A 72,089-nucleotide genomic window follows, 5' to 3' on the forward strand; every position below is an offset into this window, starting at 1 on the left:
TTGGACTGTGGGAGGAAACCGGAGCACCCGGAGGAAACCCACACAGGCACAGGGAGAACGTGCAGACTCTACACAGACAGTTAACCAAAGATGGAATCAAACCTGGGTCCTTGGTACTGTGAGGCAGCCGTGCTAACCACTGAGCCACCGTGCCCCCAAGTTGATATTTTTATTTCTGATTTTCTGTTTCTCTGTCAACTCTTTCTATTTCTCTGTTGGTCTCCTATGGGGTAGATTTTGGCTTCGCATGTCTGTGCCGGTCGATGACAGCTCAATTTATATTTTGCCCTGGTGTTAATGAATCATATGAAAGAAAATCATACCTATTGTCACCCAAGTTAAACTAGTGCACAAACTATCCAGCCCTAACTATCACTCTTCTCCATTTTAGATTTTTGAAATATGAAGAGTCGAGGATTATGAGAAGTTGACATGAGGAATTGAAGACTAAACCAGATCAGTTATGTATTTCTAGAACAGTGGGGTAGAATTGAAGTGTTGAATAGCCTGGTCCTGTTTCTTCTGCTCTTGCCATTTTGCCTCTCTTAATGTCATTTCCCTTGCTGCTCCTCTCAATGCCAGTCTGTTTATTTATCAGTCTCTATTTATGTTTGTCTTCATGCCTGTTTGCCTCAGGGGACAGGTGGCTTTCACTGCTGTTACCGGGTTAAAAATTGCTGCCAATGATTAAACAACGTGTTTGAGACATTGTACAATTTCACCGCTGAGCCGTTTAGCAGTGCGTGAGGAAGGAAGTTTTGGAGCATGCTTTCAAAAAATAGATTTAGCATTACAAGTGAAAGATAGTAAGAACGACAATATGTACTCGGGAAAATATAACAGATGCTGAGTGAAAATATTGTTCAATTCTTTGTTCTGAGCCTGTATTTCTCAGGGTCGACCCAAACATGAGAACATTCCAAAGCTTTGATCTAACATTGAATAAATTATTTACAATTGGTGATCTTTACACCGTGTAAAATTGCTGCATTCAGAGTGTAGTACAGTCCCTGTGTCTTTATCTATTTGTCCTCCGGCTCTTGACTCCACAGCCAATGCTACTTATAAATGGAGCTTTATTGCAATTATCCCACATCCCCAATGAACCAGATTGCGGTAATGAAAGTGACTTCTCCAGAACCTTCTGTCACTGCGATTAGTTCCTTCTCCTCTGAGAACAGTGTCACTACAGAATCTGGCTAACGATTTCAATTTTCTACCCCCGTCCCTCCCCCTCAGCCACCCACACCCCCACCTCAAAGACTTTGGATCCTAGTCTTGGATCATCCTATAGTGCGATGCCATGGGAATGCTACGTTCACTAATTGCTTAGACGCTCAACAGCCTGGTGATTTATGCATCCTTGCAGATGCTGGCTCTGTTGTGGTTTGAGAGATACCCCCTCTACTGTTGCTTTCCTGCCTGTTGTTTACATCTCTCATTTACAATGAGCTTAATACACATCGTAGGCTCACAGCTGCTCTGTCTTTGTGTAACAAGTCTTCTGTCCTGAAACTCATCATTGGGTTGCACAGTTCAGTAGAAAATGATTTACATTCATACAGAAACTAACACCCCCCACCCCACCCCCAAAAAGCTTGGCACATGCTTTACATCCAATTAATTGCTTCAGTACGGTCAGACACACAGAAGCCAATTTGCACACTGCTGAGTTCCACAAGAAAGAACTTCAAACAATAAATAGTTAATCAACATTTTAGCAGTGCTTGTTGCAGGGAAAATGTTGGTCGCAATGTGAGGAGTTTCTCATTCAGCGTCTTCAAACAAAGACATGCAGGCCACCTGTGGGCGAAATAACCACAAAGACCAAATCACCCATTATTTACGCATGCATAGTTCACAACACTGATCCAACTTCCTCGGAGTGAACAGAATGTCTGACCTAGCTGTTTATATCTGTCAGCCGGGGCTCTCTGATTGGGACTGTTCACCTGGTCCAACCAGGGAACTCATTCTATGAAGGTCCACCTGGCTGACCTTGTTACAATCACTACAGTGGCCTCTGAGTAATGAGCATGCAGTCATTCAGGTGCTAGTTCACAGACTCTCGTGTTTCACGACAGAAGTTAAAGCTGACCCCGAGTGTTGCATCAAGGGAGGCATTGGGCTGAGGGAGACGCTGCTGCTCAAGCGGGATGTTAAAAAAATGAAACAATGCCTTATAGTCAAGACAACAGATCCTGAAGTATTATTTGCAGATGAGAACCAGATTTAGCTGCAGTGTCCTGCTCCATATTTATTCCCTGATTTTTGTCACAGTATCCTAGCTGGGAACAAATTGACCGTCTCACTTTTAGCATGGCAATACATCCAAGTACTCAAAACAAAAAAATGCTGTGAGATGGGCTGAGGCTGTGACAGGTACTACATTAGAATGGCGACTAATGATCCTTTGGATATGGATGCTCATGGAATGATAAGTGAGGACTGGGGCACTCTAATTGGTGTCATGGGAGCGAAGAGAAGGGGTAGGACAGAAGTGTGGGAAATGGATCAGACACAGCTGAGGATCCTGTCAACCACAGTCCACAGTTCTCGTCTATTTTCTGCCCTTAGCTGTGTCAGAGAAGAATTCTTATGGTGCAAACGTGAGGTGTGTCAGATCAGCCATGATCCCATTGAATGGCAGTGCAGGCTCAAATGCTGAACAGCAATCTCTTGTTCCCGTTTCTTATGGTCTTACGGTCAGAAGGAGACCTTTTGACCCATAATGTCTACACTGGCTGTCTGAACACTTTTACGTAATTCTAAACCGGAATTACCTGGAATTAAGAGTCTAATGATGGCCATGAATCCATTGTTAATTGTCAGAAATGCCCATCTGGTTCACTAATGTCCATTAGAGAAGGAAACTGCCATCGATACCTGGTCTGGCCTACATGTGACTCCAAACCCACAGCAATGTGGGTGAGTCTTAACCATGCTCTGTGCAACTAGGGATGGGTGATAAATGATGATCAGCGATGCCCTAATCCCCTGAATGAATAAAATAAAAGTCTCCTGCCTTTGCCCCTAACCCTGTACGTTATTTACATAGAAACAACAATTGAATGCTCTCTTGAATGCTTCAAATTGAACCTGTCTTCATCACACTTCCAAATAGTGTAGTCCATAGCCCAGCTACTCACTGTGTAAAAATGATGTTGCTTGACTCACATTTGCTTCTTTTGGAGATCAATTTAAAACTGTCTTTTGGTTCTCAATCTGTTCATGAATGGGAACAGTTACTCCTTACTCTTTCTCTCCAGATCCCTCACTCTTTTGAAAACTAACTTAGCCTTTTAACCTTCTCCTCCCCTAGAAGGACAATGCAAATTTTTCCAACCTTTCCTTCGGAACTGTAAATGTTGCGTCATGAGATCCATTCACAAAAACCCCTTCAGTACTCTATCCAAAACTATTCATATCCTTCTTATAATCTGGTGCCTGGAACTGTATGCAACACTCCAGCTGACATTTAAATAGTATCTTACAAGTTCTTCAGAAACTCCCGGCTCTTGTGCCGATTAGCCTGTTTATGTAATCTAGATTGTTTTATTTATTCACTCATAGGCATTACTAGCTGAGCCAGCATTTATTGCCCATCTCTAGCTGCCCTTAAGAAGATGGTGGTGGTGGTGAGCTGCCTTCTTGAACTGCTACTATCCATGTGCTGTGCATTGACCCACAATGCCCTTAGGAAGGGAACTCCAGGATTTTGAATGAGCGACAGTGAGGGAACAGCGATATATTTCCAAGTCAGGATGGTGAGGGGCTTGTAAAGGCACTTAAAAATGTAGTAGTGTTCCCCTATACCTGCTGCCCTTGTCCTTCTAGGTGGAATTGGTTGTGGGTTTGGAAGGTGCTGTCTGAAGATCTTCAGTGAATTTCTGCTGTATTACTTATAGATGGTACACACTGCTGCTACTGAGCATTAGTGGTGGAGGGAGTGGATAGCTGTGGACATAGTGCCAGTCAAGCGGCTGCTTTGTCCAAGATGATGTCAAGCTTCTTGAGTGTTGTTGGAGTTGCCCCTATCCAGGCAAGTGGGGAGTGTTCATCACATTCCTGACTTGTGCCTTTCTGTATGTTGAGTAGGCTTTAGGGAAGTCAGTAGGGGAGTTACTTGTTGCAGTTGTCCTAGCCTTTGATCTGCTCTTGTAGTCACTGTGTATATGTGCCAAATCCATTGATTTTCTGCTCAATGATGACCTCCAGGAGTGGGGTATTCAGTTATACCACTGAATGTCAAAGGGAAGTTGTCTCTTAGTGGAGATGGTCGTTACCTGGCACTTGTGGAACAAATTTTTCTTGTCATTTTTCAGTCCAAGCTTGGATATTGTCCAACTATTGCTGCACGGATATGGATTGCTTCAGTACCTGAGGATTTGTGCATGGTTCTGAACATTGCATAACCATCCCCACTGCTGACCTTATAATATAGAGGGAAGGTCTTTGATGAAGTAGCTGAAGATAATTTGGCCAAGGGCACTAATCTGAGAAACTCCTGCAGAGATGACCTGGAGCGGAGATGATTGACCTTCAGTGGAGCACAAGTGTCTTCCTTTTCACCAAGTATAATCCAAACCTACAGAGAATTTTCCCCCAAATCCCATCAATTCCAGCTTTCTCAGGGCTCTTTGATGGCACACTCGGTCAAATGCAGCCTTGATATCAAGGTCTGTCACTCTCCCCTCACCTCTGGAATTCAGCTCGTGCCCATGTTTGAACCAAGGCTGTAATGAGGTCAGGAGCTGAGTGGTCCTGGCGGAACCCAAACTGGGCGTCGCTAAGCAAGTGCTGCTTGATAGCACAGTTAATTACACCTTCCATCACTTTACTGATGATTGATACTTTCCAATTTTCCACTTTTCAGGTTATAACCATATTGGAATATTATGGTTATTATATTGGAATAAGCTATAGATGAAGCAATTTCTGGAGCACAGGACTTCAGTGCTATTGCTGAAATTTTGTCAAGGCCTTTGTAGTGTTCAGTGCCTCTAACCATTTGTTGATATCATGTGGAGTGAATCAAATTGGCTGAAGTCTAGTATCTGTGATGTTGGGGATGTTTGGAAGAGGCCAACATGTCAAGAGGCCATCATTTACTCAACACTTCTGGCTGATGATTGCTGCAAATGCTTCAGCATTACTTTTTGCACTGATGTCTGGGGCTTTTCCACCATTGATTTCTTCTGGATTAGTGATTGAATTCCTCTGCCTTGACTTAAAATTTTCAATTGCTTTGTGAGACAAGAATCTCACTGCTGTAGTAGGAATGCACTTTGATGTAATAATTTCAATTTAATCTTTCTAGTCTCAGTCAGATACATCACTGTGGGATATGAAAGGTAAACTTGCAGCTAATAACAGTAAAAGCTCTTGTATAGTTTATTACATCAGTCAATCCAAGAGAGATTAAGATGGACCTGACAGTAGAGGAAGTTGCTAAAAAAGATGTGAAGGCATTTTTTTTGGGGGGGGGGGGGGGGAGCAGGAGAAAACTATTTAACAAACAGTTGGGATAACACCTCAGGAGAATTGCATTGCATGTTAAAAAAAAACATTTTCGCATGGAAATAGTAAAATGAAGGAGAAAGGAGGACACTTGAGGACAGAACAACAGCTGATGTAGCTCTGATATTCAGAGAAAAAAAAAACAACAAATCCAAGGAAATATTTAAGGAAGTAATTAGCCATAGGCAATGATACATGATGGGTATCTATGTCCACTGAAGAGAGATGATTGATTGATTGATTGAGATTGGTTTCAATATAGATTGAGAGCTAACCTGCAAAACAAAAACCAGCCTAATGTTGGTGGCTCATCAGATATCAGAATGTCACCAAAAAGTCAGGGGAAAGATTTAAAAATCAGTGACTTTAGAAGTTTTCAGCATGGATTTCAAAAAAAGGCAGCTCTACATAACAAAACTATCTGAACAAGACAAGGATAACTCATCAGGAATAGGCACAGACTTTCACAAGGCTTCTAATAAGAAGATATAGTACAGCATGGTCAGATGGATTTTTATTTGCCTTGTGGTGGGGTGGTCTTTAGTACATGTGAGGGAGTAAAAGGTACCTTTTACAGGCAGTCCCAGGGTTGAGAACAGGCTCTGCTCTGGAGTCCATTCGCAAGTCAGCTTGTTTGCAAGGGAGAACACAATGCACGAGAGAACACAATGCACAACAATGGAAGGAAACAATTCACAACTACAGGAAAGGTTCATATATGGGGTCTTTAAATTTTAAAACCATGTACGGAGATCGCAGTCATAAGTATGAGTGTTTGTAAGTTGGACATTAGTAAATCAGGGACCTCCTGTTAACAGGGTAAGGTATTTAAATACGTTGAGTATATTAACACAATTTAATGCAGCAATCAGTGAACAAGTTTGCCATGCTGTATGCAGCTCATCAGGGTGCAGAGAACAGCCAAGAGTCATAAAGTATTGAAACTGATGTGTGGGAGAGGGTTTAAATAGGAAAACACATTTGCTGTTGCCATGTTTATGGGAATAGCTTGTATTCATAGCACTTGTCTTTGAAACATAGCGATCTTTGATTCACATGGATCAGCACTTCCACGCTTCCACAGCATGTGCAGAGTTATCTTAAACCTTTACTGAGAAACACCAGTATAAATGACATTAACACCAAGAGCAGTAACCCAGCTGTCTTCTCAACTGCATGGTGCTTGACAAAGCAGAACAGTCCCTTTCAAAAGGAGGCAAGATCCCAAGTCAGGGATTACAACAGAGGATTTGCGCTCAACCCAACACGTCTGTGTACCAGTGCTTCAAGGCTCGTATGGAACGTCACTGCTGACATCTGCAGCTTCCTGGAATGAGACCTTCTGCCAACAGTCAGTAAGTTGCTTATCCCCTGCCCCATTTCAGATCACTGTCTGGAGGTTCTGTGCCTCCTCATCCTGCAAGAAGCAAAAACAGAGTCACAGTGTTGTACAGCATGAAAACAGACCCTTCAGTCCAACTCATCAATGCCAGCCAGATATCCCAAATTAATCTAGTGCCATTACTGTGGTCATGGTGAGGGCTTGTGTGTGCGAGAAATCCATTGAGCAGCGGGGTGTAATGGCCATATACATGGAGGGTGACTGAGGCCTGGGTGTGAGAGCAATAGGATTGATGTGAGTGCTGGTTGGTAAGAGATGGATGCAAGGTGACTGGGCAGAGGAGACAGTTCAGACGCAATTCTTGTTCTGCGCTGTGATGAACTATTGCAAAAATAAGCATGTACAGTTTGACACCTGAAATTACTATATCACTTTCCTTTCCGAAGTCATAAAACCTGAAGGGGTTCAGAAAAGATTTAATAATGTTGCCAGGATTGAGGGGTTGGGGGTTTGAGCTATAGGGTGAAGCTGAGATATTTTCCCTGAAGTATAGGAGGCGGAGGGGTGACCTATTGGAGGTTAATAAAATCATGAGGGGCATGGATAAGGTGAGTAGCCAATGTCTTTTCCCCAGGGCAGGGGAGCCCAAAACTACAGGGCATAAATTTAAGGTGAGAGGGGAGAAAGGTTTAAAAAAAGAAAGGGACCCAAGGGGCAACTTTTTCACTCAAAGGGTGGTGCGTGTACAGGAGAAGTTGTGGAGGCTGGTACTATTACAAAATTTAAAAGGCATTGGACAGGTATGTGAATAGGAAGGGTTTAGAGGCTTATGGGCTAAATGGGACAAGATTAATTTAGGATATCTGGTCAGCACGGACAAGCTGGACCGTAGAGTCTGTTTCCATGCTGTACATCTCCATGACTATGATTCTATGCGGGTACCCATAGCTGCTCATTTTACTTGGAGAATGAACAATTTAAAAAGGGAAAATTGTTCAAAGTGAAAAGGAGCTCAGTTGGGGGTGGGGTGGTGGTGGGGGTTGCGGGGGGCGGTGGGGGTGTCGATGGGTGTGGGTGTATGAGAAATAGATGGGAACTGTTCAGGCCTCCTACCCAGGAAGGAGCAGAGAAAACTCAAAACATCCTGATGGGAAATGGGTGTCCAGATCTCCAAAAGGCATAATCTCTTTAAGATGGCATTCTGACCTGCAACACATTAGTCTCAGAGGTCTCCATCTTGTTCTCTGCAAATTCTGTTGGAGGGCAGCAATTCTGCCAATAGCCAGTCAGTTTGATAGTCAGCCAGTTGTTTCTATGATATAATTGTTATCTCAGTAAGCATTAAAAAAAGTGAAAAAATGTGAAATGTGAAATGTGAAATGCCATTTAAGTGTTAAAGACCCAAACTGTATTTGTAAATATGAAGTGTCATATGATTGTACATAGCATGTTATTAATAAATTCAAACCTGACTCTCTCTCATATGTCAGATGATCTAATATACACAGCAAGTTCAGGATTTTAAATGACCATAGGGATGGGTCTGCTGCCCAAGTAATAAGTGGGTTAGCGAACAGAAGGGGAAGTAAACAGCATTTTGACCTGAATCAACATCCATTGCCATGGCTGCTAGCGATGCAGTTTAAAAAATTTTCAAATTTCAAAAATGGGCTGGGCTAACGGAAAATTGGGGACCAAGCATAAGGGGAGGAAAATGGCTAATTAGAAAGCAATGAATTACTGGTCAGTGTTTTGTCTTAACTTTTTTTTGCATCAAATAAAATGGTTCCACTGCTGCTACCCTATTCCTGCAAAGTTGGTTTCAGAGAAATCCGAACAGCTGGGCATCCCTCTGAAAAAGGAGGTCAGCAGGTGAGTTTGTAATGAACTCCCTAATGAGCTGAATCCTCCCAATTAAAATGGCAGGCATTTTCCTGCTCACCCCAAAAACGAACAGCAGAGTTGGTAACAGATGTGGCAGACAGGCTGCTAGGAATGATTTCTTTGCAACCCACTTCTGCCCCCTCCCACTTCATTCTGGAAAAGATCCCACCCTAGATTTTTCCTTTCTTCAGCTTTGCCCTTACTATTGCTCCACATCAAGCAGGTATGTGACAGAGATAGTAGGAACTGCAGATGCTGGAGAATCTTAGATAACAAGGTGTAGAGCTTCATGAACACAGCAGGCCAAGCAGCATCATAGGAGCAGGAAGGCTGACGTTTTGGGCCTAGACCCTTCATCAGAAATGGGGGAGGGGAAGGGGGTTCTGAAATAAATAGGGAGAGGGGGGAGGCAGATAGAAGATGGATAGAGGAGAAGATAAGTGGAGAGGAAACAGACAGTTCAAAGAGGTGGGGATGGAGCCAGTAAAGGTGAGTGTAGATGGGGAGGTAGGGAGGAGATAGGTCAGTCCAGGAGGACGGACAGGTCAAGGGGGCGGGATGAGGTTAGTAGGTAGGAAATGGGGGTGTGGCTTGAAGTGGGAGGAGGGGATAGGTGGGAGGAAGAACAGGTTAGGGAGGCAGGGACGAGCTGGGCTGGTTTTGGGATACGGTAGGGGGAGGGGAGATTTTGAATCTTGTGAAATCCACATTGACACCATTGGGCTGCAGGGCTCCCAAGCGGAATAGGAGTTGCTGTTCCTGCAACCTTCGGGTGGCATCGTTGTGGCACTGCAGGAGGCCCAGGATGGACATGTCGTCTGAGGAATGGGAGGGGGAGTTGAAATGGTTCGCGACTGGGAGGTGCAGTTGTTTATTGCGAACCGAGTGTAGGTGTTCTGCAAAGCGGTCACCAAGCCTCCGCTTGGTTTCCCCGATGTAGGGGAGGCCACAACGGGTACAGCGGATGCAGTATACCACATTAGCAGATGTGCAGGTGAACATCTGCTTGATGTGGAAAGTCTTCTTGGGGCCTGGGATGGGGGTGAGGAAGGAGGTGTGGGGGCAGGTGTAGCACTTCCTGCGGTTGCAGGGAAAAGTGCTGGGTGTGGTGGGGCTGGAGGGGAGTGTGGAGCGGACAAGGGAGTCACGGAGAGAGTTGTCCCTCCGGAAAGCAGATAAGGGCGGGGAGGGAAAAACGTCTTTGGTGGTGGTGTGGCGCACTGTCCTTTTACAGGTGAGCTTTAGGTGTTTTTTTTCCTCATCAAGTGAAAGACATCTGGGAAGGTTCTAGATTAAGACTCCAGTCAACCTTTAAAATAGGTGCACCTTCTGCACCGATTAGAAGCCAAACCAGTGTGAGCATGTGATGTCCACATCTGCTAACATGTTACCATTCCCTTCTTTGTGACTAGGAAGAATTTGTCTAACATGATTGAGGTAATCCACTCAGTCATCTAACAAGACCAAGCTAGTGTCTTAAGCAAGATGTAATTTGTTGCATGATAAGAATCAGGTACAAAATTAGTAAGATAAATGTTCTCACTAAGACCATGAGGAGACCAGATGATCCATCTGTCTCTTTCAAAATCCAGAGCTGTTCTGCTGTTCCCCATCTGAGTCCTTATGACATGAGCAAATTGCATGGAGTTGAATGTAATCTTCAAACACTAACCCTTTCAGAATCATTCCATTATACAATGACCACAAAACTCTGCCTTATGTATGAATATTCTGACTGTGTTTGGTGTGTTTTTGACTGTTGAAGACTGGAAGATTGTTCACTAAATTTTCACTTTAATTATTTGCAGAATATGGTTGAGGAGGATCAGTTAGAAACTCCATTCCTAAGGTCCCATAGTTGTGGTGGAACCCAACATCTTCAGAGACACTGATAATACTATCTATTAGCAGAACATGTATTAACTTTTCCTGCTACACTTGAAATTAAAACCTAACAGTTAAGAACAGGTTGTTGACTTCACAAAGCACTAATATTTTCATCTCAAGTTGTGCCACTGTGAATGATTGAAACCGATATGGAGATCATTCTATTGAATGCAAGGAAAGATAACATTGGCATTGACCTAAATTTGCAACTTCACATGATTTGGTTCCATCTCCCCTCCCAACAGGGACATCAAACAAAAAAAGGCCTCCTTTAAAGACAGCAGCATGACTGAAATCTCAGCTACAGTAAAAACTTATGAATCAGTGTGGAACGTAGATGTCCTGAAAAGAACCGTTACTAATTAAATCTAAAGACTGACAGAACTCCACCCAGCCTGACTGAATTATTAAACTCTACAATACTTGCAACCAATGACACCATACAATTAGTCATGAGAATTCATTATCTACAAGCATAAAGAGATTGATGTTAAAGATATCATCCAATTCCTTCTACTACTTGTCATGTTATATCTTTGTGGCCTTTAAATCCAACACCTCAACCCTGGCTCAAAATTAACCCCACCAACTTTTTTGCAACTTCTCAGCTGGACCACCAGGTGGAGCATTCATGGAGGCGGAAGAGTGAGGACATCTCAAATCCTCCACTTGTAAAGAAACGTGGAGAAACCCTGCCAGGGAAATGATGGCTGACTCGTGTGAGAAAAAACAACTGAGAGGTTTTTGGCTTTCTTCACAGAACTACCACACGGCCACTGTTCAAACAGAGCACTCCTGTAACAGACACAGAGTGCTGGAGAGTCTCAGCAGGTCTGTGCAGAGAAAAACAGAGTTAATGCTTAGAGTCTGATATCACTTATTCTGAAGAAGAGTCATACCAGATTTGAAATGTTAACTGAGTTTCTCTCTACAGATGCTGCAGACCTGCTGGGATTCTCCAGCATCTTGTTTGGTTCAGACTTCCAACATCTACAGTATTTTGCCTTTATACAACCATTGTAACACACTATTTAGTTCATTTCCTTAGTAAATTCATGATTACATTCAATGTGATATAGGTATAAAAAAATCAAAACACCAAACATTGTACAAATGCCCCATTGTGTGATAATTCTCAAAAAAATAGTCACTGGAGGAGCAGTACGTGATTTCTTTGTGTTGCACTGGTATCAACTTATTGTCATACCCCTTGGTAGAAGTATAATGTAGCTGAGGTTGTGAAAAGTAATGAGATAGCAGTTTATGTATAATAGACTATGCACACCTCAGGCCAAAATTCTCAAGATGTGGTCAGAGGTATTAATCTTCCAGACTTGATTATATATCGGTTGACACATTTGTCCACATCAGCAGCTGCAGCAGGCAGAAGTGTATTGCCTAGCAAATGCAGTGTGAATGTTCGAAAAGCACATCCTGGGTTGTGAGGCTCACTATAAAATTTCCCTGATACATCGGGCATACAGCTATCAACTCAACTTCCAATATATGGCCCACACCTAATGCATTTCAGAGGAACTGGTGTCAGATTGTTCCAAATTGCTGACTGCTTTTCCGTCATTAATTTGAAGGTTGTTTCTTTGATCCCTTGTAAAATCATTAGAATCCCTACAGTGCAGAAAGAGGCCATTCATTCTGTCAAGTCTGCATCGACCCTCCAAACAGCATCCCACCCAGACCCAGCCCTTTGCCCTGTCCCTGTAAGCCTACATTTTTCATAGCTAATCCACCTAGCCAGCACATTGTGGACCGTAGAAGGAAACCCACGCAGGCACGGGGAGAATATGCAAACTCCACACAGACAGTCATCCAAGGCTGGAATCGAACTCTGGTTCCTGGGGCTGTGAGGTAGCAGTGCTAACCACTGTGCCACCATGCCACCCAATGCACACTGGGAAACTGAAAAACAGTTAACATTTCAAGTCTGGTACGACTCTTCAGAAGAAGTCATACTGGACTGTGCACACTTGTTTCCTTTGCTCTACAATTGATGGCCATTCCTTCAGGGTGGCTCAGCTTCAAGCCTTGGAATTCCCTTCCCACTGCCTCTTTAGTAATTTTTCCTCCTACAATGATCACCCAAAACTCTTTGGCCATGCTTTTGAGTAGCTGTAAAGATCTAGTTATGTGGCTCAGTACCAAATGTTGTTTGATACTGCAAATTTGAAGTCCCTTAGGGTAATAAAATGTGTTTAAAAAATGCAATTTAGGAATCATAGAATCCCTACAGTGTGGAAACAGGCCCTTTGGCCCAACAAGTCCACACTGACCCTTGGAGCATCCCACCCAGGCCCAGACCCATCCCCCTATAACCCACCTAATCTACAGGCCCCTGAACACTACAGGCAATTTAGCATGGCCAATCCACCTAGCCTGCACATCTTTGGACTGTGGGAGGAAAATGAGCACCTGCAGGAAACCCATGCAGACATGGGGAGAATGTGCAAACTCCAAACAGACAGTTGCCTGAGGTGGAATTGAACCCAGGTCCCTGGTGCTGTGAGGTAGCAATGCTAACCACTGAGCCACCGTGCTGCCCCAATAATCTGGAAAACATACTTTGGCATTATAAGTAAGTATTTACAATGTGATTTTTCCCCCCATTTTTCTGTTGTAGAGGTTTTCATCATCACTGCGTACGACATTCTTTGGAGAACCCACCCAAGAGCAGTCCCATTAAAATCAATGATCCTCAGTGCTAGATCCAGATATTGACGTTACGCATTGATCCACTGCCTTGGTGCAGATGTGGAGAGCTGGGATGTGACCATCTTGGCATTTTCATATCTCTGGTGATTTCTACTTTGGGCTCAAGTGATATTATAGATGCACTCAAGAGAAAGCTGAACCTAAAAAGGAAGGATGTTATGCCTGAATGACGTAGAGCATTGATGAGAACACATAAAATATTGTGTATATTTTGGTCTGGTAGGAACATAAGAATAGAGGAGCAGAGTAGGCCATTGAGCCCATCAAGTCTGCTTCACCATTTAAGAAAATCCCCATCGAATACTCCAATAACATTTATTCACACTATCCTCAGAATTCCTAATGCTACTGGTAATCAATCTTTACCTTAAACATACTCAAAGACTGAAATTCCATAAGGCTGTGAGCTAGAGAATCCAAAAAAAAAGGTTCACAACCCTCCGAGTAAAAATATTTCTCCTCATCTCAGTCCTAATTTACATTGGGAAGTGTAGGACCAGGAGTACAATCAGGGGAAATAGCTTACCTGCTATGCCCTGTCTATCCATTTATGTATCTTGTAAGTTCTAAGGTTTTGGAGTAGATCTGTAGCTCAGGTTGTGGGTGTTGTGGTTGGTTGGCTCGCCGAGCTGGTTTGTTGTTCCGCAGACGTTTCATTACCATGCTTGGTAACATCCTCAGTGCAGCCTCTGATGAAGCATCAGTGTGTTTTCCCGCCTGGTTTTTAAATCCTGGGGTCCGTTGCGATGGATTGCCTCACTTCCGGGTTTCCTCCGTAGTGGAATGTATATGGGGTCGAGTTCAATGTGTTTATTAATAGCATGCTTCGTGGAGTGCCATGCTTCCAGGAATTCTAGTGCTTGTCTCTGCCTAGCCTGTCCCAGGATCTTGGTGATGTCCCAGTTGAAGTCATGGTTCTCCTTGTCCATGTGAATTGAGATGACTGAGTATTGGTCGTGTCTTTTTGGAACCAGTTGGTGTTCATATATTCTTGTTGTTAGTTTCCTTCCTGTTTGTCCGATGTAGTGTTTCTCGCAGTCTCTGCAGGGGATCCTGTAGATGACATTGGTCCTGTCCATGGCGGGGAGTGGGTCTTTAGTTCAGGTGAGCACTTGTCGTAGAGTTGATGTGGACTTGTGTGCCACTCTGATGCCCAGCGGTCGTAGGAGTCTTGTGGCGAGTTCTGACGTGTTCCTGATGTAGGGTAGTGTGATGAGTGTGTCGGGGCGTGTAGAATCTTTCTGATGCTGTTCCTGTAGGCATCTCCTGACCCAGTTCTTTGGATATCCATTATCCTTGAACACTTGGAAGAGGTATTCCTCCTCCTCTTGGCGTAGTTCCACGTTGCTGCAGTGTGTTGTTGCCCCTTTAAAAATAGTGTTCGCACGCAGCTTCGTTTGTGTGTGCTGGGATGGTTACTGTGTGTGTGGCTTTTCGGTGTACTTTCGTTTGCAGTTCCCCATTTGTCTTGCGCTCTACCATGACGTCCAGGAATGGGAGTTGTTTGTTCTTCTCCTCCTCTCTGGTGAATTTTATTCCGGTGAGGGTGTTGTTTATGAGTCCATCACAACTGACCCCAGAGTTTATTAACCAGGCGGGAAAACACACCAACGCTTCATCAGAGGCTGCACTGAGGATGTTACCAAGCACGGTAACGAAACGTCTGCGGAACAACAAACCAGCTTGGCAAGCCAACCTACCTCAACATCTTGTAAGTTGTTGAAAATTTTGTAATTGGTTCAATATCTACCCAATGTGGTAAATTGCTCAGGTATGTCCTGTACACAAAAAGCAGGACAAATCTAACCCAACCAATTACTGCCCCAGTCTACTGTCGATCATCAGTAAAGTGATGGAAGGTGTCATCATCAGTGCTATCAAGCAGTATCTGCTCAGCGACGCCCAGTTTGGGGTTCATCAGTTCCTGACTTCATTACAGCCTTGGTTCAAACAAAGCCTTAGATAACAGAGCTTAACTTGAGGGGCGAGAGTAACAGTCCTTGACATCAAGGCTGCATTCAACCAAGTGTGCTATCAAAAAGCCCTAGCAAAACTGGAATCAATGGTTATCAGGGGCAAACTGTTCGCTGGTTGGAGTAAATCTGGCACTTAGGAAGATGGTTGCAATTATTGGAGATCAGTCATTCCTGCTGCAACATTTCTCTGCAGGAGTTGGTTGCTCAGGGTGGTGTCCTAGGCCCATCTGTCTTCAGTTGTTTCAATAACCTTCCCTTCATCATCTTGGTCAGAAATGGGATTGTTCGCTGATGATTGCAAAATGTTCAGCATTATTCACAATTCCTCAGACACTGAAGCAATCCATGCAACAAAATCTGGACAATATCCAGGCTTGGGCTGACAAGTGACAAGTAACATTTACCCCACGCAAATGCCAGAAAATAACCATCACCAATAAAGGTACACTCTAACTTTGACATTCAATGGTATTATTGTCACTGAATACCCAACTCCTGGAGGTCACCGTCGACCAGAAACTCAATGGATTTGTTACATAAACACAGTGACAACAAGAGCAGGTCAGAGACTAGGAATACTGTGTCAAATAACTCACCACCTGACTCCCAAATCCTATCCACCATCAACAAGGCACAAGCAGGAGTGTGATGGAACACACCCCACTTGCCAGGATATGGGCAGCTCCATCAACACTCAAAAAACTTGATACCATACAGGATAAAAGCAGTCTGTTTGATTGGGACCACATCGACAAGCATTCACTCTTCAGCATTGTAGGTCTACCTACACCCCAGGAATGTCAGTGGTTCAAGGATGAAGATCACTATTACTTTTTCCCAGGAAAATGAGGGTGGGTAATAAATATTGGCCTAGCCAATGACAATTACATTCTGCAAATAAATTGTCAAATTAATGCAGCAAACCATTCCTGAAAAAGGCAAGACAGGGTTTCTAATAACTGTTTAGTACCAATTGAGACACACCACCTCCTCAAGATTCTGCCCAACTCGGGACAAGGGAGCAGCATATTTCTTCATCCTGAAGTTTAGTTGTATTCAGAATTTTCTGAAAGAAAGATTTCAGATATTGGGTGCTTTAAAAGACTGCTTCATGCCTCAAAGCGCTTTACAGCTCTTGATGAGTTTTAATGTATAGTCACTGTTGTAATGTAGAGAATGCACACTACCACGTTGCAATTTATGTTTTTAATGACCAGATCTGTTTTGGAGATCCAGTGGACTGTGCCTGTGAGTCATTAAACATTCAAGTTTGAGATCAATCGATTCTTGAAATGTAAGGGAATCAAGTGAGTGGTGGATGTGGGTACAGTTACAACATATAAAAGACGTTTGGATAAGTACATGAATAAGAATGGGTTTGGAGGGATACGGGCCAAGTACAGGCAGGAGGGACTAGTTTAGTTTGGGATTATGGTCAGCATGGATTGGTTGCACCGAAGGGTCTGTTTCCAAGCTGTATAAGTGTAATGACTAAGTGATTTAGGGATCAAGTGCAGAAGTGGTGTTGAGAGTGAAGATCAGCCATGACCACATTGAAGGCAGCAATATATTTCATGAACCATGTAATCAGCTCCTGCACATTTTGTATGTTTTTAAGTATGCTTATTTGCCTGGTAAAGAGATTGCAAAATGGCAGGAAATGGAATAAGTATAATTTCTGGGCACTACTTTATGCAGGAGTTTGTGGCCTCCCACATAAATTGTGTTGAAGCTTCAAGTTATATTTCATTTTAATAACTTAGATGGCGAGACAGAAAATAGTATCCAAATTTGCCAATAAAATTAAAAGATGGGGGAGGTTGTAATAAGTGTCAGTGGAGATATAAAACTACAAAAAAGATATTAACAGATTAATCAAACAGGCAAAACAATTGCAAATATATTTCATGCTGCCAAGGGTGGGACATCTCACATAGATCCAACAGGGTAATTTCTAGAACTGGTGAATATAGTCAGAAATAGCCCAGAGAGACGTAGGGGTCCAGGTGCACAGATCGTTAAAATGTCAATGTCAAATACAGAACAGAATCAAAATGGTTAATGAAACAGTGGTCTTTCTGTACAGGGGACTGTACAGAGGCAGATATCTGTTATGATTCAGATATACAAATTCATGGTTAAACCACTCATGGAATTACTGAGAACAGTTTGGGGCACTGCACCTTATAGCCAGACATATTGTACTTGGAGTGTGGAGACCCTAGCCCTAACCAGAGTGATATCTCAGATTCAGTCAGCATAGAAACAGCCCACCATGTCTATGCTGACTAACAATTAAACATCTCATTTGCCTGCACTTGGTCCATAGCCTACAATGCCCTTGTATTTTTCATGTTCATCCAGATGCTTAAATATTGCAGGAGAACCTGCCTCCACCTCCCTCTCAGGCAGCACATTCCATATTTCTACTACCTTCTGAATGGAATTTTTTCTATGACCCCCTCTGAAAGACTTACTCCTCACCTTAAGTTTATGCCCTCTGGTCTTAGGCACATCTGCCATGGGGAAAAGGTTCTTACAATCCACTTTGTCTATGCCTCGCAATTTTGTATACACCAATCAGACCAACAAGCCTGCCCCCTCCCCTCCTCTGCATCCAAAGAGGACAAACCCAGCCTATCCAGTCTCTCCTCATAACAGAATTTTCATCCCAATGTCCTGGCGAATCTCCTCTGCACCCTCTCTAGTGCAATCACATCCTTCCTATAGTGTGGCAACCAAAGCTGCACAAAGGTATTCCATCTGTGGCCTAACAAATTTATTAAGCCATAACAAGGCTTCCTTGCTCCAAAATTCTATACCCCAGCTAATGAAGGTAAGTATCCCATATGCCTTCTTCACCACCTTGTCCACCTCTGCTGACACCTTCAGGGACCTATGAACTCGTACATAGAGCTTTTCCACCAGTTCCTATTCTTGCTCCCAATTTACAGCATCTTCAGTTCTTTCAGTTTTTATTGTACATGTCCTTCCCTTATTAGACCTCGTAAATGCCTCACCTTGCACTTGACAGGATTAAATTCCATCTGCCATGTTGACTTCAAGGGTGAGGAGAGATTACAATAGCCATATCCCCTGGAATTCAGAAACATGATGTTTCAGGGATGACTTGATCAAAGGTTAAGGTATTCAGGGAAACAGCTAGTGTAGTTAGAGGAATGTTGTGGATGTATGAGTAAAACCATCTAGAAATTAGAATTAAAACTTTTAGGAATAAATTAGGAAACATTTCTGCACACACAGGCTACAGAAAGTACAGCATTTATTATCACTGGACTATCAATCCAGAGACCCAGATCATGTTCTGGGGACCTAGGTATGAATTCCATCATGGCAGATGGTGGAATTCAGAATTCAATAAAAAAAAAATCCAGAATTTATGTCTAATTATGACCATGAAACCATTTTTGTGGAAAATCTCATCTGATTCACTAATGTCTTTAAGGGAAGGAAACTGCCCTCCTTACCTGGTCTGGCTTACATGTGACACCAGTGGTTGATTCCTCAATGTCCTCTGGGCAATTAGGGATGGGCAATAAATGACATGTACATCTTGTGATTAAAAAAGTACAAATTGCAGTTAGATCAACTGATGATGTAAAATCTGAGATTGATAGATTATTATTAACCAACGATATTGAAGAATATGCTACAAAACCTTTGTGTTGCAGATCAGTCGCAATCTGATTTACCATTCAATGATCTCAAAGTTCTGGATGGTCTCTTCCTTTTCCTATGTTCCAATGTACAAGAGGGATTAGATTGTCCAAATTGCATACACGGAGGGCTAGATATGGATGCGGTTACAAATGGATGAGATACTGTAAAGGACTCTCACCAACTTCTACAGATGCACCATTGAAAGCATATTGTCTGGGTGCATAATGGCCTGGTACAGCAACTGCTCTGCCCAGGACAGTGAGAAACTACAGAAGGTGGTGTGCACAGCCCAGACCATCACAGAAACCAACTTCCCATCCATGGACTCCATTTATACTTCTCACTGCTGAGGAAAGGCTGCCAAAGATCCATCCCACCCCATTAATGCTCTCTTCCATCAGGCAGAAGATACAGAAGCTTGAACACACGCACCAACAGGTTCAAGAACAACTTCTTCCCTGCTGTTATTAAACTGCTGAATGGATCCCTCTAATTTCAAATAATGTTGATCGTGCTTTGCGCACCTCCTGTGCGGTATAACCTGTATACCTCACTCTAAATGCCCTGTGATCTGTATGTCCTTGTTTGCTATGATCTGCCTCTACTAATTGCCAGACACAGCTTTTCACTGTACTTGGGTACGTGCGATTACTATAAATCAAATCAAAAATATCAAACAAACCACAATGAATCTGTTAGCCAGTGCTGTAAACTTTAGAACAAAAATCCAAGCAAAGGGTTAAAGATTGTCTTTACCTCCTTTGTTTACAAATTAAGTTATTTTAATATGGCCCACCTCTAAAATGGCAGCTTTTTTTAAAAAAAAGCTTTGGGACATAGAAACAAGAAGCTGAGACACTAGGAGCTGGAGTTGACAATTTGATCCTTTGAATAACTTTATGATTGTGCCCAGTATCTCTGGCAATATCCTCCAATTCAAATAGATATACCTCAAGGCTGTGTATTTTTCTCATTCTCAATGAACTGTTTTGATGAACAAAAGGTCAGAATCTAACTACAACTTTGGCAGATAATGCAGGTAATTTAAATAAATGAGTATGTTAGCGTGCTAATGAAGCATCAGTTCAATATGTCATAATTCCACTGATGTACCTTCATTTTATTCCAAACAGTATGGGATAAAACAGAACAGAATGCCAAAATATAATTATATTCCACCCGAACATATGCATTTTCACTGATGGTGCGTTCACAAGATTATGCTAAAGATAGGCATGAAGTAGGTGTCCTATTATTAAAAGGTGTGTTGGTCCATTGAAGACCAGTTTGAGATGATTTATTCTCCTGCAGACATGATCCCTTTGTAAGCTTCTTCCAAAGACATGTTAACATTCAATGGAGTAACCTTATCACATTAATAACTTAACAATTGAATGTGGAACTGCATCTAGATGAAGAGGCGAAACAAAACAGTAAACTATAAATAACTTCAAATTGTGTTTAGAGTTGAGAAAGAGCATTGTCCAGGGCTTGTCATGAGTTGACCCATACATATCAGACCTATGGCCTAGTTAGTGACTATGAAAGATCCCGGACTTGAGGCAGATTAGTTTCAGGTTCAATCAGAACCCTTGTCTGTGATCACCGTCCAGGTGGTGGTGTATTACCCCTTACATACTGTCTGGGCATCATGCATGAAGGATGGCAGCTTGGGTGAAAATTAAAGCCAAGATCCAAGGTGGGGAACAAAGAGGGAGGAACAAGTATGCACTTCCTTGAACACCTTCGAAGGATGGCAAGGGGTTAGCACTGCTGCCTCATAGCAATAGGGACCCAGGTTCAATTCCACCCTCAGGTGACTGTGTAGAGTTTGCACGTTCCCCCTCCCTTCCCCCCGCCACCGTGTCTGCGTCAGTTTCCTCTGGGTGCTCCAGTTTCCTCCCACAGACCAAAGATGTGTAGGTTAGGTGGATTGGCTGTGGGAAATTGCCCATTGTATTGGAGGGATCTTCAGGCTGAGTGGATTACCCATTCTAAATTGCCCTGTAGTGTCGAGGGATGTGTAGGTTAGGTGGGTTCACCATGGTAAATTGCCCTGTAATGATAAATGCAGGGTAGGGGCTGGGTGGGCTGCTTTTTGGAGGGTTGGTGCAGATGCAGTGGGCCTAATGGCCTCCTTCTGCCTTTTCTAGTGGCAAAGTTGTGGAGAATATTTGGTTATCTTACCCTTTCCTTGTGAGTTGAGTTAAGTAGGTGAATGGTTCAAGGGAGGGATTTTTTTTTGTTGGAATCAAGCCAGATGCTTACATTCTATTTACACTTTCTTCTCTCCTAACACTCCTGTGCTTATTTTGTTTGTCTCACAGCTGATGTCTGATATAACTTTATATGTCACACCAGGTAACCTAATGTTGTAAAGGTCTCAGTCTCCCTCTTACTGAGCTGTCCCCTTGCAGCCTGACACACTGTGGGAGGAGTGCTGCAGTATATCTGAATTCCTTAGCTTGAGGGCAGACACACAAGTGCCTACGATTGTAGTGTACATTGTAAATACCAGCAGCTGTAATAAAATCGTTATGTGACCAGTGTCTAGACCTTACTTGATTTCCCACAATGTGAGTAGCACAACTTCATGGTTGTTGATCATCAGACCCATTCTCCAAATACTATCTGTGGGAAATTTCTGAAGAAGGGTCTAGGCCGGAAACGTCAGCCTTCCTGCTCCTCTGATGCTGCTTGGCCTGCTGTGTTCATCCAGCTCTACACCTGGTTATCTCTGAATCTGTCAAATTCAGTTGCTTTATGGACTGATGCCAGAAGGAAACTGCTAGATAGAGATCTCAACTGATCCATCCATGCAAGTCCTGTCCACACAACATGGTGCACTGTTTTACCCTGTAAGTTGGTCTACCAAATAGCTAAACACACAAAGGAAGACTTGTCGATACCTTCCCATAAAATGTACAAGTATAACAAGAAACAAGTTTAACCCTAAAAAGGTCTCTCTTTTATGACCAAGTTGAGGAGATCTATTTCTCTCAGGAGACCATTTCTCTGGAATTTTCTTTCCTGGAAAGCAGTGGCTGGCTCAGAGAATTTGTTCCATTTAGGTAAATAGATTTTTGATCAAAGGAGTGGAGGGTTAAGAAAAATGAAGACAGACAAGAAAAAAAACAAAGCTAGGACCACACCAAGATCAACGACGATCTTAGTGAATGATATAGCAGACAAGGGCAGAGTGGTCTACTCCTGCTCTCAAGTTCCATTTTCCTTGGTTCCTAAACTATCTCAGCAAGAAATAATAATAACAACAACAGGGTGGCATGAAGTACAGGCTGATCACTATCCTGATTGAGGATCTGTTTCAATAATAGGAGTTGAATCTTCCAGAGGGGTTGCTAAGCAGGAGAGGAGATGTTAAAGTCAGCCTCATCCGTGTGCAGCATCCCTTTGACATGGCTTCCAGTTCCACTGCATTTAGAGTCAGAGTTATAGGGTCAATTTCTCTGCTGTATGGCTCTTTGGTCTAACCAGTCTAGGCTGACTATATTCCCAAAGCAAATGAGTCCCTCCTCCCTACACTTGGCTCATATCCATTCAAACATCTCTTATTTCATGTACTTATCCAAATATCTCAAAAAACATTGTAAGTGTACCCACAGTCCCCACTTCTTCTGGAAGTTTATTCCACACATAAACCAGTCTGTAAAAAGATTGCTCCTCATGTCTTTTTAAAAGCTCTTTCTCCTCCTCTCTTAAAGAAATGCCCTCTAGCCTTCAAATTCCCCACCTTAGGGAAAAGACTTAACATCCACCTTATCTATGCCCCTCATGATTTTATAAACCTCTATAAGATCACCCCTCAACCTCCTATGCTCCAGTGAAAAAAAGTCCCAGCCTATCCAGTCTCTTCTTAACTCAAACCCTATATTCCGGGCAACGTCCTGGTAAAACTCTTCTGAACTGTCTCCAGTTTAAAGTCATAGAATCCCAACAGTCTGGAAGTAGGCCATTCAGCTTATCAAGTCTACACAGATCCTCTGAAGGTCATCCCACCTACCCTGTCCCTGTATTCCTGCATTTCCCATAGCTAAACCATCTGGCCTGCACATCCCTAGACACGATAGGTGGATTGGCCATGCTAAATTGCCCCAATCTGTACATCTTTGGACTGTGGGAGGAAACCGGAGCACTCGGAAGAAACCCACGCAGACATGGAGAGAATGTTTGTGTAGAATTTGCACAGTCACTTGAGGATGAAATCAAACAAGTCCATGGTGCTGTGGCCACTGAACTATCTTAATATCCTTCTTATGACAGGGCGACCAAACCTGGACACAATACTCCAGAAGAGACCTCACCAACAACCTCTATATAACATCCCAACACTCAATGGTCTGAGCAATGAAGGCAAATGGATTAAATGCAATCTTAACCACCTTGTCTATAGGGTGATGCAAACATCAAAGAATTAATGTGCCTGAATCCCTAGGTCTCTCTGCTCTACAACACTACCTAAAGCCCTACTTTTAATTGGTAAAACAAACAATTGCACTTACACAAAGTGCAATACCTTGCACTTATCCAGACTAAACTCCACCTGCCACTCCTCACCCCACTGTTTTATCAGTCAAGATCTTTGTAATCTTAGATTATCCTCTTCACTGTCCAATGTACCAACAATCCACAACTTACAAACCATGTCTTCTACATTCTCATCTGAATCATTTTTATGAATGATAAGAGTGGATTATTGTACTGATATGGATATGGTGGACTCATACATATTAGGAGAGGAAAAGAGTAAATGTGAGAAACCGGAAGACCATAATAAATAGCTACAGGTTATTTGACCCCTCAGGATTGTTCTACCATTCAATAGGATATGACTGATCTGACATTCCTCACATCCACTTTCTTGTCCTTTCACTGTAACCCTGGATTCCCTGATTAATCAAGAATCTTTCCCAGGCATAAATATACAAAAACGACTCAACTCCCAAGCCTAGCAAGGAGTTCCATGCATTTACAACCCTCAGAAGAATTTACTTTTTACCCTAGTCTTAAATTGGCACCCTTTCATTCAGAGACTCTGCCCCCTAGTTCTCGATGAGGGGAAACATCTTTTCAGCATTTACTTTGTCAAGCCCCTTACAAGTTTCAGTGAGATCATCTCTCATTCTTTTAAATGCCAGTGGAATAGAGTCCAAACCTGTTTAAGCTTTGCGCATAAAATAATTCTTTCATACCATGGATCATCCGAGTGGATCTTTTCCGAACTGCCTCCAATAAAGTGATATCTTCCTTAAATAAGAGACTAAAACTGCTCTCAGTGCTCCAGATGATGTCTTACCAGCATCTTGTACAGTTGCATTAAGACTTCCTTACTGTTATACTCCAAGCCCCTTTAAATAATTCTCTTAGCCTTCCCAATTACATACTGCACTTGGTACTAGCTTTGTGTTTCATGGATAAGAACCCCCAAATCCCTTTGTGTTGCAGTTTCTCTTCATTTAAATAATATTGTTCATCTCACCAACATCCACTTGGTGTCATCTGTAATTTGGTTACAGTGCATTCACTTCCTTCCTCCATGCCATTAATATACATTGTAAACAGTTGTGGTGCTAGCACTGACCCCTGTGGAAGCCCATTGATTATGGGTCACCAACCTAAAAAAAAAAGATTCCCTTACCCCCAACAAAAACAGAAATTTCTGGAAAAGCTCAACAGGTCTGGTAACATCTGATCCCAACTCACCATTTCCTGCTCATTAGCCAATTCTCTATCCATGCCAGTACACTACTTCCAACACTGTTTGCTCCTATTTTAACGACAACCTTTTGTGAGGTACTTTGTTGAAGGCCTTCTTGAAGCCCAAATACACAAATTCACTGATTCCCCTTCATCTACTCTGTTTGAGGCTTCCTTAAAGTTGTTCATAAACTAGTCAGACATGATTTCCTTTTCATGAAGCCATACTGACTCTGCTTGATTAGATTTATGATTTTTCAAGTGTTCCACTATTACTTTAATAACTGATTCCAATAATCTTCCAGCAGTAGATATTAGGCAAATCAGCTTATATTTGCTTACTTTTTATGTCACTGCCTTATTGAATATGGGTGTCATGACTGCCATCAACCCAACAAACAAACATTGCTGTAAACATTCACAGCTCATCACACTATGGATCATTCATTCATTATCTCTTCACGTGCCAAGTTTAGGTCAGAATATTCCCTTCTGCTAACAAATTGGTTGCTAATCCTAGCGTTCTGTGGCATCCTCATTATGTACCAAAAAGGAGAAAAACAAGAGGATTAGTCCACTCGCGCAATTAGTCACAACTTCTTAATTGACAGCATGTAAATGGAGACCTTCCAATATATTGACGCGCTAGATATAACCTCCAAATCATTTGGCAATTTTCTATTGTATTACAAACAGTATAGATTATAAACAGAAAAAGGTTCCTCTGCTCAATCTTTGTATTCTGTAAAACCACTATTTTGAATCGTGTACTGGGTTAGTACCATTAGGAGATGTTAGACTATAGCTGAATGCTAATGGTTTTTTGATAAAGAAATATTCAAATCACCCATTTAGATAAACAATTACATTTGCATTTTCAAAGCTCAGTATAGCAACATTAATGTGACTTTGATGGTTTTTGCAATGAGGGTCTAATAGCCCCCTATCCCTCCAGAGGTTACTGGCTTTCAAAGAGTTCCTTTAATGCTTTTTGGTCAAACACCTCACCTAATGGAGCTCAGCCATTATGGATTGATTCCAAAGCAGACAATGAATCTAATGGAGATTGAAAATTTATGTCACCTCTGTTATTCAATCACATTCTGCTGGGTAATGAGGTTAGACTGTGGAGGAAGCTCATGTATGGAGCTCCGTGGTATATACTTTTTTCTAAAATTGCTGTATACAAAACATGCTCCAAACTCTAGATACAGACAGTGGAAAGTATATGAATAATCTGACAAAACAGTAAGCATGACCACATTAAAAATAGTTGGACAGTCATCCAAATTGTTCCAATAATCAATTAAAAGTGATCATGAACTGTCATTCAGAATCTATGTGCAGTACGTACTGAAATGCAACCTATAAAAGGTGAAATGATAATGTGGGATGCTTGTTTAATATCCGACATGCTTGTAATATTTTAATATGAAGCATGCCTTACAAAGCATAACCCATTCTGCTCTTTTAAGTCATCAATTCATAAAGATTATTTTTCTCTTAAAAAATCCAGCAGGTGCTGTTCTGGAGGGTCACTGGACCCGTAATGTTAACTTTGTTTTCTCTCCATAGATGCTGCCAGATCTGTGGGGTTTTCCAGCAATTTGTTTTTGTGTTTATGTAATTTGCTGAATAACAGTGCTGCCTATAAAGCAGTTGGGACAAGTAAGAGTTAGCTGATATCATGATGTAGGCTCCAGCTGGCTGTATATAAAAGGACTGCTCCTGGAGAGCCCGTGACAGCTTCTGCTTCTGGTTTCCTGCTCGTTAGCCATACATTATGATAATGTATTAGTAGTTATAAAGGTGAACTTAACTTGAGACAGAAGTTTTCTTTAAAATTAACTTGTTGGACATGGGCATTGTTGGTGGGGCCAGCATTTATTGCCCAATCCTAGTTGCCCTAGAGAAGGGGACGGTGAGCTGCCTTTTTGAACCACCACAGTCCACCTGCTGTAGGTACACTCACAACATCCTTAGGGAGGGAATTTTAGGATACTGATCCAATAACAGTGAAGGAACAGCGATATATTTCCAACTCGGGATGGTGAGTGGCTCAGAGGAGAACTTGCAGCTAATGGCCACAAAAACAGAAGTTGTTGGAAAAGCTCAGCAGGTCTTGCAGCATCTGTGAAGAGGTATCAGAGTTAACCGCCAGTTCTGAGGAAGGGTCACTGGACCCGAAATGTTAACTCTGATATCTCTTCACAGATGCTGCCAGACCTATAAAACTTTTCCAACAACTTCTGTTTTTGTTTCTGGTTTACAGTATCTACAGTTCTTTCAGTTTTTATTGCAGCTAGTGGCATTCTCATGTATCTACTGCCCTTGTTCTTCATGATAGACGTGGCCATGAGTTTGGAAGGTGCTGTCTAAGGAGTCTTGGTGAATTCCTGCAATGCAACTTGTAGATAGTACACACTGCTGCTACTGAGTGTTGGTGATAGAGGGAATGGATGCTCTTGGATGTGATGCCAATCAAACAGGCTGCTTTGTCTGACATGGTGTCGAGCTTAAGTATTTTGGAGCTGTATGCATCTAGGCTCATGATTGCTTCATGTGAAGCATTCCCAGAGAGAACGTAATTAGCTCTCTAGTAGTATGCAATAAACCTATTTACTAAGCATCAAAATTGAGCCTATCTTCTGTCTAAGAGGTTGTGTGGTCATCCTTCTATAGCTTTGACAAATAACAGTAAAATGGAATGAATCTGCACAAGATATCCAAGATCATAGCCAATATTGCAGTCACTGATTTACAATGAGAACTGGCCAAACACAAAAGATTCAATAATGACTTTCAAGGGGAAATTACAATTAATGAGGTGTTATACTTGTAAAAGTATGTTTTGAATGGAAAAGCATGCAGGCCTATGGGGAATACACAGGTTCTGCACCTCAATGCAGCACTTGTGTACCAGCACCATTCATTGCAATGTCACTTACAGGACCAATTCCGAGCAGGGACAGGTCCTTAACTTAGGGCTCCACACTTGCTCTCTTAATGCTTTGAGTGCAGGTTCTCAACTGCGCCTTGCCTTGGCCTTTTGAGTTCTGAGCCCTCAGAGTGAAAAGGATCATCGTACCTTTGTCTATCCTTGCCCTTTAAGGCAGACAAAGTCAGGCAGCTCATCATGGTGGTCAGGCCAGCGGGTCTATATCAGGCTGTATGTCAGTGTGCTACATCAACCTCACACCCACACTTTGTGCCAGCAGCTTACACAGCAAACACACTCAACTAAACAGCCATGTCTCAAAGTCGAAGGAGAGTAGTCCTCAGTCAGGCTAAGGGAGACAGGCTTCATTCAGGGGCTCACGGTACTGTAAGTCAAAGGCAGGGTTCCATATCAGTCCGGGGGCACGGACACAGTCAGTTGTGCTCTTGGTGGTGGTGGTGGTGGTGGTGGTGGTATCAGGAGTCATTTCTGGGCATTGGCAGCAAACACTGGGATGGAGAAGGATCCAATAAGTGGTAGGGGATGGGGTGGGGAGGTTGATGATCTCAACATGCGAGGTGGTAGAATGCTGCTGCATTGGAGGGTGTGGATACTACAGCAGGAGAGGGTGGTATTGGCAGGGAGTGGAGTCAATGCATCATGGTTGCTAAGAATAAACTCTAGGGCTGGGATTCAGCGAGTAATTCAAAAGAAAAAGTGGTGTGTGGGAGCTCAGGACTTCTTGGCTTGACAGGGATAGCAAGGAAGAAAGGGAACTGTCAGTTCACAGGGAGCCCTTGATTAAATTGGCTCAGCTTGTGACTCACAGAACCAAGTATGACCTTTGTGGTTTTAGATCTTATGAGATTTGTAAACGCAGCTGGAAATGAAAAATGATTACAAATCACAGACTGGGCAGTATTTCTTTTTCTATCTGAGCACATGGGCTCTAGTTGTAAGCATTGAGGGGTACTTCATGGGCAATTGTACTATTCAGACACTAAGTGTAAATTGAAGACATTTGTAATCAATACCCTGCATGTGAAATGTCCTACTGTAAGGGATACAAATCCTTGTTACTGTAAAGCTTGACTATGCCAAGGCCAACTGAAGACAGTCATCTGTGGAATAGAAGCGATCACATGACCTTAAATTCAAAAGCAATCCAAGATCTCATTGGCTGCATAAGGTCTTGGAGCTGATTTCCTCTCGTCTTGAACTGTAAATATTCGCCAGTGTACTCTTCAACGTAATGCTGCCTTTCTTGGCAGCAAGAAATGGAGGAACGCAGTTTCCAGGCCAGGAGCAGCAGCAGCAAGCTCCAGGTCCCCTCAAGGTGTGGAACATGTACCCAAACTTTATTGCCCTTGATGCCATTTCCTTCAGATGGCAGAGGCACTGTGTCACTGCAGACTGCAACTGTTCTGGGGCACTGTCACTGAATGATGCCAAACTGCTGGATTGGTTCCTGTTACCTGAAGAGTTGGGATGCCATTCTGTCCTGATAGTCATCATGGTGACAGCTGCACTAAGTGTTAATGCCGTTGGCTGCCAAGGAGCCAACAACTTGCAACCCTTGACCCACAGACAGATTAGGGCTGTACTGATGCCATTTGTGTCAAATATCACACCTTTTCCCCCGCTGTCCCCATTTCCCATGTGTTTAAATGCTGAAGCAGAACTAGCAGGATTTGCCAAAGGTGTCAGGTGCTATAGACTATACATGTGGCACCTTGACAGGTCTATATCATAACATCACTGACTTTATCAGCGCAAAGGAATCATTCCAATCGGCGATGATCAGTACTACATCTTGGTGTGACACAAGGTGTACAAAATGATCGGAGGTATAGATAGAGTGTACAGCCAGAGACTTTTTCCTAGGGTGGAGGTAGCTATTACAAGGGGGCATAGTTTTAAAGTGAGTGGAGGTAGATATAGGGGAGACGTCAGAGGTAGATTCTTTACTCAGAGAGTGGTAGGTGCATGGAATGCATTGCCGGAGAGGGTAGTGGAGTCGGCCTCATTAGGGGCATTTAATGGTTAGGGTTAGGGTTAGGCATGGGGATGATAGTATAAGGTAGGGGTGAAGATTAGATAGACTTTAGGATTAAGGTAAAAGTTCGGCACAACATCGTGGGCCGAAGGGCCTGTACCGTGCTGTACGGTTCTATGTTCTATCTTAGATGTCCACCAGGTACCCTGGGAGTTGCCACGATGCCCATATGCTTGAGAATACAATGTTCACACTTTGCTTCAAAAGGAGGATGCGTTACAGAATGGTTACTAGGAGACAGTACTACTCTTAGTAATCATGACTGATGCCTCCATCACACAGCCCTGATTCACTTATTCATTCTGGGATGAAGGCATTGCTGGCTAGGTGGCATTTGACCATCCCTAATTGCCCAAGGGGCAGTTAGGGGTCAACCACATTGCTGTGGGTCTGGAGTCACGTATAGGCCAGACCAGGCAAGGATGGCAGTTTCCTTTCCTAAAAGGACATTGTTGAAAAAACCCAAAAAAGTGGTTCACTAATCAACAATAGAATCACAGTCATCATTAGACTCTTAATTCCAGATATTTATTTAATTAAAGTTCCACCACCTGCCATAACAGATTACCTGGGTCTTTGGATTAACAGTCCCAGTGATAATACCACTAGGCTATCACCAGTACCATGCAGCCCATTCTTCAGACAGAGCAGATGATAGGTCTGTTTGGATCAGTCTGGGAGAAGCTGGCTGTACACTCTTGACAGTGTGCCACATAATTCTTGCACACATAAGCAGGCAGTGAGGGGAGGTGATAAACTCTGAACGGCTAGGAGAGCTATTAACTGAGGCGGAAGGTGAGGACACTGGAGGAGGAGGAGGAGGAACATCAGCTTTTCTGTGATGGAGGGCTGCAATGTCAGGCACAAAAAAAAATGACCAGAAGACTTGACTGACACTTAGGTCTAGTAGATGTGAGCTAGGTTCATGGATTAGGCATTGACTATAAATGTGTTGCTGCTCAAAAGGCAAGCAGGTCTGTTTCTAGAGGATAAAGCAGCTTTGGTTTGTTAGTTTACTTATTGCTGAATTTTTAAAAAAGTGAATGATTTGAACTGGTTGAAATCTTCTCTGTATGTAATGACCCCACATTGTTCAATGAGGAAATGCTGTGCTGTACTGGCCATAGGGAGAAGGAGCAGCACTTCCTGAGAGAGGGTTCTTAAAAAACAAAAAAGGGCTAAAGCTGAAATACGAATGTGAGAAATCTGACTAAAGGGTCATGGAACAAAGTCCTCCATGAAACGCACCAAAGTTTACACTTAGCTAATTTCTACTAAAGGTAAAGGTAAAGGCCCCAATTACATGAAAGACTGAGCTCAATAGCACCATCATTGCAGTTCCACATTTCCATTGACCAGCTAAAGCTGTGGCCACTTAAAAGTTACTGCCACTCAGGCCTGTGAAAAGCTTCAAGAGTTGTTCTTGGTAATTCTAATTAACCCTGCAAAAAATAAAAGACTTATAGGCTGAATTGGGTTGTGTTTTCTTGGGCTTAGTTCAAGCTTTATTAGCATTTTGATCATTTTCCACGGAGAATTTTTGCATCTTACCAAACTCATTAATTACATATCCTATCCATTACCAGAACAACTCACCAGATAGCTCCCAAATAAATGGCATCCCTCATGTCCACAGAACCCTTAAAAGAGGGTGGTTGTACACCCAGATGAGCATTGGTATTCCAAAGTTGCCCTGCCCATTGTCATGTTGCCTATCAGACAATGGGAAGATGGCACCACCAGAGCTCCTGGATGGATGGGGTAGTCCAGTGGAGAGATATCCTATTCCTAGAGGACTGTCAGAGGCTGCACCACCAGGCCCTGCCAGCCTGTTGAGCTCACCACAAGGGTCAATGCCTTCTCTCGGGTGTGGAGAAACAGCCAACTGTGCTGTAAGAGGGCCAGTGACCTTCCCTGCTGTTCCAGGATAAGTTCTACACTCTTCCCTCTGCCAGAAGATACAGTCTGTATCATCTGTATTGACCTCCCACCAAGGCTCATGCTCCAATCTCACTATCGCCCACATTACCTTCCCTCACTCACTGTCCTTCCCCGTCCCCCCACCAATAATCTGGCCTACCCTCTGCAGTCCCCTTCTACAAATTTTATCTCCCCACCCCCTCCCCACCACACACCAGAACTAACAGCCGTGCCAACCACTTATCTCGTCATTCTCCAACCAGTCCCCTCCCACCCCCATACAGAGAAGGGGTCACTCCACACTCAGATCCTCACTCCCTAGGCAGGAGAGAATCCGATCTCTCAGAGAAGACGTGGGAACACTGTTGTGGGAATACCGAAATGTCTGCATCCCATCAGGCGGGGGAGAACCACTCTCCATTCCATCTTCCCATTTTTCCACGTCTGAACTAGAAAATAACCACCTACCCCGATAGGTTATGTCTTAAAACTGATGTGCAGAAAAAAAACAAGGACTTTTGTTCATTTTAGAGATCACGAAAGGTGCCATGTAAATGTAAGCCTTTTTTTTAAAATATAGGTTGTCCTAAGTGTAACAAGTTTCCATTGGCAGTTTAAAATTCTTATGACCTCATTACCATAAATACACAAAGGCAAAAAAGACAAATTATAAGAAATTGGGAAATTTATATGCATCACCTAATCTTGATTTCCAGCTCTATCGTCTTGCACCAAATATTAAACAGGGTCTTGATTCAATGTGAGAAATCATCAGGAGAGATTGCCTTTTTCTCCCCCCCCCCTCGCATTAAACTAATGTGCTGGCCTAATTAAATCCACCAAAAGACTTTAAAACTGTTTTAAAGAAAAGGTTGAGATAAGCATTGTATGTTTGACTAATTGGGAAATGAATGGTGAGCTGATCAGGAACTGGTGGTCTACAACTTCCAGAAGTCTCATCATTTACATAATTAAACTCCGCTCCCTTCTCAAAAATAAAAGGGAAGTACAATTTAACCAGTCAATCAGTTTATACACAGCAACACTAGGTCTTTCGGGAGAAATCGGATGAGTCTATACAGCATAACGCCGGTCTACTCTAGAGATGGAATCTTCTGGGTCTGCCTGAAGTTTAGAAAAGGTGGAAGGATATTTAATTGCAGGGAGGCCAAAATTCAGATTCCTTATGTTGGGTTGAAGATTTGGTGTTGTTGTCAGAATCCCCACACATTGTGGAAGTAGGCCTTTCGGCCCATTGAGACCACACCAACCCACCCCATCCCATCCCTGTAACCCTGCATTTCCTATGGATATCCACCTATCCCATATGCCTTTGGCCTGTGGGAGTAAACCTGAGCACCCGGGAGGAAACCCACGCAGTCATGAAGAGAATGTCTGTGTTCAGTTTGCACATGCGCCTGAGGGTGGAATCAAAGCTGGGTCCGTGGTGCTGGGAGGCAGCCGTGCTAACCGCTGAGGCACCATGCCATCCCCAAAATGATACAAAGAAGGTTGTAAGCAATATAGACCCTTCAATCAAGTGCTGTCCACCAAATCTCACCCTTTGCATCCAACTCTGAATTTAAACTGCTTACCAACTCTGCCGAATTCTCCTCCATGGAGGACGTGTGATGAACATTGCATTCAACTGCCTTGTTCAGCAGTGTAAGATCAGCAGAGATTCTGATAGATCCATTGGGATTGGCACTCGGACCATCCATTGTTGGTTCGGTCACAGGTGAAATGACAACCTTGCTTCAATAATGGGTCAATTTCCCACTTTACTTTTGGCAAGAGTAGATAGAAGGGACTTGATTGGTGTCATTTCAGGACGCAGGATGATAATTTTAAATTTTCCTAATTCTCAAACAAACAGTTGTGGAAACTCAGTGTTAAAGTTCTTAGGCCAACATTCATGGCTTTCCTCTTCCCCAACAATGTGTATTCACTGATAGAAGCCTTTCTGCTTAAAAAGGCAACACCTCTGGTTCCAGATCAGTAACGTTCACTCACTATATTCAAAGTACTGCATTCGTTTGTATTATGTCCTTAAGCGTTACATCTCCTCTGGGTGACAAGACCATTTCTCCAACCACATTTCAGCATCCTAACCAAAAAAAAAGTATTTCAATTAAGTGTTAGTGCACTGAATGAGGTCTCATCTTTCCATAGACTTAATCCTTTGATCTCACCCAGGAACAGAATTTATGTTGCTAATCTTTTTTTGAAACTTGCTACCATCTAAAAGCTTCTTTTTAAATTCAGTACAAGCTTCTCGGTGCAACACAACTCTCCAAGGTGACCCAGCTTCTTATAAATATGGCACTCTTGCCATTTTGATGGGACAGCTCTCCCACAGATGTCTTTTGCTGTGCATAATAGCAGTTAGCTGGGGCAGTGAGATCATTCTCCTCTGCACCTCCCTTTTTTCTGTACAACCATGTTTTTAAATTAGAATACAACTAAATCCACTGTGTTGGGTTCCCCCCCTCCCCCACCACCTTGGTAAATGGGCTCCCTCAGTGATTCTTCTCCCCAGTTTCAGTCTGCCTCTTCAAATCAAAGGCTTTTTAAATCAACATCAACTCATCCCTTGCCTAAAATAGGTCAGAATGCTTCAAAGCTCCAACAACGATCCCTGTCTCCAAAATTAAGCTGCCAGCTCCTGACACAGCCTGAGACACACAGCACAGACTGATCCTTCCGACATCTCGTCTAGGTCATTTATCAAATGTGCCATTGCTTACTGCTGTTCGTGGATGCACTTTTTACTTCACTCACTCAATGCTATTTTTTTTCCCCCCTCTGCCAGAGATGGAAGGCAGCAGGAATGTTTATTTTGCTTTGCCATATGCATCATTTTCATCAATGCCTTGCCAGCTTAGGATAGCAGCACAACCGCACTGCAGACAACAGTTTGCCTACCTGCTCACTGCTTTGCTCCATGCCAGCACAGGTTGCAGTGGCACATCTATGGTGCCAACTGAGTTGTGTTTCTGACTGACTGGGGCCTATGACTCTCACAAAGCTCTCTGGTAACATCAGCAACTTGTCTATTAATCTGTTCATTCTCACCTTCACCATATATTGGCAGTTGCTACCATTATAAAATTCTTGGTCTTGAGCTCTTGCCATAGAATGTCTGGCAGCTGCTAAGGTAGTGGAGAAACATGAACTTTTATTTAAGCAAGTAACTAACAAGATTGAATGGAGACTTCATCTTTCCACAAAGCTTCAAGGAGGAGGGTGGTCATGTCATATGACAATATTTATAATTTCCTGTGATTAAATCTCAACTGAACACTACAGTTAATCCTCATACTGCAGCAAAAGGTAGTATCTACGGCCTGTATCCCTATAAACCAGTACTTTTAATGCATTTTGTGTAGTCAAGGAGAATAACATCATGTTTTTGTAAGCAAAGTGAATGTTATTGAGGTTGTAGCATTCTTTCAATTAAATTGTTTGTAGGACTTCACATCACAGAAAAATATCCTGTTAAATTTGCCACCGACTGGCAGATTCAATGAAATTCTAGGAAGGCAGAAATCACCAGCACTGGCAGATGGAGAGTTTTATACTAATCACTACCTCTCCTTGACTGATAATAGTTACCACAGTCCTCACATTAATCAGTGATCTGTCTAAAAGAAGTCATATCAGACTCATAACATTAACTATTTCTCTCTCCACAGATGCTGCCAAACCTGGCGTTACTCTAGTACTTGGATTTTATTTCAGATTCCCAGCAACTGAAGTATTTGGCTTTTACTTTAAGCAGGCAAATGAGTGATTATGTAAAGCAGTGTGCTTTAGGCTATGGGCTACAGCATTAGTTCTACTTGCTACAATGACTGGAGATGCAGATGACTAATTTGGTGGCAGTTTGTTCACTATGTTTCCAGCAGAGAACAGGAACAGACCTGTGAAATACCAAGCCTAAAATAAAACCAGCTACAGCTGGAGATTGCTGTTCGATAATCTGATACCTTGTGATAGAGTGGAATTAAATAGAGAGAAGTAAACTGATTGATGGCTACTGTAATTAAAAGATTTGAACAGTCTGAATATTTACACCAAGCATGAAGAAATGTCAATATTTAGCTGATGCTCAGTACTGGGTGTTTCAGTAAATACCTGCAACATCCTGTGACATCTCTAACCCTGGTGCTTTCACCATGTTGCAACATATACTGGAATGTCATCAGCATCATAAGCATTAACAAACAATACAGATATTCAGAGGTTAAAAACTAGAAGCTGTTGGAGTGTACCGTCAAGACTAGCTGTGCTTGCTTTGTTTGGCTCCCCCAACATTTTGATTGAGATGTGCGAGGTACAGTCAAAATTGTTCTATGAGCTTTCCAGAAAACAAAATCATACTACGCCAGTGTTAATGCAATACACAATTTGGACACTAGAGGTCATGTCTCACCATTGCTTGATTGTCTCACTTGATTTCAGTGACAGGAGAGATATATTCAAATCAAGTTCCTTAAAATAAATAAATGTGATATCTTTTACATGGGATGAGATTTGGGTCACCCTGGCACAGAAGGTTATCATCGTTGACAGGAATGGTCGGCTACCCTGCCTTGAAACCCTTATCTATGTTCTTAACACCCCTACAAAATCATCAATTATTCCAAGGTTTTCCTGGCCGGCCTCTTATAACCACAATGAGAACATGTGCGAGGATACAATGTGATGCCTGGCTATCGATCACTTGTTGTTGGGGAGCATTGCTGCCACCACTCCTTTCTAAATCTCAGCAGCTGAAGCCCCTGTCTTTGAGTCATACAGCATGGAAACAGACCCTTCAGTTCAAGTCGACCGTAACCCCAAACAAAACTAGTCCCACTTGCTTGTGCTTGGCCCATATCCCTCCAAACATTTCTTATTCATGTATTTATCTAAGTGTCTTAAATATTTTAGCTGTACCTGCATCCACCACTTCCTCTGGAAGTTCATTCCACACAGAAACCACTAAAAAAATTGTTGACCCTCATGTCTTTAAAAATCACTTCTCACCTGAGAATCTGGTTTTGAAATCCCCTGGCTTTGTAAAAGACACCTGCCGTTCATTATCTATACGCCTCATGATTTTATAAAGCTCTAAAGGTCACCCCTCAGCCTTCCATGTACCAGTGGAAAAAGTCCCTGTCCATCCAGCTTCTCCGAAACTCAAGCCCTCCACTCCTGGCAACATCGTGTTAAGTCTCTTCTGAACCCTCTCCAGCTTAATATTTTTCCTTTAACAGGGTGACCAGAACTGGATATGGCACTCGAGAAGAGGCCTCACCAACGTCCTATACAATCTCAACATAACATCCAAACTCCTATACTCAAAAAAATAGAGTAGAGTAATGAAGGCAAATGTGCCAAAAGCCTTCTTAACCATCCTGTGATGCAAACTTCAAAGAATTATGTACCTAAAACCCTGGGTTTCTAGTCTACAACACTGCCCAATTGTTTAAATTCTGTCCTTTTGTTTTACCAAAATGTAATGTTTTGCTTTTATCCAAATTAAACTTCATCTACTACTCCTCAGCCTATTTGAGCTAATTGATAAAGATCTTTGTAATCTTAGATAACTTTTGATAGCCGGTTGTGGTTTAGTTTCTCAAACTACGTACAGGCTACAGAAACCTTTGGTTATGTCAATGAGATAGAGAAGACATTCATGTCTCCATCTGCCACATTGCAACCAGTATCTGCCCAATACAGCCCCACAGGCTGTGTTACAGAGATTTACTAAATCAAACTGTTCAGAGATATTATGAAACACCTCTTGAGCATTTTGGACTTGAACTTGGGCCTCCTGGACCAGAGGTAAGAACACTATCACAAGAGCTCTCAGTGGCTGTGTGTCTTGCGTATCAGAGTGGATGGATCTTCAGTTTAGCTTAGAATAACCCTTTCAAATCTGTTACCATATAGAAGTCTCCCATCTTGCATGCTTTATGAACTTCAGTAGCTTGATAAACACTGCTGGGCCCGCTCCTGACTGGTCTCATCTTGACCCTCTTTTCCCCCATTGTCTCCAATTCAGATGGAGAATGGCCATTTCTGAAGAAGGGTCCCAACCCAAAACGTCAACTTTCCTGCTCCTCTGATGCTGCCTGGCCTGCTGTGTTCCTCCAGGTCCATACTGTGTCATCTACAAATATGATTTATTTGGCTAAGTTTGAATCGAATCCAGAAGTCCCTAAAAATCTGATGAAATGCCAAAAATCAAACTATAAACCCAAAGGTTTGGTGTTCCCGTTCAGTCGTTTCCCTGCAGGTGCGATTCACTCGAGAGAGGAAAGAAAAAAAAAGTAGCCAAGGAATTTGACATTACACCTAGCAAAAATAATGGAGTGTCCACGATTTATTGCATTTGTTAAGTGACATGCGGAAATGGGCCTTGCCCCTCAAGGCTGGCTAGATACCCCACATTGAAATAAATGCCCTGGTGAGGTTACACAAGCTGTTCACAGGATTTCTTAGTGCCTCCCAAAATGAAGTTGGTTCTAGGCATTTGGACATGAACCTTAAGGAATTTGTTAAGCTCAATATTGCACATTGCGATACCAGTAGCTCTCTATAGTTTTTAAATTAAAAACATTTATGGTTATTTAAAATTGAGTTAATCACAAGTGATAGTCCAAATGCTGATGAAAATTAATTAACTTTGGTGATATATTCACTTACAGCTGCAACAACAAGATATCCCATTACCCTCCCAAAATAAAAGAATTGGGATTCTTGCAGAAATAATTGGCCCAGATTTCCTACTGGCCTAGCAGTCATCATTCCAGTGTAGATGAGAGGTGTGTACAGGGACCCTGCAGAACTGCCACTATAGCAGACTGAAGATATTGCCTAGGAAATAAAATTTTCTACTGGGCAGTTTCTCAAACCCTCTGAAAGTCTGCATTTAAAAATCTGATAGAGGGTTTTGATGAATTTCAGTAAATAAAAGGATAAACAGTGTCTAACTCCCAAGTGGCTATTCAACTGATCCCATCCTAAACATTGCACCTTTCCAAGTCTAGCTCCCTCCAACCACTTACACACCCTGACCCTCTCCTGACATTTCCCACTCTCGCCTGGATCAAACATCCCTGACTGATTCATTTTAGATCTGACATCCCTCCTCCATTTAACCACCCATCTCAGCCCATTCCAGAGGGATTTATAAAACCATGGCCTTGAGTTCCAAATATCATTTGTTACCAAATCTCTCTCTTATAACAGCTTCATGAGACGTTGCTCTGTTAAAAGCACTAAGATTTACAATTACACAATTTCTTCGTTTTGACATACATCTCCCTCCCTTTCCACATTCCCATCCTTAAGTTCAACTCTTAACTCCTCCACCAACTCCCCCATCCCATTGCTTCTATCTTTCCTTCATCTCCGCTTCGCTTCTGGTTAGAATCATGCAAGCTTACCGCTCAAAATGAGATGCTCAGGGTCCTTTGTGCCTTTGCCAGCTTTTTGGTTGAATTATCCAATTAGACCCACTCCCCCGCTCTTCTTCATAATCCTGCAAGCATTTCCCTTTCTATTTTATAATCTAATTGCCTTTCAATATCGAATCTGCTTCCAATATCCTTCCAGGCAATGCATTCCAGATCAACAACTCTTTAAGAAAAGCTCACCTCATCTCTCCTCTGGCTCTTTTGCTAATTATTAGCAGCCCTTACCTTGGTTACTATATCACCTACCACTGAGAACAATTTTTCCCCTGTTGGCAATTCATAACTATGAACACCTCTGTTAAGTCTTTGCTTAATCTCCTCTGCTTTTAAGCAAACACTTTCCCAGCTTGCTTTTACTATTCTTCCATTATTATTTTTGACGCTTCATTTCATTTCTCTCCTGTTTCAGTCTCATGATCAGCCTTCCCCCATTTCAGATGCCGTTTCAACTTCTGTCCGTATGTGAATGAGATTTTACCTCTCTGATCATCTCAGATGAATTTTGATTTTGTGGCAGATTGTGTGAAACAGTAAAGAGAAAAAAAAGATTGTATTGGAATTTGTAAATGAGAGAGGGGTCACTGCTCAGTGAATTTACAGTCAAATCACAAGATAGATAGATAAAAATAAACAACTTTCATTTCAAAGCACACAAGTCACCTTTGGACTTACCAGTAGTGAATGCATTAAACAATCAATCAATACACAGTACTTTAATAATAATCATCAAGCACTGACTTTGGTCAGTTATATTTGTAATATTCATAGCTCCTGTACTCTAAGCACTTAACATAGATTTCACATTGCAAACATTTTGAATATTCAATTCACTCTTTTGAAATCTAGTGTCTAGGTAAAATATTCTGCAAGTTATAACTTGCTGGTTTCCTGAGGTTGTAGACTTGCTCGCTGAGCCAGTAGGTTTCATTGCAAGTGTTTCATCACCCTGCTAGGTAGCGTCATCAGTGCGCTCCCAGTGAAGTGTCAGTTTTCGGTCCCGCTTGTTATTTAGATGCCTCCATTTGTTGGGGTGTTCAGTACCACTTCCAGTTCTATTTCTCAGTGGTTTGTACACAGGGTCTAATTCAACATGTTTGTTGACGGAGTTCCAGTTAGAATATCAGGCCTCCAAGAATTCCCTGGCGTGTCTGTTTGGCTTGTACGAATATGGATGTGCTGTCCCAGTCAAATTAGTGTCCCTTGTTGTCTGTGTGTAGTGAGACAAGTGGCATCTCTCGGTGGCTAGTTGGTGTTCAAGTATCTGTATTGCCAATTTTCTTCTGGTATGGCCTACGTAGTGTTCCTCCCAGTCCTTGCCTGGTATTTTTAATATTACACTGGTTTTTGGTTCCCTTTCTTGGACTGTTTCCTTGCCATCAAGGCTGCCTCTGACCACCTCCACTCAGTTTAGTGGTCCTGACCTCCAGCTGAAAGAATAGTTCGGCTAGAACACCCCAAATGTTCTCAAACACCTTGCAAGCATCACAATCCTTTGAAGTGTAGTCTCCGTAAAAGTGTAGCTAATGTCTTAAGTGCCATAATCAGCAATGAAATGAGTGGCCTTTTCCCCTCTCACTGGTGATGGTCAAGTGCAGAGACTGTATGGTTATTAATATTGAGACCATCCTTTCAGATGTCTGTTGTCTTTCTTTCCTTCCCCTTGCCGCCCCCCCCACCCAGACCAAGTTACATGTTTTCCACTGCCCTAGCCACGAGCTTGCATCTTTCTCTAGATTCTATCCCATTTCCAACGTTACACCAAGCTCAAGTTGCATGAGACTATCTCATGTCCCCTTGACCATATTCCAGCCAAACTGTCAGCCATCTCCCTGACACCTCAGGATTGGGATTGGAATCAATAAATCACCTGATAAACAGAGTCAGACACCACTGTCTAGTTTGGAGAGTCAGTTTGCTGGCTACAGTTTGTGATGCAGAGCGTGACGCCAACAGTATAGTTGACTGACTGGAATTACCATGGAGCACTCTCCTTCTCAACTTCTCCCCTTCAGAAGTGGTGACACTCCGGTTAATCTCTGTACTGAGAGCTGATCTATAGCCAGGTATGACTATGACAACATTAACGTTACTAGTTCGGAAAAGGTCACTACAAATAGCAAGGCATTTCGGTTTCAAAAACAAATTTAGAAGTAGACCAAACCTGTTCTGTAATTTAGGTCTTAATTTTCTCTCACTATGCCAAACCATTTGCTACAACACACACATATTTCGGTTTAAGATTGTGGCACAGCTGTGCCACAAAGACCACATATGTAAATTTCCAGCCTCCGTCTGATGTTACACCTACCCAATAGAGCTACATGAAACTGGGCAGCAATTTTTAAATGGACACTTCACCTCAAATCAAATAGAGAATGGACACTATTGAAGCAAAGTGGAATGGAGAGGTCAGGTGACCTTTTTTGTTCTTGCTCATACCCAGGGACTACACCTTTATGTCAGGTAACACTCAGCAGATCTGGCAAGGTTTGGGATGGGGTTGGTGGGAAATGGGAACCACAGAGTTAATGCTGAGGCCAGTAACCTATCTGAACTCAATTCAGTTGAATTTTCACCAGCAACTTTCAGATCTCTAGTTTCCACATTTGTTTTATTGCACAGTTATGCAAGGCTGTGGAGCTAACTTTATCTAGACAGGACAGTAAAAATGCAAACAGACTTACTGGGTATACCTTTGAGATGTAATTATGAAGTATGACAGATCTTGCCTGTGGTTATTCAAGAAATAGCCTTTATGCTGTTTGCAGATGTATCAGCTTTGGAGTGGGATTTCAAAAGATTAGGTGGGGAGAACCCTTATTTTATCAGTGATAAATGGGTTGGTGTCATTCAGACCCCAATGTTTGAGAATAGCTTAAATCAGAAATGATTTTTGAGGGTAAGAGGAGAGAAACCCTCTGTTCACAATATTAGAAACCTTTTCAGAAGACTTTTAAGTTACATTTTTGGAGCAGCAAGGGAGAAGGGCCCAGGCTATTGTTTCACCAGCACCCTGTCTAAGGCCAGGCGGGAAGTTCATTTTCACCTTTACACATTAGAGGATTGGAGTAGCATGGTGGCTTGGTGGTTAGCAATATTGCCTCAGTGCCAGGGACCCGGGTTCAATTGCAGCTTTGGGCGACCATGTAGAGCTGGCGCACATTTGGTACCTGTGTGCATTTCCTCCCGCACTTCAAACGTGAGAGAGTTAGGCAGATCGCCATGCTAAATTGCTGTACTGTCCAGGGACGTGTACGTTGGGTGGATTAGCCATGGGGTCTTTCTGGACTGAATGGCCTGTTTACACACTGTAGCGATTCTATGATCTGAACCAGGTTTTATTGACATTGGAGGGGTAGCTGAACCAATTAGAATTGAGCAGGAGAAACATACTATTGCAAGCAATAAGTCAAAATAAGTTTGTCTCCTTAAACCTCCAGTTTGTACACTTGAGGACCATTCAAGGAACGAGAGGTCTGCAATGTTTAGAGGCTTTATCCCAGATAAAGCAAGTATGATAGAATTGTGAACTTTAAAGACTAAGTTCATGCTAACTTTTGTTATGATGCAGTCTTCTCTTGTACAGGCACACAAACAAGTACACAAGAGACAGTGTGACCAAATACTTGAGGGTGTTTGAAACTGAATCTTTATCCTTTACCAAACTTATCAGAAAAGTTGAATCAGAGATAGTAGGAACTGCAGATGCTGGAGAATCCGAGACAACAAGGTGCAGGGCCGGATGAACACAGCAGGCCAAGCAGCATCATAGAGAGGCTGACGTTTCGGGCCGAGACCCTTCATCAGAAAAGTTGCCTTTTTTAAAATTCTTAATTGCAACACTCGAATTTAAGGCACCTCTCGTTTTAAAATTCTTCTTCCTTCAGTCATTAAAATGGGGAGATAATCCATGATTTCTACACACAGTGGATTCCCATTTGCTATACACACACGCAGCTTAGAGGAAACAATGATTATTGATCTGCATCTCAACTCCATCTACTCATTTGACGAGTTAGTTAATAGCCCCATGTCCAGCAAAGGTTTATTGACTGCTCTGAAGAAGGGTCACTGGACTTGAAATGATAACTGTTTTTTAATTGATCCAGCGTTTAAAATTTATGAACTGACCGAGCCTCTGTTGCTTTCTGCAGAGCAGGAGTTGATAATCACAAAAAGGTTGAGGTAGTTAGTTTCTCTCTCCAGAATGGCCTTGATCTGAATTTAAGTGACATCTTTATTTATTTTTAATCTGTTTTATCAACTCATTTTAATGTTCTAAAAAGGCATCAATTCTCTAAACCCACTAATGCCAGGGATTGAGCCTTTTTTCATGCAAACTTCCCTGCGTAATTTATCCCTTAGAGTGAGTAACACATTAGAAGGATTCCAGTGCTGGTTCACTAACCTACGGCCTTTCTTAACACTGTACAAAAGTGTGGAACAAAAACAAATTTGCTGGAAAAGCTTAGCAGGTCTGGCAGCATCTGTGAAGGAGAAAACAGAGTTAATGTTTCGGGTCCAGTGACCCTTCCTCAGAACTGATGGTGGCTGGGAAAACGTCAGTTTATATGCAGAAAATAGGGAGGTGGGTGGGGTAGGGAGTAAACGATAGGATAGAGCCCAAAGAGAGAGAAAGACAGTTGGACAGACAAAGGAGTTGCTAACAATCAGGCTGGGCGGGTGAATAGTTGTTAATGGGGACTGTTAGTGACTAACAACAGGGGGTGTGTAATGGCAGGCTATGTGGTAACAAGGCCTGGTGTGTGGGGTAGGGGGCTGGCGCTTTCAAGCTAATAGCACCCCCAACCCCGCACAGCTCGTTTCTACCTCCTGCCTGCCCATCAGCTTTTCCAGCAACTTTGTTTTTGTTCCCGATTTGCAGCATCCGCAGTTCTTTTGGTTTTTAACTGTACAAAGCATACCATGTGTTTTCCAGTTTTATTGGTTATTTATATTTCCGAACAATCCACAGTTGGCACACCTCATGCGATGTGTGCAGTGACTTTATTTACAGAACTTCAAAATGTATACTCCATTTTTCAGCTCTGGCTGCCAGCTTTTGTTTTGCTGTTCTGGTTTTCACTCACGTGGGTTTAACCACTCAAGCGCAGTGAGCATAGATCAGTCATCAGACTGAAACAGATTGCCAGAACATGTGGTCGAATGAGGGTTTTATATCGGAGTCACAAAATTTCCTCTTTATGCTGTAGACCTTTAATAGAGTGGATTACAAGCCCATTTCAAATTTGTTTGTATCTGACTGCTATGGAGTGCATAAATCCTTAGTCTCCAAAGCTTCTGGGCCAAGTCTTGTCCTTTTTGGGGTAAGTCGGAGTGGTGTCAGGTTTCGAGGGTTCCTCACTATGGGACTGGGTGAATTCTCACCCTAACATTAATTAACTGCCCTGGACTCTAGTGTCCAACTCTGTCCCATCTCACCACATGCCATTCCTTGGACAATGGCAGATATCCCAGAACCACCTCCATGACTTGTGCCCATGGCACTTGGAAAAACCTGCATGCAGCCATACAAGCACTGCCAATCCAGAACAACCCTGCATGGCCCCTGATATATATTCGCTGGTTTGCCACATCCTGGGCATCCAGCACCTCATTGTGGGCAGGGAATAGAGCTTCTGCTGGAGGGGGGTGGTACAGATGTGTGATGTTCCTCACCCCCAGGACCCGCACTGTACACCAACCCAGTCAATCAGAGGTTGCCACCAGAATTAAAGCAGTCTCAGCCAGTAGAAATGCCCAGCACTAGGGAAAAAAAAAAGTCATGCATTTCTCTGCTCAGCCAGTGGAAGTGCCAACACCTTCTCTCCAATGCTTCACACTCAGTCTCTGGTACTTCATCCACCTCGCATCAAGGCTCAGGCTTTACCACTATTAGGTTCAATATCTTCCCTCACTCGCTGTCACCTAAGCCAACCTGACTAACCCTACGCTGCCCACTCACGCTGGACATGTCCCCACGTACACAAAGTAGTGACAGCTGTGCCATTCACTGCCTCTCTCTCAATCCAGGGGATGGCAGCACCAGCAGGGTAGAAAGAGGCAAGGTAGGTGATGGGCTACTTAATATTCAGCTCCTCAGGGGGAAGATCCGGACTCTTACTGCCCAGGTAGGGCCTGGACTGGGCTTGGAGCCTAGCCTCAAATTCCTGCGTGGGACCTTGTGAGCAAAAGGTTCCCCCTATGAAGGGAGGCTAGTGGCAATAATGACAAGCTTCCTGACCTTGTCTCTGTGCTAGACAGCAAGAGACAGAAGTAATAATAGCCTGGTATCTGACTGAGGGGGCAAAGCCACACTTTGTAATTATGCTCCTGTCTACGCTGCTCATGTCTTTATTTCAGCAAATTTCTATACAACTCCCTGCTTTGTAAGCTTATTTTATACTAACGTGATGAACAGCGGTATTAACATAGGGTGTTTGCTTGGTTTTTGAACCTGATTGTGTTTGGATATTTGATAAATATGGAAGGGAGTTAAATTGTCAACATGACGCAGCTTTGAAAATCTGAGAGTTAACAGATTAACTTGGTTCGACAGTAGAGCTATCCACTACTTTACTGTACAGTGCTTTCCAATGACACCTGTCAGTTGTGGTTCTTGGGCAGTATTGGAGTTAAAGTCAAGTTTAAGTCCTATTCCAGAGACATTAGCCTATTGATTCAGGTAGTGCTTCAATGTCAGCTGGTACCATCTCATGTGGTGTTAAACCGCTTCTGCTCTCTGATGGATCCTGTGCCACTATCCTGAAGGGGAGCAGGGAAGTTGTCCCCTTTGTCCGTGGCATTATTGATCAGACCAGAAGAATATTCCCCACCTCAAAATTAGTAAGGAGTTGGTCTAGGCCCTAACTTTTATATTTAAAAGGCAAGTGTAAGGCAGTATATTGAAGATGCAATTCAATTGATCTGCCACTAAACGCTAATCAAAGCATACATTTTCTTACAACACTAAGAAAGTTGGCATATTTTTATTGCCAAACTTGATAAAGTAATATTATTTAATGACATCATTAGTTGTTCCAACATTGGCAGCATCCCATAAACCCTTGGCAAGGCAATTTAGCAAACTAGTTATGGATCTCACATGCTGCCTCTCTCCAGTCTAGCAGAGCAAAATGCTAAAACGAAAGAAAGAAACAAACAAAGTCTGCCTCTTTTTATTTCTAAGAGGAAAAGACTGTGGCAGAGAAGTCAAGCTGTTAGTCAGAAGCAGTAGAAACTTTCAATTAACAACGTAAACCTAAATACCTTCCTGGGTCTGAGTGAGCCCTGTCACTACCCACTCATGAATTTTGTCTAATTTAAAAAAAAACACATACCCAGGGATAATTTCAAGCTGTTTACCAACTCCTGTTGGAAGCAGACATCCTTGTACCACTGTGGCAGCAACACTTTGCAAGAAAAACAGGGCAGAACATCTCTTAAAAAGGCACAGATTCATCACTTCTGTAATGAAAATAAGAATAAAAATCACAAAGAAAAGTAGACTCTGGTTTATGATCACATTGCTGTTTGTAGGACACTGCTGTCGATAACTGGTTTTATTTCCTATAATCAGTGACTTAACTGCCTGTACAAGTAATGAGAACAAGTTAAATTTTTCATAAGAGCAGTCAAGCAAGCTGTTGCATGGAATAAACCAATTGTTATTTACAGTCTAAGCCACGGTGATAAAAACCACTGACTAATAGAACTGAGAAGACAATTCAGTAAATAATTTTATGTTTTATCTTTTTGATATTATTCAATGCTTTGTTGGGGATGAGAAGTCTAATGTACACAACACAGAATGTTATTATTACACCTGGTTGGTCACACCTCCCTACATAGAGGAAAACAAAAAAAAAACGAGGGCTTAGAATTTTAAAAAAAGTATAGACAAAAAAGTTATGCTGGAAAATTTCAGCAGGTCAGACAACATCAGAGGATGAAATATAGAGTTGATGATTTAGGTTTATGACCCTGGAAAATGCTTTCACCTAGAGGGTGCTCGGGATCTGGTATGCATTGCCCGAGAGGGCAGTTGAGGTGAGACACCACAAGTTTTACATTACTTGGATGATCACTTGAAAAGGTCATAACAATGAAGACTATGGGCCTAATGCAGGAAAGTGGGACCAGAATAGACTCTGCATAGTTTTGGCACAAGACCCAAGGGGTTGAATAGCTTCTTTATTACCGTATGATGTGATTATTTGGTTCAGGAATGACCCTGGATCCCAATGCATAGCAGAGATTTCTAGTATAGCTCTGAAACCGCAGTAGACATGTTATTACTGCTGAACCAAATCCAGTCTCTGCCTTTAACCCACAGGGCATGCATCTTAGACTGGAAATCAATACATAAAAGATGTGGAGCAGAAACATTGGCTAATTCCTGTCCCTCACCTGGTCATAAACACAATTATATTGTCCCGACTTATGCCCCAGCCCAGAGTAGCTAATCCAGCATTGATCAGGGCCCATACCTTGGCCCTGTGACTTCAAGATTCAGTTTCACACTGGAGATAACCAGATCTTTAGTACACTCAAAATTTAAAATCAAAATGTTGAGTGGGGAACAATACCCAACAGACTACCAGGAAATAATTCATGTACGCAAGCCACACAGTACCCTATGGAAACAAATGCCTCATTTTAAAAAAACAAAGGTACAAATCATTCAACATCTGAAAAACTTGCATACAAACTCAGCTAAGTCTTTGAGAATGGACACATATGGTCTATTGTCAACTTCTGGCATTGTCTTTCCAGATTTTCAGGCTTCCCCAGTTTTATCTCTCTCTCTACTATATATGAAAAAAAAAGACAGAGAGAGAATTAAAGGCATGATGTTTACACCTTTTCAGAACAGCATATGTCTAGAGTGATGATAGCCAGCATGAACCCTTCATAGAGCTGAGGCAGAGATGAAATAAGAATGGGACTCTTGCTCTCTTTTCACTAAAGGTTTGTACATTAATATGCAACCTAAACACAATGCCACAAGCACCAAGGTTGAAATAAACCAGATTGACACACTGTCCAGCATGTGCTAAACACAGACAGCTATCTGTACAGCTGCATATCCAAATGAATATAGAGAGATCTGTATTTGTTTGTATGCATCAGTGTACAGAGAGCTAGCTTTACACCTTCAAATACAAGCATTCTAGCAAAGGATTCGATGACATGCTGCAATTGTACAGGGCCTTGGTAAGGCCACACCTAGGATATGGTGTACACTTTTAGTCTCCTAATCCGAGGGGGGATGGATGTTCTGGCTGAGGGATTTACCAGACTGAACCTTGGGATGGCAGGAATGATGGAAAGCGAGAGCGAGAGCAAAGATTGGTTAGGACTATATTTGAGCATGCAAGATCTTATGACCAGGAGTCCAGAATCAGTTACTGTCTAAGGATAGAGAGTAGGCCTTTTGGATGAGGAAACATGTAGAGCACGAGTGATCAGCCAGGAGAACACTCCTGCTGGAAACCCATGCAGCCAAAATACTGGAGACTTTCATGAAAGACACAGGTACAGTTTTTTGGAACTAAATGTATCAAAGGATATGGAAAGGAAGCATGAACAGGGTATTGAGTTGGATGATCAGCTGTAATCATATTGAGTGGGAGGAGCAGGCTTGAAGATCTGATTGACCTACTCTTGTTCCTCTTCTTTATATGACATAGGGAACTGCCTGCATACCCACATCCAGAGGCCCAAGTACAGAAAGCTGGCTATATTGACAAGTACCCAAACAGGGAACTTCCTGCAATGCTAAGCCTCAGCAGCTATTTGTTACAGCCTTTTAGCGCTCCTGCATTGAAACTGGTTTCAATGATGTAGCATTTAAACACCAGAAAAATCTGTTTAACAACCTCACTGCATTTCCCATCAGGAATTGGAAAGTAATTACCACTCTGTTAAGGGATTAAGCTTCTAATGTGAAATATAGTCCTTTAAAGAAAATTTTAAAATTGCTGAAAATACACATTTTGTCAAAATATTAACGTGAACAGGTTGGTAGTTAAAACACAGCCATTAACTAATCCATAGCAATCCCTCCTCTAATAAAAAATCATGTGCCACCCAATCAGCACTCTCCTCATTCATGCTATTGTGCAGCATGCAAGATGAAATGTGGTGACAAAATTTGTCTCCCACACCCCCAAACAATGCTGAAGGGGACACTATAGTGAACAAAGTATTAAAAATCTTAAGTCAATTCATTGTGGATCCGGGATTCCATAACAATTATATTTACCCAATCAAGGGCAAGAACAAGTCAAGAGAATCAACTACACTAATGACATCTACTACAGCAATTTTACATCAATGGAATCAGGGCAACTATGTCTTGCTCTGCTTTTCAGTACAAAAAGTGATGCTTCCTCCAACATTATAGGTAGTTGATGAGGAGCAATTCAAATGGCACAAATTGAGTTTACAAGACAAGACTACCAGGTGTTTAAAACAGAAGATTGCCTATAAATTAAAATGCTGCTTAAGTTGAGAAATCAGTCCAAACCTGAATGCAACCCCTAAAGTTTAATGGTCTGAAATGTTGACTTAATGGCATTCTTCTTATCAGTGCTAGGAATAATACAGATCATATATTAATTTACAAACAATATTTTTAATCTTACCAGTAATTTGTGAGATATCTTGAGTCCTTAAACTCAAAATTATAAATTCCCAAGCCTTTAACTCCCTTTATTTCAGAACTCTATCCACCAGAGTAGAGTTAAGGTTGCTTGATTCAATATACCCAACTCTGAGTTAACTCAATGTAGATGCAAACAAAGGATTAAGGGGGACAGACAGGAAATTTCCATTAAATCTGCAATTGGATTGGTCAAAATTTAATTACATGATTGACCATGCTTGAGGGGCTGATTGGGTCACTCTTTCTCCTAATTCTTGTGATCTTGTGATTTAAGGGTTCTTCATTTCTAGTTGATTGCTAGTACAGCTTGTTCAGACTTACCACGGTTTTGTTTGTAAACATGCAAGTTTGCTTGATTCAGGATTATGGAAATAACTTGCAGGTACAACTACAGTTGTCAATCTTCAATGGAATCCAGCTACAGCTTAATGGATACCAGCATTTGGATTCCAAGTCAACTCTCAGGTAGAGTCATAGACATGTTATGACGTGGAAGGAGGTAATTTGACCCATTTGAGCCTCTGTAGAGATTTCCAGTCACATTGCCCTGCTCATTATCTTCAAGGAACCATCCAATTTCTTTGTGAAATCATTGCCCACCCATTGTTTCCACCACCTTAGTCACTCCCCCTGCTTATCTGCCAAAATTCTTTAATTCAGGACATCTCTGCAAGAGTTTCTCAGGGTAATGTCCTCGGCCCAACCATCTTCAGCTGCTTCATTAATGACCACCCCTGCATAATAAGGTCAGAAAATGCGGATGCTGTCTGATATTTGCACCATTCCTCTAAGATTGAAACAGCCTATGTCCAAATGCAGCAAGATCTTGATGATATCCAGGCCTAGGCTGATAAAGTGCTAGTGACATTTGAGCCGCACAAGTGCCAGGAGATGACCATCTCCAGCAAGAAAGTGTCTATCACCCATTGACATTTGATGCCATTGCCTTTACTGAATCTCTCCGTATCCATAGGTTGTGAATAACCGTTGACCAGAACCCGAACTGTGTAATTCACTTCCTGACTCCCAAATCCAATGCACTGTCCACAGCTCACAAGTCAGGAATGTGATGGAATGCTGTCTGCTTGGCCACAGGAATGCTTCTCGAACTATATTCAAGTAGTTCAAAATTGTTCAGGACGTAGCAGCTCACTGATGCACTGTGGCAGCAGCATGTACCATTTACCAGATACACTGCAGCAATTCTCCAAGCCTTATTCTGTGTAATTTCAAATCCACAACATCACCATCTGGAAGCAAAGGAATCAGTGTCGGATCATATTTATAAAAAATATAGTAAATTTTTTGGGGGCAATGATAAGTAAGTTTGCAGATGACACAAAGATTGGTCAGGTGGTTGACAGTGAAGGGAAAGCTCTCGGGTTACAGGATAATATTAGACGGATTGGTCAGATAGAATTTAACCCTGATAAATGTGACGTGATTCACTTTAGAAGAAGGAACAAGACAAGGGAGTACTCAGTGAGTGGCAGGACATTGAGAAGAACAGTGTGATCTTGGGGTCTTTGTCCACAGATCCCTGAAGAGGGCAGGAGAAGTTAATAGGGTAGTTAAGAAGGCATACAGGACACTTGCCTTTATTAGTTGTGACATAAATTATAAAACCAAGAAGTTTAAATGGAGCTGTACAGGACTTTGGTCAGCTGGAATACTGTGTGCAGTATACTCCACGCTATAGGAAGAATGTGATTTCACTGGAGGAGGTGCAGAGGAGATTCACTGGGATGTTACCTGGGATGGAGCAGTTCTGCTCTGAAGAGAGTCTGGATAGGCTTGAGTTGCTTTCTCTAGAACAGAGAAGGCTGAGAAGGGACCTGCTAGAGGTGTCTAAGATTATGAGGGGCATGGGCATGGGAATGGGCATGGGCATGGGAGAACAAGAAGCAGCTGTTCCCCTTAGTTGAAGGGTCAGTGGAAAAGTGACATAAGTTTAAGGTGAAAGTCAGGAGGTTTATAAGGGATTTGAGGAAAGATTTTTCACCCGGAAGGTGGTTGGGTGTCCAGAATGCACTGTCAAAAGGATACTTGAACAGGAAAACTCACAACCTTTAAAAAGTACTTGGTTGAGCACTTGAAATGTCACAACATTCAAGGCTATGGGCCTAATGCTGGAAAGTGGGATTAGTGCAGTTTTAGAGTAGGTTTTTCTCGTTCATGCAGGCTTGATGGGCCGAATCTGTACTTTATAGAATCCCTAAAATGCAGAAAAAGGTCATTTGCCCCATCAAGTCTTCACCAACCCTCCCATCCAGACCTAGCACCCCTCCCTATCCCTGTAATCCCATATTTGCCATGACTAATCTACCTGGCCAGGGTGCCACCGGGAAGGTAAATTTTTTCCTTGTAAAAACTTACCTCGTGCAGCAGCGGCCTTCTTGCTTTCAGTGGTGGGAGTGGAGAGAATGCGAGCCAGAAAGTGAACTAATATATTCAGGCATTGGATAAACCCGAAACACTACACATGAAGTGCCTCCGACTCATCCTCCTCCTCTAACCAAAAAAAAAGATTGTTTGCAGGGTCGGTAAGGTAAGGCTTTTTTTTATTCTTCTGGAAATCTAGAGTAGAGGGAATGGAAGCTAGGGCAGTTGCATGCTCCTCTTGCAGGATGTGGGAGGTAAGGGTCATTGCTGGTGTCCCCTCTGACTTCACCTGCAAGAAGTGCACCCAACTCCAGCTCCTCAAAAACCACGTTAGGGAACTAGAGCTGGAGCTGGATCTGGATGAACTCCGGATCATTCGGGAGGCTGAGGGGGTGATAGAGAGGAGTTATAAGGAAGTGGACATACCCAAGGTACAGGAAAAAGGTAGCTGGGTGACTATCAGGGAAAGGGAATAGGCAGACAGTGCAGGGATCCCCTGTGGCCGTTCCCCTCAATAATAAGTATACCATTTTGGATATTGTTGGTGGGGGGATGACCTACCGGGGGAAGGCCATAGTGGACAGGTCTGTAGCACTGAGCACAGTCTGTGGCACAGAAGGGAAGGGGGGAGAATAGGAGAGCAATTGTAGTGGGGGATTCAATGGTAAGAGGCACAGACAGGTGGTTATGTGGACGCGAACGAGATGAACGGATGGTATGTTGCCTCCCGGGTGCCAGGGTCCGTGATGTCTCAGAGCGTGTCTTCAAGATCCTTAAGGGGGAGGGTGAGCAACCAGCAGTCATGGTACACATCGGTACCAATGACATGGGAGAAAAAGGACAGAGAATGTGAAAAATGAGTACAGGGAGTTAGGTTGGAAGCTAAAGTCCAGGACAAACAGGGTAGTTATCTCTGGATTACTACCAGTGCCACGTGATAACGAGGTAAGAAATAGGGAGAGAGTGCAGCTAAACACATGGCTACAGGGCTGGTGTAGGAGGGAGGCCTTCCATTATGTGGATAATTGGAGCACATTCTGGGGAAGGTGGGACCCGTACAGTAAGGACGGGTTGCACCTGAACCGGAAGGGCACAAATATCCTGGGAGGGAGGTTTGCTCGAGCTATACAGGATGGTTTAAACTAGATTGGCAGGGGGTGGAGAACCGGATTTGTAATTCAGAGGATGAGGTATTCAGCCTTCCAACAGACACAGCAGGGAATGAGGTTGTTAATAAAGAAATGCGGTCGATGGAGCATAATTGTGGATACACGGATGGTTTGAAGTGTATTTGAAGCTAGAAGTATCAGAAATAAGGTGGATGAACTTAGAGCATGTGTCAGTACTTGGAACTACGATGTTGTGGCCATTACAGAAACTTGGGTAACTCAGGGACAGAATGGTTGTTGGAAGTTCCGGCATTTAGATGCTTTAAAAGAAATAGGGAGGGTGGTAAAAGAGGCGGTGGAGTGGCATTGCTAGTCAAGGCTAGTATAGCAGCTACTGAAAGGCATTTCGAGAATGATATGTCTACAGAGTCAGTTTGGGTTGAGGTCAGGAACAAGAAAGGAGCAGTCACTTTGTTGGGGTTCTTTTTTTACAGACCCCCTAATAGTTGCAGAGAAGTGGAGGAATGGATTGGGAGGCAGATAGTGGAAAGGTGTAGAAGTCACAGGGTTGTAGTCATGGGTGACTTCAACTTTCCAAATATTGATTGGAAACTTTTTAGTTGTAATAGTTTAGATGGAACGAATTTTGTCCAGTGCGTTCAGGAACGATTCCTGACACAGCATGTAGATAGACCAACACGAGGAGAAGCCATTTTGATTTGGTGCTTGGCAATGAACCGGGCCATGTGTCAGACCTGTTGGTAGGAGAGCATTTTGGCAGTAGAGATCATAACTCTGTTACTTTTACAATAGTCATGGAAAAGGATAGGTACATGCAGCAGGGTAAGGTTTATAATTGGGGGAAGGGTAATTATAATTCTGTTAGGTAAGAACTGGGTAACATAAAATGGGAACAGATGCTGTCAGGGAAGAGCACTTTTGAAATGTGGAGATTGTTTAAGGAATGTATTCTGAGTGTATTCAATATGTTTGTCCATGGCAGGCAGGGAAGATGCGGTCGAGTGAGGGAGGCTTGGTTCTCAAGAGAGGTCGAACAACTAGTTAAAAGGAAGAAGGATGCTTATGTAACGTTTAGGAAACAAGGATTGGAAAAGGCTCTAGAGGGATACAAGTTAGCCGGGAAGGAGCTGAAGAAACGTCTTAGGAGAGCTATAAGAGGGCATGAGAAAACCTTGGCAGATACGATCAAGGAAAACTCTAAGGCTTTTTACACATACGTGAGGAATAAGAGAATGATCAGAGAAAGAGTAGGGCCGACCAAGGATTGTAAAGGGAATATGTGCACGGAGCCTAAAGATGTAAGAGAAGTCCTTAATGAATACTTTTCTTTGGTATTCACAACTGAGAGGGACCTAGTTGTAGAGGAGGACAGCGTGAAACAGGCTGGTAGGCTAGAGGAGGTCGGTGTTAGTAAGGAAGACGTACTAGGAATTTTAAGGAACTTGAAGATAGATAAATCCCCCGGGCCTGATGGGATTTATCCAAGGATTCTATGGGAAGTGAGGGAAGAGATCGCAGGGCCTTTGGCGATGATCCTTTCATCCTCACTGTCCACGGGTATAGTGCCGGAAGATTGGAGAGTGTCAAACGTCATTCCATTGTTCGAAAAAGGGAATAGGGGTAACCATGGAAATTACAGGCCAGTTAGTCTTACTTCAGTGGTGGGCAATTTATTGGAAAGGGCCCTGAGAGATAGGATTTATGATCACTTGGATAGGCACAGTTTGATTCGTGATAGTCAGCATGGATTTGTGAGGAGTAGATCATACCTCACAAACCGTATTGAATTCTTTGAAGAGGTAGAGGATGAAGATAGAGCAGTGGATGTGGTATACATGGATTTAAGTAAGGCGTTTGATAAGGTTCCCCATGGTAGGGTCATGCAGAAAGTAAGGAGGCATGGGATAGGGGGAAATGTGGCAGATTGGATTCAGAATTGGCTGACCCTTAGAAGACGTAGAGTGGTAGTTGACGGAAAATATTCAACATGGTGCTCAGTTACGAGTGGTGTACCACAAGGATCAGTTCTGGGTCCTTTTCTATTTGTGATTTTTGTAAATGATTTGGATGTAGGAGTGGAAGGGTGGATTAGTAAGTTCGCGGATGATACGAAGGTGGGTCGAGTTGTGGATAGTGCGGAGGGCTGTCCTAGGTTCCAAAGGGACATTGATAGGATGCAGAGCTGGGCTGAGAAGTGGCAGATGGAGTTTAACCCTGAAAAGTGTGAGGTGATTCAATTTGGAAAGACAAACTTGAAAGCAGAATACAGGGTTAACGGAAAGATTCTTGGAAGTGTGGAGGAGCAGAGGGATCTTGGGGTTCATGTCCACGGTTCCCTGAAAGCTGCCACCCAGGTGGATAGAGTTGTTAAGAAGGCGTATGGTGTGTTAGCTTTCATTAATAGAGGGATCGAGTTCAAGAGCCGTGAAGTTATGCTCCAGCTATACAAAAGCCTGGTTCGGCCACATCTGGAGTATTGTGTCCAGTTCTGGTCGCCTCATTACAGGAAAGATGTGGAAGCGTTGGAAAAGGTGCAGAGGAGATTTACCAGGATGTTGCCTGGAATAGAGGGAAGGTCTTACGAGGAAAGGTTGAGAGACCTAGGGCTTTTCTCTTTAGAACGACGAAGGATGAGAAGTAACTAGATAGAGGTGTACAAAATAATCAGAGGTATAGATAGAGTGGACAGCCAGAGACTTTTTCCTAGGGTGGAGGTAGCTATTACGAGGGGGCATAGTTTTAAAGTGAGTAGAGGTGGATACATGGGAGACGTCAGAGGTAGGTTCTTTACTCAGAGAGTGGTCGGGGCGTGGAATGCATTGCCGGAGCGGGTAGTGGAGTTGGCCTCATTAGGGGCATTTAAGCAGCTATTAGACAGGCATATGGATGACCTTAGGATTAGGGTAAAAGTTTGGCACAACATCATGGGCCGAAGGGCCTGTACTGTGCTGTACTGTTCTATGTTCTGTGTTCTATCCCTGAACACGATGGGGCAAATTAACATGGCCAATCCACCTAACCTGCACATATTTGGACTGTGGGAGGAAACTGGAACATCTGGTAGAAACCCACACAGACATGGGGAAAATATGCAGACTCCACAGAGACAGTCACCCAAGGCTGGAATAGAACATGGATCTCTGGTGCTGCAATGCAGCAGGGCTAACTGTGCTGCCCAAATATGATTGTATGACAAGGATAATAGACGCAATGGGAGTGCTACCACCTGCAAGAACCCCTCCAAGCCACACATCATCTTGACTTAGAACATCAGTAACAGATTGCTGCACTGCCATATTCACTTGCAACAAATAGACAGGCACATATACTTAGCTTCCTAGTTCACATTTATATGCAATCTTACCTTCAAATTAAAAAAATGCTTTATCAATTGTGTCGCAAGAATGGTACACTTGCATTGGATAGAAGAAAATAACATGGTGGCAGCATTTTATTTAAAGCTTTGACTGAGAAATATGTGGTACAATTTCTTTAATTTGTAAACACATAAATCATATGACAAGCATTGCTAAAACAATAATGTAGTTCTTTATATAATAATATTCCATATAAATAGATAATGTTCACTGAAATATTGTGAGACACAACTCTGAATTCAAATCATTGCAGACTGACTAAAAAGTCATGGGGCTAATATCCTTTTGAGGTTGGGAAAGATTGATTAGGCTGCATTTGGAGTATTATGAGCAGTTTTGGTCACCACACTACCAGAAGGATGTGGAAGCTTTGGAGAGAGCACAGAGAAGGTTCACCAGGATGTTGCCTGGTGTCCAGGGCAGCGGCTATGAGGAAGGACTAGGACTGTTTCCACTGGAAAGACGGTGGCTGAGACGACACCTGATAGAGGTCTATAAAATTATGGGAGGCATAGATAGGGTGGTAGTCAGAGGCTTTTTCCCAGGGTTGAAGTTTCAATTACAAGGGGGCACAGGTTCAAGGTGAGAGGGCAAAATTTTATGAGAGATGTGCGAGGAAAGTTTTTCATGCAGAGAGTGGTAGGAGCCTGGGATGCATTGCCAGAGGAGGTGGTGAAAGCAGGCACGTTGGTGACATTTATGAGGCATCTGAATGGTTACACGAATAGGGAGGGAATAGAGGGATATGGATCAAATAAGGACAGAAGGTTGTTTTATAGGTTAGTCAGGGCATGATGATCAGCACAGGCTTGGAGGGTCGAAGGGCCTGTTCCTGTGCTGTACTTCTCTTTTGTTCTTTCTTTTGCTCTTTGACAATAGTTTAAGATTCACCCCTTACAGGTGTATGCACATCTTATCTCAATCGTATGCAACCCCCAAGCCATTCACATCCGGCAGAAGAGCAACTCAGAAAAACTCACCATGTGTAAGTAATTCTGCAACGCTGCATGAATCCTACGCATCATAACATCACTCTGTGGTCATACGTCGTTCCAAAGTGTAGGCACCAGGCCCTGGCAAAATTGATCAAACTTGGGAGAGGTAAATAATGTCAGTCACATTTGCTACCAAGCTTGTGCAAGGACAGAGATTAAGAGCAGATTTTGGTTTGTCTAGTTTGAAGCAGAATCCCATAGACAGAGGAATCCAGAGGAATTCTGCTGCCTGGTGTCCCAACAGTGCAGACTGGGCTACAAAGTAGAGTGCAGGCAGTAACAAATATATGCATTAAGAACAGCCTTGTAAGTCTAGCCCATCATTAAACAGGAATATGACTAATCTGATTGTGGCCTTCTTCACATTTGCATCCACCACTTTTGACTGCCTTGTCCGTCAATAATCTATCCACATCTGTCATAAAAAATCTTTAATGTCCCTGCCCTCATCACTCTCTGGGAAAGGGAATTCTGGAGATTGAAATCCCTAAAACCCATCCCAACTTTGACAGGTAACCACACAGAAAGCGAATTGACTGGAAGACAGTCGAGTTTGAGTTCATCATTGAAGACCCGCAATTTGTTTCTAAAATAACTGTTTTGTGAGTGAAGCCTAGAATAAAATTGTAGTGACATAAGAACATGAGAAATAGGAGCAGGAGTAGGCCATCTGGCCCGTTGATCCTGCTCCACCATTTAATAACTTCATGGCTGATCTTTTCAGCTCCATTGACCCACCCACTCGTTACAACCCTTAATTTCCATCTAGCTTTCCTTTCAAAACATCAACGACTCCCCCTGAACTGCTTCACTGGGCAGGAATTCCACAGATTCACAATCCTCCTCAACTCAGTCCTAAATCTGCTCCCCCTTATTTTGAGGCAATGCCCCTTAGTTCTAGTTTCACCTGCCAGTGGAAACAATCTCCCTGTTATGCCTTATCTGTTCCCTTCATAATTTTATATGTTTCTGTGAGATCCGCCCGCATTCTTCTAAATTCCAATGTATATAGTCCCAGTCTATGTAATATATCCTCATAGGCCAAACCCTCTCAATTCCAAAATCAACCTACTGAACTTCCTCTGTGCCCCGTCCAGTGACCATGTAATCTCTATCGGTTGTCATAAAAGACTATCTGGCTCACGAATGTCCTTTAGAAAAGGAAATCTGTAATTCTTACCTGGTCTGGCCTACATGTGACTCCAGACTTACAGCAACGTTGGTTGACTCTGGACTAACATCTGGATACTTAGGGATGAGCAATAAATGTTGGCCTGCCCAGTGGCAACTGCATCCCGTGAATAAGTAAACAGGGAAACTTGCATATGGTCATACTGATAGCTCCAAGGTAACTGATAATGATGGAAAAGCTTTTATTCATTCAGCATAGAATGTTCTCATACCTCTGCTTACCTCTTTGTGGTAGATTACCATATGAAATTATCTCAGGTACAGCTTATGATCATTTATTTTGCCAACAAATTGGGAGAGCTCTACCTCTGATAGATTCTGAAGCAGGACTCTGTTCAACCAAGAAATCATCAGCTGTTTATACATTAAGATGCACATAGCTAGTACATTTACTTGAATTCCAAAATGGTTTGCTTTAGGTTAACTATGCACTCTGTTCAAATTCCAAGGTGTCTGCTACCTCTACACCAGGATCTTCCAGGTGCTGCACTTATTTCTTCTTGGGGGCCTGCTTGTTATCACTGAGCTAGTTCTTTTAAGGCCAGCTTTGTCTGCCATATCATGTTGTTGAGCAGCTCAGACATCACTAGGCATTCAAGCTGTTGATGAGGACCAAACATATATGTACTTAGCTCCAAACTCTGTGCTGCCTGTTTAACTCATAAACCTTACTCAGTACAACTAAATGGGAATAAATGAACTAAATGAATCAATCCTTCTTATTAAACTAACTAAATTCCCTAATCCTTTCAAATATAATCACTTAACCATGATTAAGATCTCTATTATTCATATTTGTTTCTTTCCTTAGTCATTTTCCTCCCTTACTCCTTACTCTTACAGTGTAGGGGTAACCCATGTTCAATATTTTTCCTGTTACACTTTATAGACCAATGATCTGGAATATAAACCATTATGTTATGGTTCGACATGGTTGTGGTGACACATAGCTCTGAACACAGCACCTTAGGAAGGATGTTTTGACCTTGGAAGTGCAGATTTAGGAAGATGGTGCCAGGGCTTCTCTGAGAAGGTTTCATGAAGTCAACGGGTGTTGATGTGCATGGAGGTTATGCCTGTTAAGATACTGAACAATTTAGTGCTTGGCTTCTGCAGGCACATGGTTAATCAGGAACTCTCCCACTTTCACCTCCAATATGTACTAGAAGGATTTGCAAATTGATATCCAGCCTGTTTGCCTGCATTATGTATGTACCTTTCTGGACTATCAAGTCCAGGATTGGGACTCAAACCCGTAACTTCAAAGACATGACCTAGTGCCCCATGAGATCTACCCAGTTACCAGGGCCAAACTGGTTAAATTAATACGGAAGGTACAGACACCAGGCCAGTACTCTCTTGAGTAGAGAAGACGTGGTCAAATTGTGAACTTGGTTAAATTACTTGTTGGCACAGATAAAGAGAAACTATTTCTGTCTGTTCTGGGTGCCGGGGACAGATAAGTCCAGAACAAAGAGGTCTTAACGTTTGAGCTGTGCTGCCAAATAGACATGTTAGGATGCAATTTCTTCACACAAAAGGCCGTAGAAGACTCAAAGCTTCTGCTCCAAAAAAATTGTCGAGGCTGGAGGTCAATTCAAATTGTGATTGATAGATTTTTGTGAGATTAAGATGTTAAGAGTTACAGAACCAAAGTGGTAAATGGAGTTAAGATACAAAATGGCCATTATCTAACTGAATACCAGGATTGGTTTGATGAGATGAATGGTCAACCAGTTAAGCGTTCTTGAACAACTCCATTCTGATGAAGCAGCAAGCCCCAGTCGACTGGATTCCCAATTGAAGCAAAAAGCCAGTGACAAAGAAAATGAAAACTCTGTAGACTGAAAAATCCCTGTGATTTCCATACACAGTTTTTCTAGGAAGTAGGTGAAAATATTACATATGCCTAAACTATAATATTTAAAGTTCTCTCAATCTCAGAATCATTAGATTGGAAAATGGTGAATGCCACTCTGCTATTTAAGAAAGGTCTGTGAGGAAAACCAGGTAATTATAGATCAATCTGACAGACCATGGGAGAAATTATTAGGATGGGGTGTGTGAACACCTTGAAATTTTCCAAGCTGATCAGAGAGCCAGTGTGGAATAGTAAAAAGAGTAGGTTGTGTCTGACAAATCTAATTGAATGTTTTGGAAGAGTGACCATTGTGGCAGACACAGGAATGTCTATGAACGTTATTTATATGAATTTCCAGAGACATTCAATATGGTCCCACGCTGGAAACTATTGGCTAAAGTCAAAATTCATGGAAAAAAGACCTGTATTAGGATCTTCACTATTTACTGTATTTATTAGAGCTTAGATGTTGGAATGGAAAGCTATTATCTAACTTTAGTGATGACATAGAAATAGGCAGTATTGTAAGCAGCGTAGATGAAAGCATAGTCTGGTCACCACACGACTGGAAGGATGTGGAGGCTTTGGAGAGGGTACAAAAAGGCTTACCAGGCCTGGTTTGGAAGTATTGGTGAGGAGAGATTGTTTTCTTTTGAATGTCGAGGGATGAGGGGTGACTGAAAATACTCAAAGAGGAAGTCGATAGATTTTCGAAACAGTGGGGAGTCAAGGGCTATGAGGATCTGGCGCAAAGGAAGGGGTGAGGCCTGGGCAGAAGGTCAATGATCTTATGGAATGGTAGATCAGCTTGAGGGGTTGAATTCCTTACTCCTGCTCCTGTTTCTTGTGTTTCTTTATAAACAGTTCCTTTGTAAAAGAGGCATTGTGGTCCTAGAACATACGAAGTCACAAGGCATCCTTCAGTTGCACAAAACCGTGGTTAGTCTATATTTTGTGGGTACTGTGAACACATTTCAAGACCACATTTTGGAAGGATATAATGTCTTTGGAGAGAGCGCAGCGTAGGCTGGCAGAATCATACCCGGATTCCAAGGGTTAAGCTCTGAGGAGAAATTGCATAAGGTTATATTCCTTGGAATGTATAAGGGCAAGGACTAGTTCGAATGAATTTTTTAAGATATCGAGAGGACATAAAGAGTGCAAATTTTGAAAGACTTTTTCCACCTATTGGTGGGATGCGTGTAAGTGGGATGTTTGCGGTGGGATTATTCGGGGAAGGGGTGTAGTAGTTCAGGATGTCATTAAAAAATCACAGCAAAAAATCTGACAGAACAGAATAGAAATTTATTGTCACTTGTATTTATGAAAATGCAGTGAGATGTGTATAAGTTGCCACAATACGGCACTATTTTAAGTATTAGGAAAGTATTAAAAAAAGACATAATGGAGACAAAGTTAGGACAAAGTTCACCCTTTGTTTCCTCCACTGCTCCTGGCTTTCTAAAGTGACTATGGGATGCTAAAGCTGAATCCGCCCCTGAGGTTGCCAAAGCAAAGATTTCTGGAACGGACGCACTGCGCTGCCACTACCAAAGTCAACCACCGAAACCACTGCATCACAGCCATAGCAAGGAGGGACAGACCAGACCCACCAATAGGAATAAAATGAGGAAACACTTCGATCTGCAAAGGATGATAGATGTTTGGCAATTCTCATCTGCAAAGCTGGTTGATGCCAGACGAGTTAGTAATTTTACAACTGAGATTGATTGCTTTTTTTACTAACCATAGCCATGAAGGGATTTGGGCTAAAGGACATGGAATTAGATAGCAGGTCAGCCATGAATTTATTGAATGGCAGAACAGGTTTGGGAGGGGCTGAATGGCCTACTCTTGTTTCCTTTCTCCTTTGCTATGTTTCTAAACCGTTACTTCTGTCGCAAGACGATATAAAGATTGTGTCTTTTGTTCCCATTAGTTCTGTCACTGTAAAAGCTGCAAGATGGAAAAGTTAGTATAAATTGACCTTTCTAAACTAATCTTAAAACATATTTTAGAGTTATTGAAATGATTTTCACAAATCAAATGCAGCAAAAAAGATAGGAGTAAGCTGAGAACTATGAACATTATTGTTGATGTGGAATGAGTAACTGCAGACAGAATAATCTCTTCTCTCAACTGACTGTTTTAATTCAAGAACCTTGTAGCTCCTTGCAATCTGAGTGAATACTTAGCATTACATTTTGATTCCCACATATGCATCTCAGGCAATGTTGAGACCTGAGACATAGCTACTTCCCAGCTTGTAGGATATCCCAAACCATACTGCTTCATTCAGAGCACATTGAGGAATGGTTTGATAGAGGTATTTAAAATGAACATGCAATCATAGAATCCCTACAGTGTGGAACAAGGCCATTCAGCCCATCGAGTTCACACTGGCCTTCTGAGGAGCATCCCACTTAGACTTACCTCCACAACCCTAAACCTGTAACCCTGCATTTTCCATGGCTAACCTACCGAGCCTGCTCTTCCCTGAACTCTGTCGTTGATTTAGCATGGCCAATCCACCTAACCTGCACATCTTTGGACTTTGGGAGGAAACCGGAGCACCCGGAGGAAACCCACGCAGACACAGGGAAAATGTGCAAACTCCAGACAGACAGTTGCCCAAGGGTGGAAGAGATGGAACATCATTCTCAAACGTAAACAATTCCAAATGCATTGAAACAAAGGGAACTAAGCCAAATAGCCTCCAAAATGCTGGCATTGCAACAGACAATTAACTTGTCTCTGTTGATTACAATGCACACAGCATGCTAACTTAGAACTGCCTGCTTATATCTATTATTACTGTATTCAGCAAGTATTAACCACTCTGGTCATTGGCTGGATACATTAACATAGGGACAATATTATTCAAGGCTTGCACCACTTGGAGTGAGCTGGCACTACTTCAAGCCAGTGTGAAAATCTTAAAGGAGGCATGCACAGTTGTTGGAGCAAGTCATGGTCAAAGAGAATCTGACCTGAGTAAGGAACAACAGAGCAGTAGAGGCTCCAAGGTTTTCATGTCCTGTGCTGGGATATGATGGTGAAGATAGAAAAGAAGAGAAGCCCTGTATCCACTAAGGATCCTTCAGAAATATTGTCCAATGGCAGCGCCTAGAGTTTAGCCCTGAGGTACCTAGGTGTAGCACTGCAAGTACTTCAGTGACCTCATATGAGTTGTCAAGTCAGCGAATATATCTCCAAAAACCACATCCCACCAACTGAGCACAGTAACCTCAGCCAGTGCTCAGATTAGGGGTTCCAAATGACTCTCACCCACCAACATCCTTTAATGATCAAGTCCCATATCTAATATCAATTTATTTCACGTCAATCGCATACATTCTGTATAAGCCTCAGGCCCACACCTCAATGTTTGAATGCACAGCCTGCTTCTCAACTTTGATATCCACATCACTGGCACACTTCCCACAACAGGACTAGGGTTCAGATGTGCCAGTATGTCCCTGTTCCTGCATAACAGATAGTACCGCTAGCCCATTATCAGAGAAGCCATTGTTAAGACCATTGAAGAGTAATATATCCTCTTACTTAATCTTTTTTAGTTCCCATTCAGTCCTCAACTCACAATTGCTTCTGACTTATGAGCTGTGAGTAATATAAATTTGCAGTTTTGCCTTTCCCTCTTTTCTTGCACCACAACCCTATCCTGTGCCTATTTCCTCATTGCTCCTCCAGACGTGCCTGGCAGTGGAGAAACACCAACAGGAAAGTGACAATGAAGCCACTCTGCTATCACCTACTTTCACACTTGTAGCCAGCGGGTTGGATACTATGACACTGCAGGTATCCCAGAGGATAATTAGAACAGGAATCTACAGGAGTTGAAGTATTATATACAAGTGAGCTACAGCGAATGCAGGAGACGTGGGTAATACAAAAGCCAGCTCCCTGGAGAGTGAGGTCACATACAGATTCTACTTCAGTTAAACCAAATCAGGACTTTGATGGCACAGCCTACAGAAGATCATTGATGGATATTGTTATGGGCCAGGTCCCCTCAACATATTTTAAGAAAGTAGCCTAGACTGTAGCATTTTTTTAAATTTTAGATACAAAATGAAGTGCTGTGTTCCAGATGCAATTCGACAGGTCAAGCTACTCAACATTAAGCAAAACACAATTTATTCAAACACTACGGTTAAAATACAACAAAGGACAGCATTAAAGGACAGCAACAACTTAACAGCATTATAGAAGCAGCAACTATAACTAATTAACTGTTTCAATATTGAAATATCCCATAAACACAGCCCTTGGCAAAGAAGCAAATTCAGAATGAGATTATCTCACATGCAATCCAACATTAGAGAGAGAGAAAAAGAAAACCAAGTGAAAACTCAGAGGGAGTAGCTGCCAGGAGACATTTATTGCACCTTCCAACCCTGTTGAAACTCCAACAGCAACTGCTTGAAGGTAAACCTATAAAACTAAAAAAAGCTAAAAACCCTGGTCTATGAAAGCTGGCCACACCCATTCAGGCTGCTTCTATTGGTTCCAACTTTTAAAAAACCCAAGGCCACACAAGTTGTTTATCTTCTCATAAACTGCTCATCACCTGTTCCCCAATTTCTCTCTAAAAGAAATCAGGACAAAACACGCCTCTTAAAGCCACAACATCATCACAATATGAACCATGGAATGGTCAGGAAGCCTGCCAACAAGTTTCGCATTAATGACAGGGAATACAGAGGAATCCAAAACCAATTTTGTAGACAGCTTTGTGAAGGACTTGGAGCTGATAATTCCCAACCTGAGAGTGGTAGCCAATTCCATTCAGACACTTGTGCAACCACTACAGTGCAGTTTCTGATAGTCAATATAATGGAACGTTGTTGTCAAAGCAGAGGGTGCTACCCAATATCTGGGTGCTGCCATGATAGTGCAGAATGGGGTGGTCCAAGCTCAGACAGCTGGCATCTCACCTATGGATTGTAGCCTGCTACTTGCCTCTTACAAAGAGTCAAGATATTCTGCTGAGACCTGTCCTCTGATATGTTTGTTGAGGCACTGTGTTGGGGAGTAGCTATGGCTCATGGAGCGGAAGCCTGCTCAATTTACTGAGAAACTTTGCCCTCATATCAGTGCCACTCTGTCAGACCCCCTTTGAGTGGGCATGCAGTGGGATGCCTTTGACTACGGAAGCTGAGAATTCCAGCCTTATTTCCTGCAGGTGGGAATGCAATGTTTTGTTTCATAACTGGAAAGAGAATTTCCGGCCCTGAGCCTTGTACAAAGTATGGTTAGGCCACACAGGAGAAGGTGAGAACATCTGAGCAGGACATACATTTTTGAGGGAATGAACAAGTTTAGGTACTTTTCATTTATTCAAAACAAAAGAAGGCTTAGGGTTGAGCTGTTGAGTTATGGTGAGTTATGAACCATAAATATTAAATAATCATGAAAAAATCCAGTCAGGAAGTCAGGTAAATCCTTCATGCCTAAAGAGAAGTTCAAATGTGCAACTTGCTTTTCCATGGAGTGGTTGAGATAAACTTCATCTATCATTTAAAAGGAAGATGGATAGGTATAGGGGGAGAAAGCAACAGGACTATAAGATGAGAAAGTGAGATGAGTTAGTTTGGGCAGGAGCTCATATGGAGCATAAACAGCAACGGAGACATGTTGAACTGAATGGCCTGTTTCTACAATTCTTTGAAACTCAAAAGTTTCAATCTGAAATGAAGTATTGACCCTCTGGTTTGTTCAGCTGAGCACTCATCATTAATAAAGCGGGTGAGGAAAGACTAGGTGCATTGCTCTTCCAAAGAACCAGCAAGGGCACAATGGGCTGAATGGCCTCCTCTGTACTGTAACCATCCATGATTCCATTTATTTTGGTGACATTTGATGCATGGAATGCTCACAGCCACATGGGCCTTCGGTGAAATGGTGGCCTTTGCTTTCTGCTAACTTTAAACCAATATTTACTTCTGTCTCAGTTTTGCTAAAATTAGCAAAATCAAGAGGAAAATAAAATCTATGCATTGTATTTACTGAGAACAGTTTTGCTTCTGCATGCTTATGTAGTCCATAACCTTCATTTAATTTCTTGTGGTTGCTATCGAGACAAACTGCGTCAGTGTCTTATCAGCTTCTGGCCTGATCTATTCCTTTAAGTGTTCATGCTGCTTCACTCAGCCAGCCTGCTCACTGTGAGCTGGGAGAGATGGAGCAGATTTTTCCCTGTCAACCTGACCCAGCTCCAAACTTGTGACAGGGTCACTGCTAACACTTTGCCAACAAATTCCTCCAGGTATTTATTTTTGTCCGTGGACGCGAGTCAGAGCACAAGAAAGATTCAGAACTAGGAAGAATGAATTTAAGTGAAAAGCCCTCGTGATTACTTGTAATTTCCAAGGGCACACTGGACAATTGCAATTGAATGGCTGCTCAGAGGTATTCAATGCTTCACTCAGTTAGCATCAAGTGTGATTTCCCAGTGGAAAAGGGAACAACAATAGCAACTTGCTTTAACATAATGGTATGTAGTAAAACATCCTAAATACACAAACCAAATTATACAAGGAAGATATAAAAAATGTAAGGACTGGTGACCAAAAGCTTGCACAGAAATGTTATGGCACAGAGGTCACTGCTTTCATTTTCAGAACAATGTTAAGGGAGTAAATCAATAGAGAGACGTGGGACTTTGGTTTAGGGAGAACCGCCCTGACTTTGAACTGAAGCATGATGACCAATAGTGGAGCATCGGGAGTGGGGAAAAGGTACGACCTGAAGGACGAGAGAAAACTCAAAGGATTGTGGGGCTGGAGTTGGAGATGGAAATTAATCTACCAGAAATAGACCTGTGAGACTCCATTCAAATATGAATCTGCGGACAAGACTGTCCTGCACATTTTGAAGTTGGAATTTGTAGCATGGCCATTTGAAATTACATCCATTTGAAACAACCCTGCAACATGGTTAATGATGGCAAAAATACAAGGACTCACCCTGAATGGCTCCAGCAATATTCAAGTAATTATATTCTTTCCATTTCTTAACTGTTATTCCTTTCGTTGCATTCTTCCCAGCATGCCCTCCAACATGTCACAACTTCATTTTCTTGCTGATTAATATATGTGAGGCTCCTTTTTATTATTTTAAAATATGCTTTATTCATAAAAAATGTCTTTGTAGTCACAAACGCAGTTCAGTTCTGTACAGTAGCATATCAAGGAAACCAACAAACATTGGAGTTTCACTCTATCCAAACAGACCAAAGGCATCACTTATAGAACACCTACGCTCGGTTCGCAACAAACAACTGCACCTCCCAGTCGCGAACCATTTCAACTCCCCCTCCCATTCCTCAGACGACATGTCCATCCTGGGCCTCCTGCAGTGCCACAACGATGCCACCCGAAGGTTGCAGGAACAGCAACTCATATTCCGCTTGGGAACCCTGCAGCCCAACGGTATCAATGTGGATTTCACAAGTTTCAAAATCTCCCCTCCCCCTACCGCATCCCAAAACCAGTCCAGCTCGTCCCTGCCTCCCTAACCTGTTCTTCCTCCCACCTATCCCCTCCTCCCACCTCAAGCCGCACCTCCATCTCCTACCGACCAACCTCATCCCACCCCCTTGACCTGTCCGTCCTCCCTGGACTGACCTATCCCCTTCCTAACTCCCTACCTACACTCACCTTTACTGGCTCCATCCCCGCCTCTTCGACCTGTTTGTTTCCTCTCCACCTATCCTCTCCTCTATCCCTCTTCTATCCGCCTCCCACTCTCTCCCTATTTATTTCAAAACCCCCTTCCCCTCCCCCTTTTCTGATGAAGGGTCTAGGCCCGAAACGTCAGCCTCTCTGCTCCTATGATGCTGCTTGGCCTGCTGTGTTCATCCAGCCCTGCACCTTGTTGTCTCAAAGGCATCACTTACTTGAACCTGACAATATTCATTTGCATTTAGGCATGGGAGGGTCCGAAAACTGAACGGACCCCAATTTAAAATCAGCAGAAGGACCTCAAACAGTGGGTCTTATTCTTGAATAATGTTAGAACAGCAGTGATATCGCTCAGATATGTAGATACATGACTGGCTTATACTTGGAAGCCCTGACCCTGCATTGAGTCTTACTGGGCGTGGATATGTATGTCAAACTAATCAGAAGACAGAACATCCAAATTGGCCACCCCTGCCAACATTTCACTCACTATACCTGCAGAAACTGGCACAGTTGGAAAACACCATGGGACTGAATCAGATGCAAAACCATGCCGAATACTGCAAACATCAACAAGTTGGCACAACCAAGAGCTATAAGGACCAACTTATCAACTGCAGGGCACATACGAGAACAATGGGAACATGGTACAGACAAGGCATTTCAAAGCATTAACTTCACTTGAGTGTTGATCAAATATAAAAGAAGGTGTTAGCACATGTTGGCCCCTTGAGTATCCTTTTATTTCATGTTTTTTAATCCTCTTACCATCAATGTAGTCTTTTAGTTTTTCCTATATTCTCCTGCCTTCTTTTGACAACACGCAGGCAGCTTACATTTCTTATTCATAGAATCCTTACAATGTGGAAGCAGGTCACTTAGCCCACCAAGTCCACACTATTCTGTTTCCTTTGTTAATTCTCTTCACTCCACATCCTCAGCTCATTGACCTTCCAACCAAACCTTTCACAATTTTTGATTAATTCTTCTCATGATCTTCTATGTTCCAAGGGTAACGTTACAGTTCGACCAGAAATCTGAAGGTCCTCATCCCTGATGTGATACTGGATCAAAGATTTGATTCATTGAGTGAACTTGCCTGAATAACACATGAACACTGAAATAAAATTGGAGGGAGATGTAAAATGTCCTGCTGACTCACCATCACCTGTGCTACAGTCGAAGTTAGAGAGATGAATTGATTCCTTTCCTCATTCCACTGCTTCACTGGTGATAACAGAACTTGAATTTAAAAGTGGTGGTGATATTGCCATTTATATATGTATCTGATTTAGTGTCAGAAGCAAGTTAACAAGTTTAACTTGACTCAACAAAGAATAGCTAGTTCAACACAAATAAAATTAACTCAAATAAGAGTACAACAATTATTGACAAAAAGTGCTGAAACTGAGGTAGATCTGACTTATATTCTACCTATCTAAAATTAATATGAGGAAAATGTTGGTAACAGGCCAACTGTACTCAGACATTCTACAGAACATGGCGCATAGCAAATGAGGTTGAGAAAGAACCCATGGATTTATCAGCAATTCTGCCCCCACCCCTGAAAACTGATTATATCAACCAGCAGCATAACACACCGTCTGATGAATGTTATAATATTCACAGATTGCTGGCTTACACAGTGCAAATGGACATATATTGTGTATATGCATAAACTGCTCGAAAAATTCAGCAGGTCTGGCAGCATCTGTGGGGAAAAATCAGAGTTAACGTTTCAGGGAAGGGTCACCGGACCCGAAACGTTAACTGTAATTTTTCTTCACATGCTGCCAGTCCTGCTGAGCTTTTCCAGCAACTTTTGCTTTTGTTCTTAATGGTTTGGGTCCAGTGATAGTTTCTTCTGAACCCTTTTATGTTCTGAACAAGGGTTACTGGACCCGAAACATTAACCCTGATTTCTCAACCCAGATGCTGCCAGACCTGCTGACATTTTCCAGTGATTTCTGTTTTTGTTTCTGAGTTCCTGCATCCACAGTCCTTTTGGTTTTTATACGGTTTTCATGACCCGTCAGAATCTGAAGAAGGGTTTTGAGGAAAGGTCATTTGACTCAAAACGTTAACTTTGTTTTCGATTCACAGACCTGCTAAATTTCTCCAGTAGTTTCTGTTTTTGTTTGTTTAAGAGTTTCATTTGATTGACCACTGTATTCTATAAACACAGAACTTGTGCTCCTGAAATGCTGAAAGTGTTAGGAATAAGTATGATTTAAGTTTCTAATCTTAATCAGTGTGTGATGTTTGTGTACTTGTATATTTGTGTGCGTGTGCGTGTGTGTGTATATTTATGTCTGTATGGATTTATGTATATGTAAGCATTTGCATTTATGTGTATATGTGAATGAGTAGAAGAAAATTAATATGCATCATCAAGTTAGATTTTGTTAGGCATCCTACATGCTCTCGCATCAGATGAAGCATTGAAACTTCCCTTTCTGTATTGTCAACTGTGGGACCAGCAATCTTGAATGTTAACCAGAAATCCCTTGTGTATTTGTCCTGCAACAGCAGATTGACAGCTTCACTTATGGACTCTTTGCGCTCCCATTTATTTATCAGTTTTCCGCACACATTTATGAAGCACTAAGACATATTTTTTACACATTGGTCACTTGCCAGGAATTTTCTTCAGATTCTCAAAATCAATTTTAGCAACTTCAGCTGGGGATTAGCGTACATCTTGTTTATCCTGCTGACTGAGGTTTCGCTGAAGTAATTGAAATAAATCAGGAGGAAGACCATAAGATAATTTTGAGCAAATGTGTGTATTGTATAAGGGGTTCAGGGACCTGGAGCAACATTGTGATGATAGCACAGAGCTGCAGATCACTGTGTGTAAATGACATTATGGGCAGAGTTAGCACAGTCTCCATCAGGACGGATTACAACAGGGATATGAATGCACAAGTAAGCCCTTACCAAAAATGACTAGAAGTCAGAGCCTGGTATATCTGTGATTATCTTGTATGACCATATTTAATATTAATAGATAATAAGTGCACAAAGAGTGCTTTTTGGAAGTGAATTTCAAAATTTTGACCCTGCTACAGTAAAGTAACGAAAATCGAGTTCAAGTCAGTTCGTTGTGTAAAAAAGGAACTTAGAGAAAGGGGCTTAGAGTTTGGAAGGGAATTAGAGATTGTACTTCTCCCATGTACCTATTGATTTTGTCCTTCTGAGTGCTAGGGGTCACATATTTGGAAGATGCTGTTAATGGAACTGGGGTGTGAGGCTGCAATGCACCTTTTAGATAGAACATATTGCTGCCACTGTGCATCAATAGTGGAGGGAGTGAATTTTGGCGGACGTGGATGAGTTGCTAATCAAGCAGGAAGCTTTGTCCTGAATGGTGTCAAGCTTCTTGAGTGTTATTGGAGTTGCACCCATCCAAGCAAGTGGAGACTAATCTATCTCATCCCTGATTCGTGCTTTGTAAATGGTGGACAGGCTCTGAGGAGTAGAATTGCCTCGGAATTCCCAGCCTCCATCCTGGTCTTGTAGCCACTGTGTTTATGTTTTGAGTCCAGATGTGGCAGCTTTAGCGAAGGTAATGCCACATGTTTATCTCCCAACTTTAAGCTGGTGAAACAGCTGGAAGCTACATGGAATCTGCTAAAAACCAAGTCTGTTGTTGAATACTGA

The 72,089-nt window shown here is 42.4% G+C and overlaps 1 long non-coding RNA gene across 1 annotated transcript; it reads right to left on the reverse strand.

Annotated features, from left to right (window-relative positions):
• Positions 1 to 6,000: 6,000 nt before the first annotated feature.
• Positions 6,001 to 49,880, reverse strand: LOC125484753. Its single transcript, XR_007263567.1, has 3 exons — positions 49,765 to 49,880; positions 46,456 to 46,582; positions 6,001 to 6,937 (listed from the first exon to the last, which is right to left on the reverse strand). It is a non-coding gene; the product is annotated as an uncharacterized LOC125484753 (long non-coding RNA).
• Between the last annotated feature and the right edge of the window lie 22,209 nt (positions 49,881 to 72,089).

The sequence above is a fragment of the Rhincodon typus genome, chromosome 13, assembly GCF_021869965.1.
Source record: "Rhincodon typus isolate 14 chromosome 13, sRhiTyp1.1, whole genome shotgun sequence".
Lineage (NCBI taxonomy): Eukaryota > Metazoa > Chordata > Chondrichthyes > Orectolobiformes > Rhincodontidae > Rhincodon > Rhincodon typus.